The 72,089-nt window shown below is 50.2% G+C and overlaps 1 protein-coding gene across 2 annotated transcripts; it reads left to right on the top strand.

Annotated features, from left to right (window-relative positions):
* Positions 1–24,815: 24,815 nt before the first annotated feature.
* On the top strand, positions 24,816–63,064 carry LOC139266958 (netrin-G1-like). Of its 2 annotated transcripts, XM_070884596.1 has the most exons (7): positions 24,816–25,504; positions 42,771–43,414; positions 46,648–46,824; positions 48,061–48,080; positions 51,595–51,762; positions 60,868–61,002; positions 62,835–63,064. In XM_070884596.1, exons 1-7 carry the CDS (start codon positions 25,262–25,264, stop codon positions 63,062–63,064), a joined length of 1,617 nt encoding a protein of 538 aa, XP_070740697.1. In that variant the 5' UTR covers positions 24,816–25,261. The 2 variants fall into 2 exon arrangements, with proteins under 2 accessions (XP_070740697.1, XP_070740696.1); XM_070884595.1 differs by lacking the exon at positions 48,061–48,080 and having other exon boundaries at positions 51,545–51,762.
* The last annotated feature ends 9,025 nt before the right edge of the window (positions 63,065–72,089 follow it).

Raw genomic sequence — 72,089 nt, 5'->3', positions numbered from 1 at the left:
CAGTGTTATTACTTTATGACACGGTTTATTTTAATGGATAAAAACAGCTTTTGAAACTGCACTCCCTGACTCGCTCAGTAAGGGGACTCAGAGCCACAGTGACTGGGCCAATAGGAGGCTTGTGTCCCTGATCTCAGTTCACCCGTAGCCCAGGCCCAAAGGCTGGGGGAGGCCCATCATTTCCTGCTCCGTTTTCTGTCCAGAATCTTAGGGGTAGAAATTGCCCCCCGCCCAGAACCCCGATTCTGTGGATTTTACCGCAACTGCGATTCAGTTCGTCTGTTGAGCGACATTCGGCAGTTTATTTTTGTTTTGATCCAGAAGTCGGTGTAAATGGCGGCGGTGACTACACCTGAGGGGCAGAAACGTGGCGGTGAAGCAACTGAGGGGCGGAAGTTGGGGGCGGTGCGGAGTCACCACCGCGATGACATTATTATGGCGCTGCACCACCACGATTTCAAAACTTCGACCCACCGGGCCAGCAGGGAGGGTTTCAGCCGGGCCACAGCCTGACAGCCAAGAGACGGAGCCAGGCTGCCTGTTGGTGGCCTGGCCGAACCCGGGGGCATCATTGTCAGGCCGACATGTTAGTCGGCCGAAAACAAACATGTTGGCAGCAGCAGTGGGCCCTCCCCTTTAACGGAAGCCGCACCGCCGCTGCAGAAGGCCACAGCCTCACTGGACCATCGGGAAAAAGCTTGTTTTGGCACCGCCGGTCGGGCCGAACGTTTTCCGAGGGGAATGTCACTATCAGGGGGTTAGATCGGCGATGCACACCGTGATGACCGCTTAAGACTGTTCGGCAGCAGCGGAGTGGTAATGGGGGTGGGGGGGGATCGTGGCACCGCCGGGAAAACTCGGGAGGGCAATTGGGCTATCAGCGGCCATTCCACCAAAAGTCAGCGGACATTCCACTCCGCAGCCTGGCCGCTGATTTGCGGTGGTAACAGGCTTTAAGGAAAGGGGCAATTTCGTCCCCTTTGTGTTAAATCGATGGGCCTCAATCACAGGCTTTGGGCCTGTGCAAAACAACAACTGACCCTCAATAGGAGCTGGTTGGAGCGAGCTGGAGACCAGGCCCACAGATAAAGGCGGCCACACTGAGATTTCATTCACTGAAATGTCAACAACATTGAGAAATATGAAATTACTCGGCCAGTCGCATTTTCTGAGAGCGAGTAAGATCTCGGATTTCCTTCTAATGGTTGGATTCAGTCACCTGCGGAACCGAGAATCTGTCATTTAAGATTCTCCGTATAGTCAACATCGACTCTTATCTCCTTTGTGGCCGTTAGATTCGCTAGTTGGTGAGAAGTCTCGTAATAAAATTGTGATGTAATAGAATTTTAATGTAATATAATTGCAATATAATATAATTGTAATTGAATATAATTGTAATGTCATATAATTGTAATTTAATATAATTGTAATGTAATATAATTATAATGTAATAGAATCATAGAATGATACAGCTCAGGAGGAGGCCATTCACCTTCAATCTATATCCAATGGTTACCAACTCTCCACCGTTTCCGGGAGCTTTCTTGCGTCTTCTTCCGTGAAGACAGAAACAAAGTATTTGTTTAATTTCTCTGCCATTTCCTTATTCCCCATTATAATTTCTCCTGTCTCAGCCTGCAAGGGACCCACATTAACCTTTGCGAATCTTTTACTTTTTACATACCTATAGAAGCTTTTACAGTCTGTTTTTATGTCTCTTGCCAGTTTACTCTCATATTCTATTTTCCCTTTCTTTATCAATTCCTTTGTCATCCTTTGCTGAATCCTAAAATTCGCTCAATCATCAGGCTGACTACTCTTTTTGGCAACATTATAAGCCTCCTCCTTTGAGCTAATACTATATTTAATTTCTCTCGTTAGGCACGGTTGGAACTTTTCCTGTGGGGTTTTTGTGTTTGCTTTGTTTAGATTGAAGAGCCTAGTTTTAGATTTAACAACATCACTTTCAAACTTATATGAAATTCTATCATATTATGGTCACTCTTCCCGAAGAGCCCCATTAATACAAGGTTATTAATAAACAATTTCTCAGTGCACAATAGCCTGTTCCCTAATTGGTTCCTCAAGATACTGATCTAGAAAACTATCTTGTACACATTCCATGTATTCGTCCTCCACATTATGACCACAAATGTGGTTTGCTCAGTTTATATGTAGATTGAAGTCCCCTTAATTACTGTATTACCCTTGTTACATGCCCCTCTAATTTCCTGATTTATACTCTGCCCTACATTACAACTACAGTGTGGGGGCCTATAAACAACTCCCAACAATATTTTCTGCCCCTTGCTGTTTCTTAGCTCCACCCAAACTGATTCTACTTCTTGATTTTCCGAGCTAAGATTCTTTCACTCGACTGTCCTTTATTATCTTCCTTTATTATCCTTTATTATCTTCGAGAATTTTTTAAGGATGCAACTGATAGAGTGGACAAGGGAGAACCAGTGGATGTGGTGTATTTGGACTTTCAAAAGGCTTTTGACAAGCTCCCACACAAAAGATTGGTGTGCAAAAATAAAGCACATGGTATTGGGGGTAATGTTCTGACGTGGATAGAGAACTGGTTCGCAGACAGGAAGCAGAGAGTCAGGATAAACGGGTCCTTTTCAGAATGTCAGGCAGTGACGAATGGGGTGCCGCAGGGCTCAGTGCTGGGACCCCAGCTATTTACAATATACATTAATGATTTAGATGACGGAATTGAGTGTTATATCTCCAAGTTTGCAGATGACACTAAGCTGGGTGGTGGTATGAGCTCTGAGGAGGAAGCTAAGAGGCGGCAGGGTGACTTGGACAGGTTAGGTGAGTGGGCAAACGCATGGCAAATGCAGTATAATGTGCATAAATGTGAGGTTATCCACTTTGGTGGCAAAAACATGAAGACAGAATATTTTCTGAATGGCGGCCGATTAGGAAAAGGGGAGTGCAATGAAACCTGGGTGTCAGAGTAAATCAGTCATTGAAAGTTGGCATGCAGGTACAGCAGGCGGTGAAGAAGGCAAATGGTATGTTGGCCTTCATAGCTAGGGGATTTGAGTATAGGAGCAGGGATGTCTTACTGCAGTTGTACAGGACCTTAGTGAGGCCTCACCTCGAATATTGTGTTCAGTTTTGGTCTCCTAATCTGAGGAAAGACCTTCTTGCTATTGAGGAAGTGCAGCGAAGGTTCACAAGACTGATTCCCGGGATGGCAGGGCTGACATATGAGGAGAGACTGGATCGACTGGACCTTTATTCACTGGGGGTTAGAAGGGTGAGAGGGGATCTCATAGAAACATATAACGTTCTAACGGGACTGGACAGCTTAGATGCAGGAAGAATGTTCCCGATGTTGGTGAAGTCCAGAACCAGGGGACATAGTCTAAGGATAAGGGGTAGGCCATTTAGGACTGAGATGAGGAGAAACCTCTTCACTCAGAGAGTTGTTAACCTGTGGAATTCCCTGCCGCAGAGAGTTGTTGATGCCAGTTCATTGGATATATTCAAGAGGGAGTTAGATATGGCACTTACGGCTGAAGGGATCAAGGGGTATGGAGAGAAAGCAGGAAAGGGGTACTGAGGGAATGATCAGCTGAGTTCTTATTGAGTGGTGGTGCAGGCTCGAAGGGCTGAATGGCCTACTCCTGTACCTATTTTCTCTGTATGTTTCAATGTATGTTTCTATGTATTATAAGTCTAGCCCTCCTTCTTTTCCATTTTTCCTATCCCTTCTAAAAATTAAGTATCCTGGAATATTTAGTTCCCAATTTAAGTATCCTGGAATATCCATCATCACTTCCTTGGTTTTGTACTCTCTGCATCTATTGATGAAGCCCAGGATCCCTTATGCTTTTTCAACGGCTTTCTCAACCTGCCCTGCCACCTTCAATGGTTTGTCGATATATACCCCAGGTCTCTCCCATTTAGAATTGTACCCTATAGTTTATATTGCCTCTCCTCGTTCTTCCTGCCAAAATGTATCACTCCGCACTTTTATGCATTAAATGTCATCTGCCATGTGTCCGCACATTGCAATTTACACGGACTGTATCTGTTATGTATGCAACCCTATGTAACCAGCATTCTACCGCCACCAAAGGGCGTATCTGTTGGAGTCCTAAGGGATTCCATCATCCCTTGGGAGCACTGTATATAAGCAGGCCTCCCATGCTGTACCAACATTCTGGGATTAGAATTAAGAGACTAAGGTCACACTTACTCGTGTCTACAGTATTCAATCACATTACTCTATTCTGAACATAACAACTGGAGACGAGATAACGAACCATCATGCGAAAATGCGGAGAACTTTTGGTATCCTGGAGAAATTCTCAGAAAATGACAATTGGGAGGCCTTCCTGGAGCGATTCGACCAATACTTCATGGCCAATGAGCTGGAAGAGAATGAGAATGCTGCCAAACGAAGGGCGATACTCCTCACTGTCTGCGGGGCAACAATCTATGGCCTCATGAAGAATCATCTTGCTCCGGTGAAACCAACAACCAAATTGTATGAAGAACTGTGTACACTGGTCCGGGAGCAAGTAAATCCGAAGGTGAGCATTCTGATGGCAAGGTATCGATTTTACGCATGTCAACGGTCTGAAGGCCAGGAAGTGGTGAGCTACGTTGCCGAACTAAGGTGCCTTGCGGGACATTGTGAATTTGATGGATTCCTGGAGCAAATGCTAAGAGACTTTTTTGTGCTTGGCATTGGCCATGAGGTTATCCTTCGCAAACTATTGACTGTTGAAACACCGAACCTGAGCAAAGCCATAACAATAGCCCAGGCATTTATGTCCACCAGCGATAACATCAAACAAATTTCGCAGCATAAAGATGTTTCGGCAAGTACGGCACACAAAGTAATGTCGTTTTCGGGCAGGAATGCATATGGCAGAACGTACATGCCTGCAGCTGCACGACCTCAGATGACTCATAGACCACCATCAAGTGTTAATGCGAGGCAGTTAACACCTTGTTGGCATTGCGGAGGTGATCATCGAACCCATCAATGCTGCTTCAAACACTATGCGTGCAAAGGCTGTGGAACAATGGGACACCTCCAGCGAATGTGCAGACGAGCTGCAAACTCTGCAAGCCATCACGTTGCAGAGGAAGACTGATCCATGGTGGATCAAACTGAACTAGAAACTCAAAGCGAGGAGGCAGAAGTGTATGGTGTACATACCTTCACCACGAAATGTCCACCGATCATGTTAAAAGTTGAACAAAATGGAATTCCAGTTTCCATGGAAATGGACATGGGTGCTCGTCAGTCCACCATGAGCAAAAAGGCCTTCGACAGGTGTGGTGCAACAAGGCACACAGGCCCAAGCTGAGTCCCATTCACACCAAGCTGAGAACTTACACTAAAGAGCTGATCCCTGTAATTGGCAGTGCAGCAGTAAAAGTCTCCTATGATGGAGCAGTGCACGAACTACCACTCTGGATAGTACCAGGAGCTGGCCCCACACTATTCGGCAGAAGCTGGCTGGGAAAAATCCGCTGGAACTGGAATGACATCTGAACGCTTCCGTCCATCGACAACACCTCATGTGCCCAGGTTCTGAGCAAGTTTTCGTCGTTGTTTGAGCCAGGAATCGGAAGTTTCTCGGGGCGAAGGTGCAGATCCACTTGATTCCCGGTACACGACCCATCCACCACAAGGCACGGACAGTGCCGTATGTGAAGTGAGAGAAAGTGGAGATCGAGCTAGACAGGCTGCAACGAGAGGGCATCATCGCGCCGGTGGAGTTCAGCGAGTGGGTCAGTCCGATTGTTCCGGTTCTCAAGGGCGATGGCACGGTCAGAATTTGCGGGGACTATAAAGAAACGATTAACTGTTTTTTGCCGCAGGACCAGTACCCGCTACCCAAGGCAGATGACATATTTGCGGCGCTGGCAGGAGGAAAGGTGTTCACCAAGTTGGACCTGACCTCGGCCTACATGATGCAGGAACTGGCGGAATCTTCGAAAGGCCTCATCTGCATCAACACGCATGACGGTCTGTTCATCTACAATAGACGCCCGTTTGGAATTCGATTGGCCGCGGCAATTTTTAAAGGAACATGGAGAATCTGCTAAAGTCGGTTCCGCGCACTGTGGTTTTCCAGGATGACATACTGGTCACAGGTTGGGACACCATCGAGCACTTGCAGAAACTGGAAGAGGTTCTAATTTGGCTAGATCGTTTAAACGCTCGAAGTATGTTTTCCTGGCGACAGAGGTTGAGTTCTTAGGGAGAAGAATCGTGGCATGTGGCATCATACACACTGACGCCAAGATGGAGGCCATCAAGAACACACCGAGACCACAGAATGTGACGGAGTTGCAGTCATTCCTGGGACTCCTCAATTATTTTGGTAATTTCCTAACCAGTTTTAGCATCTTGCTAGAACCTCGACACATGTTGCTACGCAAGGGACATGGCTGTTTATGGGGGAAATCACAAGAGACTGCCTTTGAGTAAGCCCGAAATCTGTTATGTTCAAACAAACTGCTTGTCCTGTATGATCCTTGTAAACGTTAATGCTAGCTTGAGATGCGTCTTCGTATGGGGTGGGGTGTGTGTTACAAGCAAACGAATTGGGAACATTGCAATCGGTCGCTTATGCGAAGACCGAAAGGGCCGACAGCATGATTGAAAAAGAAGCTCTGGCATGTGTTTACGGGGTGAAAAAAATGCATCACTATCTGTTTGGGCTTAAGTTCGAGTTAAAAACTGACCATAAGCCGCTCATATCGCTATGCTCAGAGAGCAAAGGTATCAATACCAATGCCTCTGCTAGCATCCAAAGATGGGCACTCAAGCTGTCTGCATGTAGCTATATAATTCGTCACAGGCCAGGCACAGAGAACAGCGCTGATGCCCTCAGTCGGCTACCATTGCCCATCACCGGTGTGGAAATGGCACAGCCTGCAGACTCGCTCTTGGTGATCGATGCATTTGAAAATGAATAGTCACCCGTTACGGCCCACCAGATCAGGACTGGGCCAGCCAGGATCCTTTACTGTCCCTTGTCCATGGGAGCTGGTCCGGCGTCCCAGTGGAGATGCATGAAGAGATCAAGCCGTTCCAGCGGAGTAAAGACGAAATGTCCATACAGGCGGACTGTCTTTTGTGGGGTAATCACGTGGTTTTGCCCAAGAAAGGCAGGGAAACATTCATATGCAACCTACACAGTACTCGCCCAGGCATAGTAATGATGAAAACAATAGCCAGATCCCATGTGTGGTGGCCCGGCATCAACTCAGATTTGGAGTGTTGCATGCGCCAATGCAACACTTGCTCTCAACTGAACAATGCACCCAGGGAGGCACCGCTAAGTTTGTGGTCACGGCCCTCCAAACCGTGGTCTAGAATCCACGTTGACTTTGCTGGCCTGTTTCTAGGCAAAATGTTCTTGGTTGTTGTGGATGCTTATTCAAAGTGGATTGAGTGTGTAATAATGTCTGTAAGCACATTCACTGCCACCATCGAAAACCTACGAGCCATGTTTGCCACACACAACCTGCCTGATGTCCTTGTCAGCGACAATGGGCCGTGCTTCACCAGCGCTAAATTCAAGGAATTCATGACCTGCAATGGGATCAAGCTTGTCACATCTGCCCCGTTCAAGCCTACATCCAATCACCAGCCAGAACAGGCAGTCCAAATCATCAAGCAAAGCTTGAAACGCGTGTCGGAAGGCTTCCTGCAGACCCGCCTGTCCCGAGTCCTGCTCAGCTACCAGAAGCCACTCTCTCACTGGGGTTCCCCCTGCCGAACTGCTCATGAAAAGGGCACTGAACACAAGGCTCTCTCTAGTCCACCCTGATCTCCATGATCATGTCGAGGGCAGGCGGCATCAACAAAGCATGTACCATGATCGCGCAAGTTTGTCACGCCATATTGAGGTCAATGACCTTGTATTTGTACTCAACTATGGACATGGTCCAAAATGGCTTGCTGGCACTCTCGTAGCCAAAGAAGGGAGTAGGGTGTTTCAGGTCAAACTTGCAAATGGACAAACTTGCAGAAAGCACTTGGACTAAAACAAACTGCGATTCACAGAAACCAATAAGCAACCTGAAGAGGACACCACCAATTTCGATCCTACGACACACACACAAGTGGCAACCGATATCACGGTTGACCATGAAGCTGAACTCATCACCCTCTGCAGCCCAGCAAGACCAGCTGCGCAGCAACCCAGTGAAGAACCAACCAACTCACCTGCACCTGCATTTGTACCGAGGTGATTAACGAGGGAACGAAAAGCCCCAGATCGTCTCACCCTGTAAATAAGTGTACGATTGACTTTGGGAGGGAGTGATGTTATATATGCAACCCTATGTAACCAGCATTCTACCGCCACCAGAGAGCATGTCTGTTGGAGTCCCAAGGAATCCCAGCATCCCTTGGGAGCACTGTATATAAGCAGGCCTCCCATGCTGTTCCAACACTCTGGAGTTAGAATAAAGAGACTAAGGTCACACTTACTCACGTCTACAGTACTCAATCACATTACTCTATTCTGAACATAACAAGATCCAGTCTCAACCCACTGAAATTGGCTTTCTTCCAATTAAGTATTTTTACTCTAGATTGCTCCCTGTCTAAACCTTATAATACTATGCTCACTGTTCCCTAAAGGCTCCCCGACTGCCACTTGCTCTACTTGACCCACCTCATTCCCAGAACCAGATCCAGCAATGCCTCCTTCCTCATTGGGCCAGAAACATACTGTTCAAGAAAGTTCTCATGAACGCACTTCAGAAAATCTTTGCCCTCTCTGCCCTTTACACTATTACTATCCCAGTCTATATTAGGATAGTTGAAGTCCCCCATTATCACTACTCTATAGTTCTTGCCCCTCTCTGTAATTTCCCTGCAAATTTGCTCCTCTATATCCTTCCCACTAGTTGGTGACCTATAGAATACACCAAGTAGTGTAATGGCACCTCTAGTGTTTCTCAACTCGAACCAAATAGATTCTGTCCTTGACCCCTTCAGGACATCCTCTCTCTCCAGCACTGTAATAATCTCCTTAATCAATACTGCCACCCCACCTCCTTTCTTTCCTTCCCTATCTTTCCTGAACACCTTATATCCAGGAATATTTAATACCCAATCCAGCCCTTTATTGATCCAGGTCTCCGTTATCGCCACAACATCATATTCCCATCTGTCCATTTGTGCCTGCAGCTCACCAACCTCATTTACCACACTTCATGCATTCACACACATGCACTGTAAACCGCTCTTACACCTTCTTGTGTTCTCTCTTAGTCTGACCCTACCGAATACCGTAATATTTCTTACTCCAGTGCTATCTGTCTCCCCAATCCTTTGTGCACCTTGTTTCTCCTTTCTAATATAAGAAATAGGAGCAGGCCCCTCTTGCCTACTCTGCCATTTAATAAGATCATGGCTTATCTGATCTTGGGCTTAGCTCCACTTCCCCGCCCACTCCCCATAACCCTTCACTCCCTTATCGTTCAAAATCTGTGTCTCTCCACCTTCAATATATTCAATGACCCGGCCTCCATGACTAATGACACATCCTGGTGGCCATCGCAGCTAAATTAGTTTAAACCCTCCCCAACAGCGCGAGCAAACCCCCCCACTTCGCCCCTCCATCCACCATCCCCCGCCACCCCCCCAGGTCACCCACAAGGAAATTCGTCCCAGCTCTGTTGAGGTGTAACCCGTCCGGCCTGTACAGGTCCCCCCTCCCCCAGAACCGATCCCAATGTCCCAAGGGTCTGAAGCCCTCCCTCCTGCACCAAGCCATGTATTCATCTGCTCTATCCTGCTATTTCTCTACTCATGTGTTACTGACATATTTATAATTAAACACCAGCCTTTTAATTCAATGTAAACTGCACTGTAGGAGCAGTGACTGATGTTACTGGGATGCCGATATCAGGGCAGTCATTTCATTCATTAACATTCTCTGTGAATGTGGAGAAAATCGATGGTTTGTTCCTGACACCCACAGCAGGACAGACAGAGGGCAGGCAGGAGGGAGAATCACTTCATTCATTCTCCGCATGTTGGCGTTGCTGGCAAGGCCGGCATTTATTACCCATCTCTAGCCGGCCTTGAGAAGGTGGTGGTGCACTGCCTTCTTGAACCACTGCGGTGCGTGTGGTGAAGGTTCTCCCACAGTGCTGTGAGGGAGTGAATGTTTGAAGGGAAGAAGCCTTGGCGAGTTGCTTAAGTGCGTTTGTAGATGGTACACTCTGCAGCCACGGTGCGTCGGTGGTGGAAAGAGTGAGTTTGGCACTAATTAGATGTCAGCTATGGCTCAGTGGGCAGCACTCCTGCCTCTGAGTCAGAAGGTCGTGAGTTCAAGAGCCACTCCAGACACTTAATCCCATAATTAATGCTGACACTCCAAGTGCAATACTCCCAGCTGTACTGTATGAGGGGCAATACTGAGAGAGTGCTGCACTGTCAGAGGGGCAGTACTGAGGGAATGTTGGAGTCAGAGAGGCAGTATTAAGAGAGTGCTGCACTGTAGGAGGGGCAGTACTGAGAGAGTGCTGCACTGTCAGAGAGGCAGTACTGAGAGAGTGCTGCACTGTCAGAGGGGCAGTACTGAGGGAGAGCTGTATTGTCGGAGGCTCAGAACTGAGGGAGCGTTGCGCTGTCATAGGCTTAGTATTGAGGGAGTGCTGCACTGTTGGAGGGGCAGTACTGAGGGAGTGCTGAGAGGTGCCATTATTGAGATGAGATGTTAAACCGAGGTCCCATCTGTCTTTTCAGTTAAATGTATAAGATCCCACTGCATTCTTGATGAAGATCTTAATGTGTGCAGATTGGCTGCCACGTTTCCTGCATTACAACAGTGACTACACTTCAAAAATACTTCATTGTCTGTGAGGCGCTTTGGGAAATCCTGAGGAGGTGAAAGGCGCTATAGAAATGCAAGTCCATTCTTTCTTTACTGTCTGCGGCTCAGAGCTGGGGGGTTTCAGACCTGGTTCTCGCTCAGAGTGAAACGACTGCCTTTGTTCCCTGGGGACGGACAATAAATGACGGCAGATTTCAGATTCCGCTCTGCCCCCGGGTCTCGGCCTCAGCTGATGTTTCCCGTCACGTTTCTCAATTCTCCAAGTTCTTATTTTGATAGATCGGGCTGTCCATCGAGGATCGAATTCCATCGAGCTTTGCTCATTTATCTCGCCCTGTTTACAGATTGGTCTTTATTGCAAGGGGGATGGAGTATAAAAGCAGAGAAATTCTGCTACAACTATACAGGGTATTGGTGAGGTCACACCTGGAGTACTGCATACAGTTTTGGTCTCCGTATTTAAGGGAGGATATACTTGCATTGGAGGCTGTTCAGAGAACGTTCACTAGCTTGATTCCGGAGATGAGGGGTTTGAATTATGAGGAAATATTGAGTAGGTTGGACCGATATATATTGGAGTTCAGAAGAATGAGAGGTGATCTTTATGAAACATATATGATAATCAGAGGGCTTGACAAGGCAGATGCAGAGAGGATATTTCCACTCATAGGGGAAACTAAAACTAGGGGACATAGTCTTAGAACTGAGATGAGGAGAAATTTCTTCTCTCAGAGGGTTGTAAATCTTTGGAATTCTCTGCCCCAGATAGCAGTGGAGGCTGAATCATTGAATATATTTAAGGTGGAGATAGACAGAATTTTCAGCGATAAAGGAATAAAGGGTTATGGGGAGCGGGCAGGTAAGTGAGCTGAGTCCATGATCAGATCAGCCATGATCTTATTAAATGGAGGAGCAGGCTCGAGGGGCCAAATGGCCTACTCCTGCTCCGAGTTCTTATGTTCTTATTGTCCTGTGAATCCTGTGAAATGAGCGGAGCTGGGAGTTGGGGGATTGGGACTAATATCACACGGAGTGATTCAGGGAAATCATGGTGTGTGTAGCGGGAAATCAACAGGCAATCATCGTTAATTCATTCTCAGGATGTGGGCGTCGCTGGCAACGCTGGCATTTATTGCCCATCCCTGGCTACATAGCAACAGGAGGAGGCTATTGTGCCCCTCGAGCCTGTTTCACTTTACTCTCCATATAACCCTTGCTATACCTGCCCTGGGAGTCTTTGATGGGACAGTGTAGAGGGAGTTTTACTCTGTATCTAAACCATTCTGTTCCTGCCCTGGGAGTGTCTGATGGGACAGTGGAGAGGAAGATTTACTTTGTATCTAACCCGTGCTGTACCTGCCCTGGGAGTGTTTGATGGGCACAAAAAAGGGAGCTTTACTCTGTCTCTAACGCGTGCTGTACCTGCCCTGTGAGTGTTTAATGGGACAGTATAGCGGGATCTTTACTTTGTCTCTAACCCTGCTGTACCTGCCCTGGGAATGTTTGATGCCGACACTGGGTGATGAAATGGGGATGTGTTTCTGTCTCAGCACCAACATCCTTCACCTTCAGGAGCACAAGAGGAATGAAAAAAACTCCAGATTCTCATGTGATAAAAATGCAATGTGACTTTACTCAGATTCCTAGACCATAAATAATTCATTCCTTAACAGCAAATATTCATTGCTTGAGAGCTCGGCTTGTGACTGGAGCTCTGCAGATTGATGGTAACCTGGTTACTCTCGATCACTGACTGCAGATTGATGGTAACCTGGTTACTCTCGATCACTGACTGCAGATTGATGGTAACCTGGTTACTCTCGATCGCTGACTGCAGATTGATGGTAACCTGGTTACTCTCGATCTCTGACTACAGATTGATGGTAATCTGGTTACTCTCGATCACTGACTGCAGATTGATGGTAACCTGGTTACTCTCGATCACTGACTGCAGATTGATGGTAACCTGGTTACTCTCGATCACTGACTGCAGATTGATGGTAACCTGGTTACTCTCGATCGCTGATTGATGGTAACCTGGTTACTCTCGATCACGGACTACAGATTGATGGTAACCTGGTTACTCTCGATCGCTGACTGCAGATTGATGGTAACCTGGTTACTCTCGATCGCTGACTGCAGATTGATGGTAACCTGGTTACTCTCGATCGCTGACTGCAGATTGATGGTAACCTGGTTACTCTCGATCGCTGACTGCAGATTGATGGTAACCTGGTTACTCTCGATCACTGACTGCAGATTGAATTAATCCCACACTACCCGGGAGAATGGAATTGTCACTGTGAGTGTTTAATCCTCTCTCACTGCACTTCATGGGATTGAAGGCCGATAAATCCCCGGGGCTTGATAGTCTGCATCCCAGAGTACTTAAGGAAGTGGCCCTAGAAATTGTGGATGCATTGGTGATCATTTTCCAACAGTCTATCGACTCTGGATCAGTTCCTATGGACTGGAAGGTAGCTAATGTTACACTACTTTTTAAAAAAGGAGGGAGAGAGAAAACGGGGAATTATAGACCGGTTTGCCTGACATCAGTAGTGGGGAAAATGTTGGAATCAATTATTAAAGATGAAATAGCGGCACATTTGGAAAGCAGGACCAGTGACTTGGTCCAAGTCAGCATGGATTTATGAAAGGGAAATCATGCTTGAGAAATCTTCTAGAATTTTTTGAGGATGTAACTAGCAGAGTGGACAAGGGAGAACCAGTGAATGTGTGTATTTAGACTTTTGACACAATCCGTGTGGTGAAGGTTCTCCCACAGTGCTGTGAGGGAGGGAATGTTTGAAAGGAAGAAGCCTTGGCGAGTTGCTGCAGTGCGTTTGTAAATGGTACACTCTGCAGCCACAGTGCGTCGGTGGTGGAAAGAGTGAGTTTGGCATTAATTAGGTGTCAGCCATGGCTCAGTGGGCAGCACACTCACCTCTGAATCAGAAGGTCGTGGGTTCAAGAGCCACTCCAGACACTTAATCCCATAATTAATGCTGACACTCCCAGTGCAATACACCCAGCTGTACTGTAGGAGGGGCAATACTGAGGGAATGTTGGATTCAGAGGGGCAGTATTAAGAGAGCGCTGCACTGTAGGAGTGGCAGTACTGAGAGAGTGCTGCACTGTCAGAGAGGCAGTACTGAGAGAGTTCTGCACTGTCAGAGGGGCAGTACTGAGGGAGAGCTGTATTGTCGGAGGCTCAGAACTGAGGGAGCGCTGCGCTGTCATAGGCTTAGTACTGAGTGAGTGCTGCACTGTTGGAGGAGCAGTACTGAGGGAGTGCTGAGAGGTGCCATTATTGAGATGAGATGTTAAACCGAGGTCCCACCTGTCTTTTCAGTTAAATGTATAAGATCCCACTGCATTCTTGATGAAGATCTTAAAGTGTGCAGATTGGCTGCCACGTTTCCTACATTACAATAGTGACTACACTTCAAAAATACTTCATTGTCTGTGAGGCGCTTTGGGAAATCCTGAGGAGGTGAAAGGCGCTATAGAAATGCAAGTCCTTTCTTTCTTTACTGTTTGCGGCTCAGAGCTGTGGGGGTTTCAGACCTGGTTCTCGCTCAGAGTGAAACGACTGCCTTTGTTCCCTGGGGACGGACAATAATTGACGGCAGATTTCAGATTCCGCTCTGCCCCCGGGTCTCAGCCTCAGCTGATGTTTCCCGTTGCGTTTCTCAATTCTCCAAGTTCTTATTTTGATAGATCGGGCTGTCCATCGAGGATCGAATTCCATCGAGCTTTGCTCATTTATCTCGTCCTGTTTACAGATTGGTCTTCATTGCAAGGGGGATGGAATATAAAAGCAGAGAAATCCTGCTACAACTGTACAGGGTATTGGTGCGGCTACACCTGGAGTACTGCGTACAGTTTTGGTCTCCGTATTTAAGGGAGGATATACTTGCATTGGAGGCTGTTCAGAGAACGTTCACTAGATTCCGGAGATGAGGAGTTTGAATTATGAGGAAATATTGAGTAGGTTGGACCGATATAAATTGGAGTTCAGAAGAATGAGAGGTGATTTTTATGAAACATATATGATAATCAGAGGGCTTGACAAGGCAGATGCAGAGAGGATATTTCCACTCATAGGGGAAACTAAAACTAGGGGACATAGTCTTAGAACTGAGATGAGGAGAAATTTCTTCTCTCAGAGGGTTGTAAATCTGTGGAATTCTCTGCCCCAGATAGCAGTGGAGGCTGAATCATTGAATATATTTAAGGTGGAGATAGACAGATTTTTGAGCGATAAAGGAATAAAGGGTTATGGGGAGCGGGCAGGTAAGTGAGCTGAGTCCATGATCAGATCAGCCATGATCTTATTAAATGGAGGAGCAGGCTCGAGGGGCCAAATGGCCTACTGTCTTATTGTCGCTGTAAATCCTGTGAATTGAGCAGAGCTGGGAGTTGGGGGATTGGGACTAATATAACACGGAGTGATTCAGGGAAATCACGGTGTGTGTAGCGGGAAATCAACAGGCAATCATCGTTAATTCATTCTTAGGATGTGGGCGTCGCTGGCAAGGCTGGCATTTATTGCCCATCCCTGGCTACATAGCAACAGGAGGAGGCTATTGTGCCCCTTGAGCCTGTTTCACCTTACTCTCCATGTAACCCTTGCTTTACCTGCCCTGGGAGTGTTTGATGGGACAGTGTAGAGGGAGTTTTACTTTGTACCTAACCGCTGCTGTACCCTCCCTGGGTGTGTTTGATGGGAGAGTGGAGAGGGAGATTTACTCTATATCTAACCCCATTATGTACCTGCCCTGGTAGTGTTTGATGAGGCAGTGTAGAGGGTGTTTTACTCTGTATCTAAACCATTCTGTTCCTGCCCTAGGAGTGTCTGATGAGACAGTGGAGAGGAAAATTTACTTTGTATCTAACCCATGCTGTACCTGCCCTGGGAGTGTTTGATGGGACAGTTTGGAGGGAGCTTTACTCTGTCCCTAACCCGTGCTGTACCTGCCCTGGGAATGTTTGATGGAACACGAAAAAGGGAGCTTTACTCTGTCTCTAACCCGTGCTGTACCTGCCTTGCGAGTGTTTAATGGGACAGTATAGCGGGATCTTTACTCTGTCTCTAACCCTGCTGTACCTGCCTTGGGAATGTTTGATGCCGACACTGGGTGTTGAAATGGGGATGTGTTTCTGTCTCAGCACCAACATCCTTCACCTTCAGGAGCACAAGAGGAATGAAAAAAACTCCAGATTCTCATGTGATAAAAATGCAATGTGACTATACTCAGAGTTCCAGACCATAAATAATTCATTCCTTAACAGCAAATATTCATTGCTTGAGAGCTCGGCTTGTGACTGGAGCTCTGCATATTGATGGTAACCTGGTTACTCTCGATCGCTGACTGCAGATTGATGGTAACCTGGTTCCTCTCGATCGCTGACTGCAGATTGATGGTAACCTGGTTACTCTCGATCACTGACTGCAGATTGATGGTAACCTGGTTACTCTCTATCACTGACTGCAGATTGAATTAATCCCAAAATTTACATGAGAATGGAATTGTCACTGTGAGTGTTTAATCCTCTCTCACTGCACTTCGTGGGATTGAAGGCCGATAAATCCCCGGGGCTTGATAGTCTGCATCGCAGAGTACTTAAGGAAGTGGCCCTAGAAATTGTGGATGCATTGGTGATCATTTTCCAACAGTCTATCGACTCTGGATCAATTCCTATCGACTGGAAGGCAGCTAATGTAACACGACTTTTTAAAAAAGGAGAGAGAGAGAAAACGGGAAATTATAGACCAGTTAGCCTGACATCAGTAGTGGGGAAATGTTGGAATCAATTATTAAAGATGAAAGATGGAAAGCAGGACCAGTGACTTGGTCCAAGTCAGCATGGATTTATGAAAGGGAAATCATGCTTGAGAAATCTTCTAGAATTTTTTGAGGATGTAACTTGCAGAGTGGACAAGGGAGAACCAGTGAATGTGTGTATTTAGACTTTCGAAAGGCTTTTGACACGATCCCACACAAGAGATTGGTATGCAAAATTAAAGCACATGGTATTGGGGGTAATGTATTGATGTGGATAGAGAACTGGTTGGCAGACAGGAAGCAGAGAGTCGGGATAAATGGATCCTTTTCAGAATGGCAGGCAGTGACTAGTGGGGTGCCGCAGGGCTCAGTGCTGGGACCCCAGCTATTTACGATATACATTAATGATTTAGATGAAGGAATTGAGAGTAATATCTCCAAGTTTGCAGATGACACTAAGCTTGGTGGCGGTGTGAGCTGTGAGGAGGATGCTAAGAAGCTGCAGGGTGATTTGGATAGGTTAGGTGAGTGGGCAAATGCATGGCAGTCTAATGTGGATAAATGTGAGGTTATCCACTTTGGTGGCAAAAACATGAAGGTAGAATATTATCTGAATGGCGGCAGATTAGGAAAAGGGGAGGTGCAATGAGACTTGGGTGTCATGGTACATCAGTCATTGAAAGTTGGCAGGCAGGTACAGCAGGCGATGTCGAAGGCAAATGGCATATTGGCCTTCATAGCGAGGGGATTTGAGTATAGGTGCAGGGAGGTCTTACTGCAGTTGTACAGGGCCTTGGTGAGTCCACACATTGAATATTGTGTCCAGTTTTGATCTCCGAATCTGAGGAATGGCATTCTTGTTATTGAGGGAGTGCAGCGAATGTTCACCAGACTGATTCCAGGTATGGCTGGACTGACATGTGAAGAAAGATTGGATCGACTAGGTTAAAATTCACTGGAATTTAGAAGAATGAGAGGGGATCTCATAGAAACATATAAAATTCTGACGGGATTGGACAGGTTAGATGCAGGAAGAATGTTCCTGATGTTGGGGAAGTCCAGAACCAGGGGACACAGTCTGAGGTTAAGGGGTAAGCCATTTCGGACCGAGATGAGGAGAATCTTCTTCATTCAGAGAGTTGTTAACCTGTGCAATTCTCTACCGCAGAGAGTTGTTGATGCCAGTTCCTTAGATATATTCAAGAGGGAGTTAGATATGGCCCTAACGGCTAAAGGGATCAAGGGGTATGGAGAGAAAGCAGGAAAGGGGTACTGAGGTGAATGATCAGCGATGATCTTAATGAATGGTGGTGCAGGCTCGAAGGGCCAAATGGCCTACTCCTGCACCTATTTTCTATGTTTCTATTCCCCTGTGGGACACAGTATCCCAGCACAGTCCCCCATTCCCCTGTGGGACACAGCCCAGTATCCCAGCACAGTCCCCCACTCCCCTGGAAGGTGCACGGCTGCACATGCATGGTATCTTGAAAAGGTCGCGCGGCCCGGAATTTTTTTTATGGGCAACAATAGTTTTAGGGTGGAAGGAGGTTACAGAGATAGGGAGGATGTAGGGCTGGAGGGGGTTACAGAGATAGGGAGGGGTGTAGGGCAGAAGGGTGTTACAGAGATAGGGAGTGTGTAGGGCTGGAGGAGGTTACAGAGATAGGGAGGGGTGTAGAGCTGGAGGAGGTTACAGAGATAGGGAGGTTTGTAAGGCTGGAGGAAGTTACAGAGATAGGGAGGGGTGTAGGGCGGAAGGGGGTTACAGAGATAGGGAGGGTGTAGGGCTGGAAGAGGTTACAGAGATAGGGAGGGTATAGGGCTGGAGGAGGTTACAGAGATAGGGAGGGTTGAAGGGCTGAGGAGGTTACAGGCATAGGGAGGGTTGTAGGGCTGGAGGAGGTTACAGAGATAGGGAGGGATGCTGGGCTGGAGGGGGGTTACAGATAGGGAGGAGTTTCGGGCTGGAGCAGGTTACAGATAGGGAGGGGTCTGGGGCTGTAGGAGGTTGCAGAGATCGGGAGGGGTATAGGGCTGGGGGGGAGGCGGTTACAGAGATAGGGAGGGGTATAGGGCTGGAGGTTATAGAGGTAGGGAAGGGTGTAGGGCTGGAGGAGGTTATGAGATATGGAGGGGTGCAGGGCTGGAGGAAGTTACAGAGATAGGAAGTGGTGTATGGCTGGAGGAGGTTACAGACATAGGAAGAAGTGTCGGGCTGGAAGGGGTAACAGAGGTAGAAAAATACAAACATAGAAAATAGGTGCAGGAGTAGGCCATTCGGCCCTTCGAACCTGCACCACCTTTCAATAATATCATGACTGATCATTCCATCAGTACCCCTTTCCTACTTTCTCTCCCTACCCCTGGATCCCCTTAATGTAAGGGCCATATGTAACTCCCTCTTGAATATATCCAATGAACTGGCATCAACAACTCTCTGTGGCAGGGAATTCCACAGGTTAACAACTCTCTGAGTGAAGAAGATTCCCCTCATCTCAGTCCTAAATGGTCGACCCCTTATCCTAATACTATGTTCCCTGTTTCTGGACTTCCCCAACATTGGGAACATTCTTCCCGCATCTAACCTGTCCAGTCCCGTCAGAATCTTATACGTTTCTATGAGATCCCCTCTCATCATTCTAAATTCCAGTGAATAAAGGCGCAGTTGATCCAGTCTCTCCTCATACGACAGTCCAGCCATCCCTGGAATCAGTCTGGTGAACCTTCGCTGCATTCCCTCAATAGCAAGAAGGTCCTTCCTCAGATTAGGAGACCAAAACTGAACACAATATTCCAGCTGAGGCCTCACTAAGGCCCTGTACAACTGCAGTAAGACCTCTCTGCTCCTGTACTCAAATCCCGTAGCTATGAAGGCCAACATACCATTTGACTTCTTCATCGCCTGCTGTACCTGCATGCCCACTTTCAGTGACTGTTTAACCATGACACCCAGGTCTCGTTGCACCTCCCCTTTTCCTATCTGCCACCACTGATAATATTCTGCCTTCGTGTTTTTGCCCCCAAAATATATAACTTCACATTTATCCACATTATACTGCATCTGCCATGCATTTGCCCACTCACCTAACCGTCCAAATCACCCTGCAACCTATAAGCGTCCTCCTCACTGCTCACACCGTCACCCAGTTTAGTGTCATCCGCAAACTTGGAGATATTACACTCAATTCCATCATCCAGATCATTAATATATATTGTAAAGAGCTGGGGTCCCAGCACTGAGCCCTGCGGCACTCCACTAGTCACTGCCTGCCATTCTGAAAAGGACCCGTTTATCGCGAATCTCTGCTTCCTGTCTGCAAACCAGTTCTCTATCCACGTCACCCCCAATACCATGCGCTTTGATTTTGCACACCAATCTCTTTTGCCGGACCTTGTCAAAAGTAGGGAGGGGTGTAGGGCTGGAGGAGGTTGCAGAAATAGGGAGAGATGTAAGGCTGGAGGAGGTTACAGAGATAAGGAGGGGTGTAGGGCTGGAGGAGGTGACAGAAATAGGGAGAGGTGTAAGGCTGGAGGAGGTTACAGAGATCGGGAGGGGTGCAGGGCTTGATGGGTTTCCGAGAGAGGGAGGGGCGTGGCCCTGGAAGGATTTGAAAACAAAGATGAGAATTTGAAAATCGAGGCGTTGCAGAGATCCCAGTTTTATTTCAGTGACAGCAGAGTGTGGAATTTTGAAGGTCTGTTTATATTTGGATCGATTTCTTTGTCCTCAGATATCTTTTAAATCTAATCTCAGGATCAGTTTACAGAAGTCTCTCTAAATATAAATAAATGGCGAGCTATTGCTTGTGTTGTTCTGGGGTTTATCAAACGGACACGTTGATTGTTGTACAGTGTTCCTTGGGGGAACAGTGTGGAGCAGAGTTTGGGAGAGAATTCCTTTCACCGTATCTAACCGCACGGCCGAGAGTTTGATCGAGTCGATGGTCCAGCCAGCGATCCGAAGCAACTCGACCTGGGTGTGTGGCGACGCTCTGATCCGGATTGACGGGCTGAGGAGTTGCTGCTGCAACAATTGAGATGCCTGAAGGACAGAAGTTTATTCGGCGAGTCTCTGCGATCCGGGCACTGGGCGTGTTGGTCACTGAGGCTTCGGAGCGGGAAATCTGCGGATGGTCCCAAATCAGGAGGGGTGGGTAATGGTTCAGAAGGTCCAAGGGCCCGGCACAGGGACATTATGGGATGGGGAATGGACTGGACAGAGGCAGGGGGATATTATGGGATGGGGAATGGGCTGGATTGCCTTCATTTCTCGAGTTAAATGCTGCAGGCCGATGTGTCCATGAACCCCCCACCCCAAGGTTTATGTGTTTAATCCTTCCATTCAATCAGACAGCACAGGAGGGGGTCATTCAGCCCATTGGGCCTGTACCGGCTCTTTGAAAGAGCGATCCAATCAGTCCCACTCCCTGCTCTTTCCCCAGAGACCTGTACAGATGGGATATTATTCAGCTCTCCCGGGAACATTGTAAACAGCAACAGGACAGATCCCTAAAGCAGTGAAGACATCTGACCTCCACCCTGACTGTCAGCTCCCCTCCCTCATATTATTAAATCTGTCAGTACCGCATTTCATGTGGAATTTTTTACATAAGTAACAGCAGAATACTTTTCACAGTTCACAACCGTGCTGAATATCCGATTCGTTTTGATTGGGACAGACGAGTGTTAAAGGATTTGGGTAGATAACTTGGCGGGCTTTAGGACCGCGCGGAATGCTGAGCTGGGGCGACGTTCCCAGTCTGAGCCCCTGGATTGAGATTTCAGTTTTCTCTCTCTGAGTCTCGTGATCGCGATCTCTCTCTCTCGTTTTTTTTTCCCTTTTCTCTTTCTCTATTTCTCTCTCTCTCAATCAAATTTTCTCTTTCTGTTTCTCACTCCCTTTCCTCACTTCTGTCTCTTTCTCTTTTGTTCCCTTCCCTCTCTCTCCCCTCCCTCTCTTCCTCTCTTTCTCTCCCTCAATCTCTCTCCTCTCCCTTTTTCACTCTCTTTCTGTTTCCCTCCCTCTCCCTCCCTCTCTCCCCCTCTCTCTCCCTCTCTCTTCCTCTTTCCCTCTCCCTCACTCTCTCTCCCTCCCTCCCACCCTCTCTCTCCCTCCCTCCCACCCTCTCTCTCCCTCCCTCTTCCTCACTCCCTCTCTCCCTCACTCTCTCTCTCCCTCCCCCTCCCTCTCCCTCCCCCTCCCTCTCCCTCCCCCTCCCCCTCCCCCCCTCTCTCCCTCCCCCCCTCTCTCCCTCCCCTCCCCCCCTCTCTCCCTCCCCCCCTCTCTCCCTCCCCCTCTCTCTCCCTCCCCCTCCATCTACCTCCCCCCCTCTCCCTCCCCCCTCTCCCTCCCCCCCTCTCTCCCTCCCCCCCTCTCTCCCTCCCCCTCCCCCCCTCTCTCTCCCCCCCCTCCCCCCCTCTCTCTCCCCCCCCTCCCCCCCTCTCTCTCCCCCCCCTCCCCCCCTCTCTCTCCCCCCCTCCCTCCCCCCCTCTCTCTCCCCCCCTCTCTCCCTCCCCCCTCTCTCCCTCCCCCTCCCCCCCTCCCCCCTCTCTCCCTCCCCCTCCCCCCCTCCCCCCTCTCTCCCTCCCCCTCCCCCCCTCCCCCCTCTCTCCCTCCCCCTCCCCCCCTCCCCCCTCTCTCCCTCCCCCTCCCCCCCTCTCTCCCTCCCCCTCCCCCCCTCTCTCCCTCCCCCTCCCCCCCTCTCTCCCTCCCCCTCCCCCCCTCTCTCCCTCCCCCTCCCCCTCCCCCCCTCTCTCCCTCCCCCTCCCCCCCTCTCTCCCTCCCCCTCCCTCTCCCTCCCCCTCCCTCTCCCTCCCCCTCCCTCTCCCTCCCCCTCCCTCTCCCTCTCCCTCATTCTCCCTCTCCCCCTCATTCTCCCTCTCCCCCTCTCCCTCTCCCTCCTTCCTTCCCCTTGAGGGCAGATTCTGTGCTAAACTCCTCCGGTCCATTGAGGAGGCTCTTGGACTTGTTGCTGAGCAATGCGGAGCTGTCTCCGGGATCTCGCCGCGCCCGGAGCTCGCTGATCTCCCCCAGAGTGAGTCAGACTCTGTCCCGGGATCTCCCGGGATCGCCTTGCTGTTTGCAGCAGCGATTGGCGGCTTGGCGCGGGGATCAGGCAGGTTCCTGTGTGGATTGTATCGGAGGGCTGGAGAATTGGAGAGGACGATTCTGTGTGCATTCTAGAACAGCAATCTTCCATTGGATAAGAGTGCATTGTATCTGAGGATTGCAGGCATTGTACAGGAGAGCTGTGCATTGTATCGGAGCGCTGCAGCAATCTGTACGATGAAGGAACACATTATACAACAATTTGCATTTATAGAGCGCCTCAACCCAGTAAAATATCCCAAGGCGCTTCACAGGAGCGTAAATCAGGTGTGACTGGAGATGGTGAGTGTGTGTTGTGGGTGTGACTGGAGACGTTGGGGGTGTGACTGGAGACGGTGAGTGTGTGTTGGGGTGTGACTGGAGATGGTTGACGTGTGCTGGGGGTGTGACTGGAGATGGTGAGTGTGTGTTGGGGGTGTGACTGGAGACGGTGAGTGTGTGTTGGGGGTGTGACTGGAGATGGTGAGTGTGTGTTGGGGGTGTGACTGGAGATGGTGAGGGTGTGTTGGGGTGTGACTGGAGATGGTGAGTGTGTGTTGTGGGTGTGACTGGAGATGGTGAGTGTGTGTTGGGGTGTGACTGGAGATGGTTAGCGTGTGCTGGGGGTGTGACTGGAGATGGTGAGTGTGTGTTGTGGGTGTGACTGGAGATGGTGAGTGTGTGTTGGGGTGTGACTGGAGATGGTGAGTGTGTGTTGGGGTTTGAGCAGGAGGAGTGACGTCAGTCCCAGAAGGTGACTGTGGATTGTGATGCTCGAGCTGAAGGGGAACAGCATTACGGGGGAGGAAGTGAGACATTCAGAGACTATTCCTGCTCGCAGTGCAGCAGTTTGTAAAAGCTCATTGAATTCATTATAGAAAATAGATTATAAATATCCCCGTTACTAGTCTGTAGATCAGTCACAGCCCAGAGTAACACCTTGTGTCATAAAACAGGCTGTGGGAGGGTCACCAAACACAGAATCTGTCAGTGTTTAAAGGGGCGACTTTTTAAAGTAGGCAGTAGAATAATTTTGCCTTTCCAGTGTGAGCTCTGAGCTTGAGGTGAGATGATGGAGTAAGGAGAATAGATGTTGCTGAAAGAGCTGACTCACTCCCACTCCGGAGACTCGAGCCCAGCATCCAGGCTGACACTCCCAGTGCAATACTGAGAGAGCGCTGCACTGTCAGAGGGGCAGTACTGAGGGTGTGCTGCACTGTCAGAGGGGCAGTACTGAGGGTGTGCTGCACTATCGGAGGGGCAGTACTGCGGGAGTGCAGTACTGGCGGAGGGGCAGTACTGAGGGGGTGCTGCAATGTCGGAGGGGCAGTACTGAAGGAGTGCAGCACTGTCAGAGGGGCAGTACTGAGGGGGTGCTGCAATGTCGGAGTGCAGCACTGTCGGAGGGGCAGTACTGAGGGAGTGCTGCACTGTTGAAGGGGCAGTACTGAGCGACTGCAGTAATGTCAGAGGAGCAGTACTGAGGGAATGCTGCACTGTCGGAGGGGCAGTTCTGAGGGAATGCTGCACTGTCGGAGGGGCAGTACTGAGGGAGTGCTGCACTGTTAAACACTCCATCTTTTGGACAAGGCGGTAAACCGAGGCCCCGTCTGCCCTCTCTGCTTCACATCAAAGATCTCTCGGCTTTATTTCAAAGAAGAGCAGGGGAGTACTCCCCAGTATCCTGAGCAATATTTATCCCTCAACCAACATCACTAAAATAACATAATTGTTCATTTGTTTCATTTGGTATATTAACGAGAGTGATTTAGCCACCTCCTATTGGTTGCAGTGATTCCCAACTGGTGATTATTTCTGTGTAACGCTACAGCTAATGGGAGGCGGAGTTGCAGGGTGGGGTCGAAGGTCAGGAGCAGCATCTGTTCCGAAATGCATTGATTATATTTCTCTCCTCACAGGGAACTGATGGCAGAAGGAAGAGATGATCGATGGGAAACAGACTCTGGTCAGGAGATAGTCATCACGTTGGCTCCCAGTACTGAATGATCAGCCTATCAGAGCATCTGTCTGACACAGCGGGCAGCTGGGGGGAAAACAGCTGGGATCCCAACACCTGGAACATCTGCACCAACACTGAGAAAACAACTGGAATCCCAACATCTGTAACATCTGCACCAACACTGGGAAAACAGCTGGAATCCCAACACTTGGAACATCTGCACCAACACTGGAAAAGCAGCTGGAATCCCAACACCTGGAACATTTGCGGCAACAGTGGGAAAACAGCTGGAATGTTAACATCGAGAACATCTGCACCAACTGGGGAAACAGCTGGAATCCCAACGTCCAGAACATCTAGCAATGCTGGGAAAACAGCTGGAATCCCAACACCTGGAACGTCTGCAAGCATAGAGATCGCCCCTCTCTGAGCGGGTCCAGTCAGTGCAGTGCCCCCCTGAATCACCCCCAGACGGACTAAGTTTGCCCCTCTCTGAGCGGGTCCAGTCAGTGCAGGGCCCCCCTGAATCACCCCCAGACGGACCGAGATGGCCCCTCTCTGAGCGGGTCCAGTCGGAGCGATGTGTCTGTCCGGTTTGTTGCCCCTTCAGGCCCTTTGGGTGGCCCTGTCTTTCGCCGTGCAGCATTTCCAATCCTGGGGTCACTACGACCTGTGTAAGGCCCAGCTTCACTGGGACCAGGCCATGAGTTGGGATTACATGGCCTGCCATCCCGAGGCCGCCCTGCTCACCAGGTCACTGAAGGTCAGCTTAGATCCCTCCGACAGTACGTGTGGAGAGATCCCCGAGATGTACTGCACACTGGTGAGTAGAAGCCTTTCTGAGACAGCCTCTGTTGTGTGTCGCGCTGTGAATGGACGCTCACTGAACGGCCTTTATCAAAGTGAATTCCATCCAAACTCCTACATTTGCTTCATTAACAGAGGCATTGAGTGCAAAAGCAAGGGAGTCATGGTGAACCTTTATACATCATTGGTTAGGCCCCAGCTGGAGTATTGTGTCCAATTCTGGGCACCACACTTTAGGAAGGATGACAAGGCCTTGGAGAGGATGCAGAGAAGATTTACTGGAATGTTTCCAGTGATGAGGGACTTCAGTTATGTGAAGAGACTGGAGAAGCTGGGATTGTTCTCCTCAGAGCAGAGAAGGTTAAGGGGAGATTTGATGAGGTGTTTAAAACCATGCAGGGTTTTGAAAGAGTAAATAAGGAGACACTGTTTCCAGTGGCAGGAGTGCCGGTAACCAGAGGACACAGATTTCAGATAATTGGCAAAAAAGCCAAGGGGGGGGAGATGAGGAGAATGTTTTAATGCAGCGAGTTTTTATGATCTGGAATGTGCTGCCTGAAAGGGAGGTGGAAGCAGATTCAATAATAACATTCAAAAGGGAATTGGATAAATACTGGGAAAGGAGAAATGTACAGGGCTATGGGGAAGGAGCAGGAGAGTGGGACTAACTGGACAGCTCTGAGCCAGTGGCAGAGACAGATGATATCACGGAGGTGAAAGTGGGCGGGCTTGGTGAAGGAGGAGATATGGGGATGGAATAACAGTCTGATAAGTTGCATTTCGTGGAACTGTGAGGAGATGTAAAACTGCTGGACTGAACAGGAAAGGTCAGGACACGTAAACCACAAAACTCGCTGCTTCCCAGTGTCGCACCGTAAGGGGTGGCAGTGTTTGTAAAATTAGACACAGTAATAGATGTGAGGAGGGAGGTCGAATGTTTATAAACACTCACTGGAGCTCCTGACCCCTGTGTCTGAGCCCTGCCCAATATCTCCAGTGGGGAATATGTCCCATTGTGTCTGAGCCCTGCCCAATATCCCCAGTGGGGAATATGTCCCATTGTGTCTGAGCCCTGCCCAATATCCCCAGTGGGGAATATGTCCCATTGTATCTGAGCCCTGACCAATATCCCCAGTGGGGAATATATCCCATTGTGTCTGAGCCCTGCCCAATATCCCCAGTAGGGAATATGTCCCATTGTGTCTGAACCCTGCCCAATATCTCCAGTAGGGAATATGTCCTTGAGATGTAAATTCAAGCCTGTTTCTAAATATTAATGATGCTCTTGTTGAGTGAATCATCTCCTCAGGATAATTGGTTCCTACATCATTGTTCGAGGGGAAACGCCTGGTTTAATAATCAGCCGTATGTTTCAGCAATAATTGAAAATGTATAATTTATTGCAGAACATGCAGTTTATCAGAGGGAATTATTCTCCAGCTCAATTAGTAATCTGTTATAAAAATAATACGAGTCTTTGAGGTAAATCTTCCAGCTGTTCCATATCCCACTGTGAGAGCTGTGTGTGAAACAGGGCGCGGACCCAGTGAGACCACACTAGATGTTACTGTCTCAGTTTCACATCTCAGGACATCCCAAAGTGCTTCACAGCCAATGAAGGACATTTTGAAATCGCAATAATTTTTCTTTCACCGATTAAAAACGCGGCTGAATTTATCGGCCTTTATCTCACAGTTTGCATTTTTTAATATGTAACAGTTTTTGACAGGTGTACTCGCTCCTTCTTTCCCGATGTGTCCCGACTCCTGAACTTGTGTTCCCTGATTGTGTGTTGACTGTGAGTGGGTGAGTGAGACGGAAAGACCCCTGGGTGAGAATGTATTCAGACTGTGGCTGTAACCTTGGTGCAAAGACACGAATTCCTGGTCACAAGCTGTTGTGATCGAATGTACCGGGGCACGGTGGTGCAGGGCTTCTGTGACTGGACTAGTAATCCACAGAACCGCACTTCCAATCCCTTCATGGGCTGTCAGACTGGGCAGAGGGAGACACTGCCGGTCCTGCTGGAAGACTCAGTCCCAGGCACATCCTTTAGTTTTTCATTTGTTCCTGGGATGTGGGCATCGCTGGCAAGGCCAGCATTTATTGCCCATCCCTAATTGCCCTTGTGAAGATGGTGATGAGCTGCCTTCTTGAACCGCTGCAGTCCGTGTGGTGAAGGTACTCCCACAGTGCTGTTAGGGTGGGAGTTCAGGATTTTGACCCAGTGACAATGAAGGATCATTGAATATATTTCCCAATCAGGATGCAGTGTAACTTGGAGGGGAACGTGGAGATGGTGGTGTTCCCATGGAGACCATGGGTTTGTGAGGTGCTGCTGAAGAAGTCTTGGTGAGTTGCTGCAGTGCTTCTTGTAGATGTTAAACACTGCAGCCATGGTACACCGGTGGTGGAGGGAGAGAATGTTTAAGGTGGTGTTTGGACTGCTTTGTCCGGGATGGTGTGAAGCTTCTTGCGTATTGTTGGAGCTGCACTCATCCAGGCAAGTGGAGAATATTCCATCACCCGCCTGACTTGGGCCTTGTAGGTGGTGGAAAGGCTTCGGGGAGTCAGGAGCTGAGACACTCGCCGCAGAATACTCGTCTCTGACCTGCTCTTGTACCACAGTATTTATGTGGCTGGTCCAGTTAAGTTTCTGGGCGTTGGTGATCCTCAGGATGCTGATAGTAGGGGGTCCAACAATGGTAACGCCGTTGAATGTCATGGAGAGGTAGTTGGACTCTGGCTTGTTGGAGATGACCATTGCCTTCCACTTGTGGACCACAAATGTTACTTGACACTTTGGTGTTGCCAGACTGGGAAACAACATCAGTGAGTGAACACAGAGGTGATGGGGAACAGGACTTGTGTGTGTTAGGACACGGGCAGCACAGGTTTGGATGAGCTGAAATTTACGGAGAGTGGAAGATGGGTGTCCGGCCAGGAGAACATTGGAATGGTCGAGTCTGGAGGGAACAAAGTTTGGATGAGGTTTTCAGCAGCAGATGTGCTGAGGCAGGGGTGGAGATGGGCAATGTTACCGAGGTGGAAATAGGTGGTCTTGGTGATGGAGCGTATATGATTGTTTGTTTTAGTTCTTCTCGACCAAAAGGCACCAGTTAATGCTCATCGATCTCCGTGTTGGAAATAGAATCTCCCGCTGGTCTGTAATCCCCAATTTGATTAATCTCTGGCACCAGCTCAAAGTATTCGCCTCCAATTCCACTTCAGTGCCAATTTGTTCATTGATTTGAGTGTTTCTCGTGCTGCAAAGCAAAAGTCACAGTGTCTGAGCACAAATCGAGGGAGAGGCACATCTGGAATACTGCGGGCAGAGTGAGCTCCTCATTGTAGTGGCGAGATGGGACATGGGGCACAGGGACACAGTGTGACCGGAGGTAAGGGGGTGAGGGGAGAAAGAGATGGGGCACAGTGACACAGTGTGACCAGGGGTGAGGGGAGAGAGAGATGGGGCACAGTGACACAGTGTGACCAGGGGTGAGAGGGTGAGGGGAGAGAGAGATGGGGCACAGTGACACAGTGTGACTGGGGGTGAGGGGAGAGAGAGATGGGACATGGGGCACAGGGACACAGTGTGACCGGGGGTGAGGGGAGAGAGAGATGGGACATGGGGCACAGTGACACAGTGTGACCACGGGTGAGGGGGTGAGGGACTGTGTTATGAGGTTAGCTCGAACAGTCGAATTAAAGGGAGGATCGTGATCACTTCTGTAGAAACACAGTCTGTGCCTTGCTCGGGTAAAAGTCTGACAGCCAATTATTTCTGAATCCGATCACCAATTCTGGAAATCCCAGCGAGTGGTGACAGCTGGTGAATGTTAACGTGGAGTTTCTGGGTAATTTCTGTAAGCTGAGTTTGAACTGATTGTAAACTGGTGCCTGGAGATTGTGTCTGATCCTCTCGGGATTGTTAACATCTGTATCCATTCCCCCGCCAGCTGTTCACACAATCTCACAGCACAGCAGGAGGCCATTCGACCCATCGTGCCTGTGCCGGCTCTTTGAGAGAGCGATCCAATTAGTCCCACTCCCTGCTCTTTCCCCATAGCCTTGCAAATTTATTCTTTTTCCCAAATTTATCAAGTATATTTTTCCCTGTTTTCAGGGAGTTTAGTTGAAGCAGGTTCAAACAGCTCTTCAAAGAGCGTGCACAGGCACGATGGGCCGAATGGCCTTCTGTGCTGTGAGATTCTGTGATATTGCTCCTGTTTTAAGGGAGTTTATTTTCAGCAGATGCGAGCAGCAGATAAGATTTCAGATGAATGAACCAAACATTCTCTTTGTAATATTGCAGTCCGTTCTATTGGGTCTGGAACTAAAACTTTAATACTCAGATGGGAAATCGAGGGTTTGGGAGAGGCCTACAGGAAGTGGATTAAACCTGAGGCCATAGACTTTATCCCCATGAATCCTCCCCCTGCCCAATATCTCACTCACTGCCCACTGTCCCCATTAAACCGGCTGCACATTAAACTTTCCCAGTCTCTTGATTCCTGGATCAGAGCTCCCTCACTGCGCTGCTGTCTGACAATGTTCCACTCACTTTAGCAGCTCAGACAGGAGAATATTTGAAGAATGATTTACTGTTGTTGTGGCACTGACTGACTGATCCCTGACACTGTCATCAGTGGATGGATTTTTCTATCAGGCAGTTTGAATGATGAGGAATCTCGGTTCCATCTCCTGTTATTCTCTGTTCCCCATTTTCTGTATTGGCCATGCGCAAATTTCATTATAAACACAGATAGAGGCAGACAGGCAAGGTCGAGGGTTCATGTCCCACTCCAGAGACTTGAGCACAAAACCCAGGCCGAGACTCTCAGTGCAGTACTGAGGGAGTGCTGCACTGTCGGAGGGACAATACTGAGGGAGCGCTGCACTGTCGGAGGGGCAATACTGAGGGAGCGCTGCACTGTTGGAGGGGCAGTACTGAGGGAGTGCTCCACTGTCGGAGGGGCAGTACTGAGGGAGCGCTGCACTGTTGGAGGATCAGTACTGAGGGAGCGCTGCACTGTCGGAGGATCAGTACTGAGGGAGTGCTGCACTGCTCTCATCCTGAGCTGGTGAATGGCGCTTTAGAATTCAGTCTTTGCTCTCTCTTTTTCTCCTCTCTCTTTCTCCCTCTTGCTCCCTCCTCCCCTCCCACATTACACGGGCTCATTCACCAGAAACACCCTTTTGCCGAATTTGCCCTCCGACCGAAAGGGGGCGCACTCACTGAGCGAGACGATTTTCCCCGCCCCAATCCATGGAGTGGAGAGTTGAGCAAAATCCAGCTCTTTGTAGATTGTTTTTGTTGCGGGCGGTGTAGTCGGTTTGCGGCGGGGTGGAAGTGCGTGGGGAGCGGGGCGGACGGCGGTATATGTCTGCGAGCTCCTGTTTTATTTCCCACCCCCAGGAACCTGCTGACTGACGGAGCTGAAATGAGCCTGGGATTAAAGTGTTTGTTTGAACCTGGTTTGACAGACAGTCGGTGGGTTCCCTGAACACCTGCTCACAGCCCTGAGTCTCCGTGAGGCTGGGGCACTGGGGACATTAGTTTGGGGAGAAGGCCCTTTATTGGGGACCTTTCATTAGAAGGAGGTCACCCATTGGGGATGGATGGTTTAAAATTGGAAGCTGGGTGTTTAATGAACGATGGCTGTGGTCTATAAGGACCGATCGACACAGGCCGGTCAATAATGTGGGATTACACCACAGCTGGTTGAAGATTTGCTGCAGATTCTCAATCTTTCCCCAGTCTGGTTTCTTTCTCTGAAACCTCCCTCTGGTCTTCTCATTGCTGAAATGTTTAGACACAAACACCAGGTGCAGAGTTCTGGGTTTCATTAACTTGAACAAACATTCATTTCTGCCGGCTCATGTTCTTTATAATTAAATTCCAAAGTGTAGAATCCCATCGAGCTCCCTGGCAAGATGTTGACTTAAAACCGCCGTTCCTTTATTAAATTAATTCTGGGGATGTGGGCATCGCTGACATGGCCGGCATTTATTGCCCATCCCCAGTTGCCCTGAGAAGGTGGGGGTGGGCCGCCTTATTGATCCGCTGGGAGCAGGTTTGATACAAACTGAGTGTCTCGCTCGGCCACTTCAGAGGGTCATTAATAGTCAACCACGTTGGTGTGGGCCTGGAGTCACATATAGGCCCGGGCAGGGTACGGAGTCAGGTTTCCTTCCCTAAAGGACATTACTGAACCAGTTGGGCTTCACGGCAATCTCCCTGAGCTGTGGGCCGTGGGGAGATGGACCCTCTCCCTGAGCTGTGGGCCGTGGGGAGATGGACCCTCTCCCTGACCCACTGTGTGCCGTGGGGAGAGGACTCTCTCCCTGACCCACTGTGGGCAGTGGGGAGAGGACCCTCTCCCTGACCCACTGTGGGCCGTGGGGAGAGGACCCTCTCCCTGACCCACTGTGGGCCGTGGGGAGATGGACCCTCTCCCTGACCCACTGTGGGCCGTGGGGAGAGGACCCTCTCCCTGACCCACTGTGGGCCGTGGGGAGAGGACCCTCTCCCTGACCCACTGTGGGCCGTGGGGAAAGGACCCTCTCCCTGACCCACTGTGGGCCGTGGGGAGATGGACCCTCTCCCTGAGCTGTGGGCCGTGGGGAAAGGACCCTCTCCCTGACCCACTGTGGGCCGTGGGGAGAGGACTCTCTCCCTGACCCACTGTGGGCCGTGGGGAGAGGACCCTCTCCCTGACCCACTGTGGGCCGTGGGGAGATGGACCCTCTCCCTGACCCACTGTGGGCCGTGGGGAGAGGACTCTCTCCCTGACCCACTGTGGGCCGTGGGGAGATGGACCCTCTCCCTGACCCACTGTGGGCCGTGGGGAGATGGACCCTCTCCCTAACCCACTGTGGGCCGTGGGGAGAGGACCCTCTCCCTGACCCACTGTGGGCCGTGGGGAGATGGACCCTCTCCCTGACCCACTGTGGGCCGTGGGGAGAGGACCCTCTCCCTGACCCACTGTGGGCCGTGGGGAGATGGACCCTCTCCCTGACCCACTGTGGGCCGTGGGGAGATGGACCCTCTCCCTGACCCACTGTGGGCCGTGGGGAGAGGACCCTCTCCCTGACCCACTGTGGGCCGTGGGGAGATGGACCCTCTCCCTGACCCACTGTGGGCCGTGGGGAGAGGACCCTCTCCCTGAACCACTGTGGGCCGTGGGGAGAGGACTCTCTCCCTGACCCACTGTGGGCCGTGGGGAGATGGATGATACCAGAAATGAGAGGGTATACATATCAGGAAAGGATGAACAGAAAAGAGAATGCTGAGGGGTGATCTAATTGAGGTTTTTGAAATTATGAAAGGTTTTGATTGAGTGGATACAGAGAGAAGCAAGAAATCCAATAGAGAATTCAGAAGAAACGTCTGTACCCAAAGAGTGGTGAGAATGTGGAACGCGCTACCACAGGGAGCGGTTAAAGCAAATAGTGTAGATGCATTTAGGTGAACTTGACAAGCGTATGAGGGAGACAGGAATAGATTTAGATGAGGAAAGACGGGAGGAGGCTCGAGTGGAGCATAAACACCGGCATGGACTGGTTGGGCCGAATGGCCTGTTTCTGTGCCGTGTATCCGATGTAATCCTAAATGTAATCCTATGTAATCTTTCAGCTCAGCACTGGCCCACTAAATGCTGCTAACTGAGCAACTCTGCTCGAACATTAACTCCAACAAAGGGCCTGATTACTGGGTGATGGGAAATGACAGCAATCTGTGGGATTGTACTTTATGGAGCCACTAACTTCTGCACTCAATAATACACTAATTAACATCATTAACCAGGGGACTGAACCGTGCTGACAGCGAGTGGTTTAGTTGGTGATAACGACAGGCTCTTCGTCACACCACACAGTGTAAATGCGAGACAGCAACACTTAAAGCCCGAAATAAATGTCAGGGGATGAGTGGATTTGAGAAGGAACAATGATTTATAAGATGCTCCGTTTATGCTCCAGTGTTGCAGGAGCAGTTTCTGTAATACATGATCCTTATATTGAAATATCTTCCCTTCCCGCGTTGATGCAGCCACACACAGCAGGAGCCTCTTATGTCTCTCTCTCCCTGGGCTGTTTGGTGATGTTTAATTCTTCTCTTCTTCTTAGGCTGTCCCCTAGAGTCGAGGATGAATTGCTTCCACATTCAAATGAGTTGTCAGGTGACTGATGAGACCAATGTGGGATCCACAGTCTCTGTCACAGGTGGGGTAGATGGTGGTTAGAGGGACGGGTGGGTGGGGTGCTTGGGTTGTCGTACGCACCTTCTGCTGTTTGTACTTGGCTTCCACATCCTCCCGGCAAAGAGACTCGATGTGTTCGTCGCCTTCTCGGATGCTTCTCCTCCATTTTGAGCGGTCTTGATCCAAAGATCCAAGATGCGGCCACTCACAACATCATCGAGCAGACAATAGGGGTGCTCAAGCAGCGTTTCCGAAGCCTGGACCGCTCTGGAGGCAGCCTTCAATACTTCCCTCAACAGGTGTCGCTATTCATTGTGGTGTGCTGCATGTTGCACAACTTGGCCATCATGAGGGCCCAGGCCTTACCAGCGGGGAGTGCAGCCCCAACTCAGGAGGAGGAGAAAGAGGAACAGGAGCCTGGCGAGGCCCCGACTGGCCAGCCAGAGGAGGAGGTGCAGCAGCCACGGAGGAGACACCGTGGCACTGCTCCCGATGCAAGGGCCACATGTCAGTGGCTCATCATACATCGGTTCTCCAACAACACAACACAACCTCTGACCAGCAACTAATAAACATTTAACAACAGCCCCTTGAAACACCATAACACACAATTAACATCAACAATATCTGTACACAGGCCCCTGCCATTTGTCATTCCACAACAGTATCCATGTGCCATATTAGGCACATACACTTACAACAATAGCAGGCGTCAACAGGCCAGATCGTGACAAATACAGAGTGATGCCATGGATATTTACAGGGTGAGGCCTTCTGTCCATTGTGGCTAAAGTTTTTATTGAGACTAGCTCTGGCATTTGCTACCCCTTACCTCAACCTCCTCCCACACCTCCTGCTCCTCCTCAATGTTGCCCCAGTGCCTGCAGCAAGGCTGCTTGAGGGCTGCTGTGTGTGTAACAGACACTACAGATGGCCGAGTAGGATACATTGGACCAGCTCTGGGCCTGGAAGGCCCGGCTGCGGACTGCACCACCTCAGCATCGGCGGCAGCAGTCTAGGTTGGCTGGTGTGTAGACCGCGGCAGGTGCAAAGGCAGAATGGCAATGGTGGGAGCCAGAATGCTGTCATCTTGAGCAAAGACAACACGTTCCATTTCCCACGGCCCACTGCCACCTCCCCCAGGGCGGAGCCTCAAATATCCGGAGCAATATGTGGGAGCGCGGATTACTGGCCTGCTTCGGCACCGTTACCTCCCCGTTGGACTGTGGGGAACAGAGAGGATGGCAGCAGTCAGTGTTTGCATGGCATCACTCTGTGACTGACTCAGGACAGCCTGAGTCTCAAACGCAGCGTTCTGAGAGTTGTTGCCACAATCATTGACAGTATCACATCACAAAGACCTTGCGTGGCTTGGGTCTGTGATGCGATAGCTGCTGCCACATCAACCATGGCACGCGCTCTCCCCTCTGCGACTCCACTGTCGCTGGTTGAGTCCATCTCCCTCTGTAAATGGGCAAGGATGGGTTCATTGAACTGCTGAGAGGCAGGGACAATGCTTGAGGCGGTCTCCCCCAACCTCAGTGCAAGTGTATCCATGCTCTGCGGGACCTTCTCCAATGCACCCATTGGCTCGCGGTGCATTTGCGTGGACTCTCTGAACATAGCCTCCAAGTCCAGGTCCACGTCTGACTGTCTCTGAGCAGGACTGATAGGCCGACTCACTCGCCGGGGCGATGGCCCCCGAGCTTCCCCTCACTCTGGGCGCTGCTGCATGCCACTGGATTCAGGAGCCTCAGGCTCTTCAAAGCCCAGGAATGTTGGCTCTTCCACCAAGGTGGTGACCCCACTCGATGCAACTGATGGAGGGTCCCACACAGACACCACACATTCCTCACCTTCCTCATCATCTTCCCCGTCAGTCGAAGTGCACGGCGCTTGCTGTCAAGGGTCAAGGATCTCACAGAAATGCCAAAGGGCATACACATACCGTCACGGTCCACAGGGGGCGCTGCTTCTCCGGCCACTATCGCACCAACTGGTGTGCCCATGGGGATGGACACTCGCTCCTTCACGTCACTGAGGGCTTGTATGTCAGGCTCCCCTCCACCGGTGCACTGCTGCTCTCTCCTGTTGTGAGCTAGTTTCACCTGCAGTAAGAAGCACAAGAAGGTGTGAGTGAGTGTGCAGCTCATCGTGTGCCACATGTGTCTTCCATAGTTGAATAGCTGCTGCTGTGTGGATGTGTGCAAACGTCCATTTGAATCTGCGTGGCTGCTCACAGTGCATGTGTGAACGGTGGGATGAGGTGAGAAGGGCCTCAGATTAGGGTTGAGGCTGAAGTCTTGAGAAAGGGTAGTGTGAGGAGGGGTGAGGCTGAGTAGGGAACCAGAAGGTGAGCGAGGTTTGGATGGGCCGGGCATGGCTGGTGACCTGAGTCTGAACCTTTATGGTGCCTTCACCAACAAAGACCACGGCCTGGGACACACAGTGATGGAGCAGTCGGAGGTCAGTTGTAGCGCTGGGGCATGGTGCTGTTAATTATGTCCCGAGGACACGGCATTTCAGGAGCACGTCACATCTGCACCGTTTCATTATTCATTCATACTTTACACAGCTTTAGGATTCTGGTACTAATGTTACTCCATTCCTTCTACATTGAGTATTAAAAATAACCAATCCAATATGCGGCTTTAGTCACTGCCTTTAGTCGATGCTGTGACGATTGTAGATTCATTAATCTCTATGATCTCTGTATATTGCCGCGCTCTCCATCTTTATCACACACATTAGTTTTATTGATTGCTGCAACAGCCACTTGCTGGGGATGAGGATGTTACAGGTGAGCTGTCTGATCATTTGGAAAAGGATGTCGGGCTGATTCTGTGTTGCCGATGTCAGGCAGAGTCCCAGTGTGTCCGATCCACAGGATGCACTGCAGCAACTCGCCAAGGCTTCTTCAGCAGCACCTCCCAAACCCGCCACCTCCAGCACCTAGAAGGACGAGGGCAGCAGGTGCCTGGGAACACCATCACCTCCAAGTTCCCCTCGAGTCACACAGTGTCCCGACTTAGAATCACAGCATCATAGAATGATACAGCACAGAAGGAGTCCATTCGGCCCATTGTGCCTGTGCTGGCTCTTTGAAAGTGTTACCCAATTAACCCCACTCCCCGCTCTTTCCCGGAGCCCTGCAAATCTTTCCCCTTCAAGTATTTCTCCAATTCCCGATTGAATCTGCTGCCACCGCCCTTTCAGGCAGCGCATTCCAGATCACAACATGTGGAGCTGCCGCTGTGTCCATCGTTGCTTTACCGCGGAAGGTCAATGACCTGAAGTGACCACGAGGGAGCCCTGCCACCTCTGACTGCTCCCTCACAAACCAGCCTGAGGTGAAGCATCATTCGGCCCACAGACCCAGGGATATGGCTTGAGCACAAATAAGGGACTGTTTTCACAACAGACGATAAAAAGACAAGTTCCCGTTAATCATTCCGCCCACAAAACTCTTGCCCTTTCTCTCTCTCTCTCTCTAACCCAAACAGTCAGCTGCAGTGAGACTCATTTTCCTATCTCCAGAGGTCAGAGGTCGAAGATTCTTTCACTGAACATGAACTTTGGAAAATCTCAACAAAGAAAACGTCCAAAATGTCGTCATGTCAGAAATCTGTCCAAATATCAGCTCCCTGGTCTCTTTACAATCCATTTTATTTTGCTCAAAACGATTCCCAAGGATAATTGGGGAACTGAGAGGATCTAACTATGGGGAAAGGCTGAACAGGCTGGGGCTCGTTCCTGATCCCAGGGATGTGGGACATCAGTTACAAAGAGAGACTGGAGAAGCTGGGATTGTTTTCCTTACAGCAGAGAAGGTTAAGGGGAGATTTAATACAGGTGTTCATGGTCATGAGGGGTTTAGACAGAGTAGATAGAGAGAAACTGTTCCCATTGACGGAAGGCTCGAGAACCAGAGGACACATATTTAAGGTGATTGACAAAAGAACCAAAGGCGACATGAGGAAAATTGTTTTTGCGCAGTGAGTGGTTAGGATCTGGAATGCACTGCCTGAAAGGGTGGTGGAGGCAGAGCCCAGCGGGAGAATTGTGTCGAATTCTGGGCACCACACTTTAGGAAGGATGTCAAGGCCTTGGAGAGGGAGCAGACGAGATTTACTGGAATGGTCCCAGGGATGAGGGACTTCAGTTATGTGGAGACTCTGGAGAAGCTGGGATTTTCTCCTCAGAGCAGAGAAGGTTAAGGGGAGATTTAATACAGGTGTTCAAAATCATGAAGGGATTTTGATTGAGTAAATAAGGAGACACTGTTTCCAGTGGCAGGAGGGTCGGTAACCAGAGGGCACAGATTGAAGGTGATTGGTGAAAGTACAGAGGGGAGATGAGGAGACCCCACTTTCTGCCTTCTGACACTCTGAATAGCTGCCCTTTACCCCGACTCTCTGCTTTATGTCCTGAAGCCAGCTAGCTATCCATTCTGCTACTGGCTCCCTGACTCTGCATTCTCTGACCTTATTCATTAGTCTATTATGTGGTCCCTTATCGAAGTTCTTTTGGAAATCTGGATAAATTATATCTAATGTATTACCCTTGTCTGCTCTCTCTGTTACCTCTTCAGAGAATGCAATGAGGTTGGTCAAGCAAGACTTTCCCTTTTGAAATGCATACCAGGTTATTAAAAAGATGGCGGAAGTTATAGCAGATGCATTCGTTATAATCTACCAAAATTCTCTGGACTCTGGTGGCAGACAAAAGGCAGGTAACTATAGGCCAGTTTGTTTAACATCTGTCGTGGGGAAAATGCTTGAAGCTGTCATTAAGGAAGAAATAGCGGGACATCTAGATAGGAATAGTACAATCAAGCAGACGCAACATGGATTCATAAAGGGGAAATCATGTTTAACTAATTTACTGGAATTCTTTGAGGATATAACGAGCATGGTGGATGTGGTGTATTTAGATTTCCAAAAGGCATTCGATCAGGTGCCACACGAAGGTTACTGCAGAAGATAAAGGTACGCGGAGTCAGAGGAAATGTATTAGCATGGATCGAGAATTGGCTGGCTAACAGAAAGCAGAGTCAGGATAAATGGGTCCTTTTTTGGTTGGAAATCGGTGGTTAGTGGGGTCCCACAGGGATCGGTGCTGGGACCACAACTGTTTACAATATACATAGATGACCTGGAAGAGGGAACAGAGTTTATTGTAACAAAATTTGCAGATGACACAAAGATTAGTGGGAAAGCGGGTTGTGTAGAGGACACAGAGAGGCTGCAAAGAGATTTAGATAGGTTAAGCGAATGGGCTAAGGTTTGGCAGATGGAATACAATGTTGGAAAATGTGAGGTCATCCACCTTGGAAAAAAAATCAGTAAAAGGGAATATTATTTGAATGGGGAGAAAGTGCAACATGCTGCAGTGCAGAGGGACCTGGAGGTCCTTGTGCATGAAACTCTTTTTGGAGTTTATCTGCAAAACAAAAAACATTAAACCGTGCCACCTGCCGTGGATGACACAGCAGACATTTACAAGGCCCCTTTTTTTTTTCTTTTTTTTTGGTTTTTTTTTGGGCGCTAAAATCACATTTTTTCCAGTGCCCCCTATAAAAGGGGAGGGGGACACTAAAAGCACCGGCAATTAAAACAAATTAAACTTTAAAACGTAAAATCAAATAAAAATTTGGTTGCCGGACGTGATGATGCACTCCAGTCCCTCCGGTGCCCACCTCTCGCGGAAGGCCGCGAGCGTACCGGTGGACACCGCGTGCTCCATCTCCAAGGACACCCTGGACCGGATGTAAGAGAGGCAGGCAGTCAGGTTGAATGACCCCCTCGACCGCCCGCTGCCTGGACCGGCTGATGGCACCCTTGGCCATGCCCAGGAGCAGTCCTACGAGGAGGCCTTCGGACCTACCCGCTCCCCTCCGCACAGGGTGCCCAAAGATCAGGAGAGTGGGACTGAAGTGCAGCCAGAATTTCAGGAGCAGCCCCTTCAAATAATAAAACAGGGGCTGCAACCTCGTGCATTCCATAAAAACATGGAACACGGACTCTTCCAGACCACAGAAATTGCAGGCAGCCTGGGAGTCCGTGAACCGGCTTAAAAATTTGTTGCACGGCACTGCTCCATGCACCACCCTCCAGGCCAAGTCCCCGATGAATAGTGGGAGGACTCCCGCATAGAGTGCCCTCCATCGGGGACCCCCGCCTCCTCCGGACGGCAAGATGGTACGCCATGGCGTGTCCGGACAGTCGGCGAGGATGGCAAAGTTGAGAGTGTGCAGGAGCAGCCCGTACAGGAAACCCCTCCGCGCGGAACTGAAAGGCACGGAGGGGATTTCCCCGAGGCGGCTCAAGTTGTGAGGCGCCGGCCCCCGAGGGAGGTTTCGGGATTTGGCGCCAATGAGGAATTCCGTCCGGACGGGGGTCAGTTCCGACGGGATCTCCACACATGCTCGAGCCTCCTCGATGCACCTAACAGAGTCAGGGCCCAAAGCTGTTTTTAGCAACTCGATGGCTTCGGCTGCGTGGTGGACGTCGGCTGAATTTAGGCGCCATCCAGCCCGCTCCTCCGCCATTGAGCAGGTCCCTGACCCTGGTCACCTCACCAGCCACAGCCCTCTCTTCCGACCGCCACATAAAACCTCGGTCGTGGAGGTACGGATTCCCGAGCAGCGGCTCCTGCAGGACAGCCGCCACTCCAGCCGGCGGAGAGCTGCGCTTGGTGGAGACTTTGTTCCAGACCCTGATGAGGTCCCTGTAAAAGACAGGCAGCTCCCGGAGGGTGGTCCTGACACCCCCCAAGTTCACAAACAGGAGCTGCATGTCGTAGTTGAGGTCGCGCTGCTGGCGGAAGAAATACCTCGCCAGAGCGCACCACCTAGGAGGGGGCTCGACGTAAAGGTATCTCTGCAGGGTCTGAAGACGGAAAGTCGCGAGCTGGGCGCTGACGCACACCAACGACTGACCGCCTTCCTCAAGCGGGAGACTCAAGACCGCAGCAGAGACCCAGTGCTTCCTGTTGTTCCAGAAGAAGTCCACCAGCTTCTTCTGTATTTTGGCGACAAACGCAGGGGGAGGGGTCAAAGTGACCAGCCGGTACCACAACATTGCGGCCACCAGCTGGTTTATGACTAGCGCTCGACCCCTGAAGGACAGCACTCGGAGCAGTCCTGTCCAGCGCCCTAGGCGAGCGACGACCTTGGCCTCCAGCTCCTGCCAGTTCGCCGGCCAGGCTCCCTCGTCGGGGCTAAGGTAGACTCCCAGATAGAGGAGATGGGTCATGCTCCAGGCAAAAGGTCTGAGCTCCTCCGGCAGGGAGTCCACCCGCCACTGACCCACCAGGAGTCCGGAACATTTCTCCCAGTTGATTCTAGTGGAGGATGCGGCCGAGTAAATCTCTTGGCACTCACGCATCCTCCGCAGGTCAGCGGGATCCTCTACCGCGAGGAGCACGTCATCGGCGTAAGCCGAGAGGACGACCTCCACGCCCGGCCCTTGCAGAGCCAATCCCGTCAACCTCGTCCGCAAGAGGCGCAGGAAAGGCTCCACGCAGATGGCAAGTTAGTTTGCAGGTGCAGAAGGTAATCAGGAAGGCGAATGGAATGTTGGCCTTCATTGCGCGAGGGATGGAGTACAAAAGCAGGGAGGTCATGCTGCAACTGTACAGGGTATTGGTGAGGCCGCACCTGGAGTACTGCATGCAGTTTTGGTCACCTTACTTAAGGAAGGATATACTAGCCTTGGAGGGCGTACAGAGACAATTCACTAGGCTGATTCCGGAGATGAGGGGGTTACCTTATGATGATAGATTGAGTAGACTGGATCTTTACTCATTGGAGTTCAGAAGGATGAGTGGTGATCTTTTCGAAACATTTAAAATAATGAAAGGGAGAGACAAGATAGAGGCAGAGAGGTTGTTTCCACTGGTCGGGGAGACTAGAACTAGGGGGCAGAGCCACAAAATATGGGGGAGCCAATTTAAAACCGAGTTGAGAAGGAATTTCTTTTCCCAGAGGGTTGTGAATCTGTGGAATTCTATGCCCAAGAAAGCAGTTGAGGCGAGCTCATTGAATGTATTCAAATCACAATAGATAGATTTTTAACCAATAAGGGAATTAAGGGTTATGGGGAGCGGGCGGGTAAGTGGAGCTGAGTCCACGGCCAGATCAGCCATGATCTTGTTGAATGGCGGAGCAGGCTCGAGGTGCTAGACGGCCTACTCCTGTTCCTAATTCTTATGTTCTTATGAAGTCCATGCTGACTATTCATTATTATACTTTTGCTTTCTAAATGTTCTTCTATATTCTCCTTTAGTAAGGATGCCATTATTTCTTCAACACCGATATTAAGTTGACCGGTTTTCAGTTCCCTGGACATGCTCTATCTCCCTTCTTAAATATAAATATTACGTTCCCTATCTTCCCATCCTCAGGTACGACACCTTTTTATAACTAATTATTAAATATGTGCCTCTGCTATTTTTTCCCCAGGTTCAATTCTAAAGCACAGAAGTGTTCCGTCCAGACCTGGGGTTATATTTAACCCGTGCTGTACCTGCCCTGGGCGTGTTTGATGGGACAGTGTAGAACGAGCTTTACTCTGTATCTAACCTGTCCTGTACCAGTCCTAGGAGTGTTTGATGGGACAGCTTAGAGGGAGCTTTACTCTGTATCTAACCCATGCTGTACCTGCCCTGGGAGTGCTTCAAGGGACAGTATAGAGGGAGCTTTACTCTGTATCTAACCCGAGCTGTACCTGCCATGGGAGTGTTTGATGGCACAGTGTAGAGGGAGTTTTACTCTGTATCTAACCCGTGCTGTATCTGCCCTGGGAGTGTTTGATGGGACAGTACAGATGGAGCATTACTCTGTATCTAACCCATGCTGTACCTGCCCTGGGAGTGTTTGATGGGACAGTGTACAGGGAGCTTCACTCTATATCTAACCCGTGCTGTATCTGCCCTGGGAGTGCTTCATGGGACAGTGAGAGGGAGCTTTGTTCTGTATCTAACCCGTGCTGTACCTGCCCTGGGAGTGTTTGATGGGACAGTGTAGAGGGAGCTTCACTCTGTATCTAACCCGTGTTGTTCCGTCTCTGTTTCCAGGAGAACCCGTACATGTGCAACAACGAGTGTGATGCTCACATGCCCGAGCTCGCACACCCGCCCGAGCTGATGCTGGATGATGAGGGGCGGATTCCCAACACCTTTTGGCAAAGCATCTCCTGGAGGAGTTTCCCCGAGCCCCTCCTGATCAATATCACTCTGTCCTGGGGCAAGACCATCGAGCTGACCGAGGACATAGTCATCACCTTTGAGTCGGGCCGGCCGGAGCAGATGGTCCTGGAGAAGTCTCTGGACCATGGCCGGACGTGGCAACCCTACCAGTTCTACGCGGCCGACTGCCTCACCTCCTTCGGGATGGAGCCGAGAAGCGCCCGGGATCTGAGCCCGGCCTCGGTGCTGGATATCATCTGCACGGAGCAGTACTCCAGGGGCTACGTGTGGAAGGTGGACAAGATGGTCCGCTTCGAGATCCAGGAGCGTTTTGCCCTGTTCGGGGGGCCCCGTCTCCAGGACATGGCCTCGCTGTACGGCCAGCTGGACACCACCAAGGACCTGAGGGACTTCTTCACCCTGACCGACCTGCGGGTCAGGCTGCTCCGGCCGGCCACTGGGGCCACCAGTGTTGACCAGCACAACCTCTCCAAATACTTCTACGCCATCTCCAACCTGGACATTCGTGGCCGGTGAGAGCTCCTCGCCCCTTCTGGCCAGAGTCGCTGACCCCACACTTCACACGCAGGAGGCGTCGTGTCTCATGCCAACATATGGGGCACTCACACGGCCACGTTCTGGGGCACTCACAGGACCAACATCTGGGGGTAATTCACAGGGACACCTGGGGGGGAACTCACAGGGTCAATATCTGGGGCACTCAGGGTCAACATCTGGGGGCACTCACAGGGCCAACATCTGGGGGTAACTCACAGGGGCAACATCTGGTGGTAACTCACAGGGGCAACATCTGGGGGTAACTCATAGGGACAACATCTGGTGGTAACAGGGACAACATTGTGGTTAACTCACAGGAACAACATCTGGGGGGCACTCACAGGGCTAACATCTGGGACACTCAGGGTCAACATCTGGGGGCTCACAGGCCAACATCTGGGAGGGCATTCACAGGGTCAACATCTGGCGGGGCTTAGGGTCAACATCTGGGGCACCCAATGTCACCATCCGATGGGAACTCACAGGGCAACATCTGGCGGCACGCTATCGGGGCCAACATCGGGAGCACGCTTTCTGGGTGCACATCTGGGGGCACCCACGGGGCCAACATCTGGGGGCACTACCAAGGAGAAATCTGGGACACTGTATCAAGGCAACATCTGGGGAACTCTATCAGGGCCAACATCTGGGGGATACTCTCAGTCTATCAACTTGGTGATACTCCTTCAGGGCAAATAGCTGGTGTTCCCTATCAGAGCTAACATCTGGGATACTCTATCAGGGATAACATCTGGCATGGCACTCTATCAGTTATCATCTGGAGGGCACTATATCGGAATAAACATCTGACACACAATTTCAATGAATATCTGAAGGGCAGTCTATCAGGGCCAACATCTAATTACGAGGAGGGATTACACAAACTAGGGTTGTGTTCCCGAGAATTTAGAAGGTGATTTGATTGAAGTGTTCAAGATATTAAGGGGAACTGAAAGGGTAGATACAGAGAAACTATTTCCCTGGTTGGGGATTCTGGGAGTAGGGGCATAGTCTAAAAATTAGAGCCAGACCTTTCAGGTGTCAAATTCGGAAACACTTCTACACACAAAGGGTGGTAGAAGTTTGGAACTCTCTTCCACAAACGGCAGTTGATGCTGTACCAATTGTTAATCTTAAATCTGCGATTAATAGATTTTATTAGCCAATGGTATGGGGCAAAGGTGGGTGAATGGAGTTAGGTCACAGATCAGCCATGATCTCATTGAATGGTGGAGCAGGCTCGAGGGGCTGAGTGGCCTCCTCCTGTTCCTGTGTGAACGCTGGGTAACTGGGGAGGTTTGACAGCGATAGATGGGGATCTCTCCCCTGGCCCACTGGGCACCGCCAGCTGCCCCTGTGTCGGGTGTTTGAGCTTTCCTGAATGGCCCTGCGACAGTGGGCACAGACCAGCACTGTGCCAGCTCCCCCTGCCCCTGTCGATGGGCCCATTAGCGAGCTTTCACAGTCCTGCTGGCTGACTGGCGATGAGTCAGCGAGTTCCTGCTCAGTGTTCAACCAATCGAGCAGCACGGAGCGAGCAGAGTCTGTCCCTTTACTCTCAACACTGCCGAGCTCCAGTCTGATCAGGATTCAGAGAGTGAGAGGATCACACAACACAGGGGGAGGCCATTCAGACCATCGGGCCTGTGCCGGTCTTTGAAAGAGATACCCAATTAGTCCCACTCCCCGCTCTTTCGCCATAGCCCTGCAAATCTTTCCCTTGAAGTATTTATCCAATTCCCTTCTGAAAGTTACGAATTAATCTGCTCCCACCGCCCTTTCAGGCAGCGCATTCCAGATCACAACAACTCGCTGCGTAAATAAACTCTCCTCATCTCCCCTCTGGGTCTTTTACCAATTACCTTCAACCTGTGACCTCTGGTCCCCGACCCTCCTGCCACTGGAAACAGTTGCTCCCTATTTACTCGCTCCAAGCCCTCCCTGATTTGAGGAATGATTGTGACTGAAGGCTTCCTTCGTGTTGGATCTATATTCAGTCTGGGTCAGCGAGTTCCCATTCTCCCATCACACAATCTCCGGGGCTCGGAGCCATTCCCTCATTATTCCACACTCAGCTTCTGGGAGGCTCGTTCCAGCTTTTAGCCGAGGACAATCTTCAGACACTAATTAGAGAACAGGAGCAGTAAAATGTTTACGCTGCCGTTAATGTGACTCCAAGGAACTGTCTGGGTATCTGCTTAGTTCAGCAAACAGTGCCCAGAACTGACAATTTGCTGAATGTGCAACGTACAATCTGCGGATTGTGAAGCTTCACCCTCGCAGTGAGTTAAACTGCGGCTCGATGCTGTTAGCACAGAGTCACCGAGACCAGCGTTCTCACGCTTCACGGCACAGAGACCGTCACAGCACTTTGGGCCTTTCCAAATCGCAACAACAACAACAATTTCTCATCCTTGTCTAAAAATCCCTCCTTGGCCTCTCCCACTCCCTATCTGTGTAACATCCTCCCACCCTACAGCCCTCCGAGATCTCTGCTCTCCTCCAACACCAGGAACAGCCCTCCGAGATCGCTGCTCTCCTTCAGCACCAGGAACAGCCCTCCGAGATCTCTGCTCTCCTCCAACACAGGCCTCTTGTCCATCCCCCACTCCCTTCGCCCCACCATTGGCGGCCGTGCCTTCAGCTGCCTGGGCCCTAAGCTCTGGAATTCCCTCCCTAAACATCGCCGCCTCTCCACCTCTTTCTCCTTTAAGACGCTCTTTAAAACTGACCTCTTCGACTAAGCTTTTGGTCACCTGACCTAATATCTCCTTATGTGGCTCGGCGTCAGTTTATCTGATTTATGCTCCTGTGAAGCACCTTGGGACGTTTTACTAGCTATAGGCGCTATATAAATGCAAGTTATTGTTGCAGTTGTAGATGTTGTTGTTGTTGTTGTAAAGAAATAACTTGTGAGAGGCGCTCTATAAATGCAAGCTCTTCCTTTGAGGGGCCTGGAAGGCCGGAGCTGATCAGAAACTCTCTCCTAACGTGTTCTTATTGCTGCCCAGAATCTGATCGTCAATCAGCGGAAACACACCCAGAAACTGACCCGCCGCCTGGGTTGAAAGGCAGTAAGTGGGAGAAAAATGTTGCTGTTTCCAGAGCGAAGCTGGGAAAGGGAGAGCGGACTCGCGGAACGGCCAGTCCCCAGTCTAACCCGGCTGCTCAGCTTATTTTAAACCAGCTTGCTGTTGTTTTTTGCCAGGTGTAAGTGCAACCTTCACGCCAACAACTGTATCTGGGAGAAGGGGAAGCTGAGTTGTGAGTGTGAGCACAACACGACGGGGCCGGACTGCGGGAGATGCAAGAAAGGCTTTCAAGGCCGAGCGTGGAGAGCAGGCTCGTACCTCCCAATCCCCAAAGGGACGGCCAATGTCTGTGAGTAACCAGAGCTGCTCCGGCCCGGCCCAGTGCCGGCACCAGATTCCCTTCACATTTCATTCTCAGCCCAACTCCCGCAACGTGCCAACTCCAAAATACAACCCACCCATCTTTGTCATTGTGTTCATGTGGGAACAGAGACTCACAGCGGGAAATTGGACAGAGCCAGGGACAGAGATAGGGTCCGTGCCCACAGCTCCATGCTGAGGGAGGCGGGGCGGAGTGGGGGGGGAATAGGGGGAGGGGGGTGGAGAGAGAGAGGGGGAGTGGGAGGGAGAGAGAGAGGGAGTGTGGGGGGGGCGGGGGAGAGGGAAAGGGGGGTGAGGAAGAGAGGGAATGTGAGGGAGATTGGACAGAGCCAGGGACAGAAATAGGGTCCGTGTCCATAGCTCCACACTGAGAGGGGCGGGCGGGGAGAGAGAGAGAAGGGCAGAGGGAGGGAGCGAAAAAGGGGGGAGAGAAAGAGAGATGGAGGGAGAGAGAGAGGGGTGTGTAGAGAGAGAAAGAGAGAAGTAAAGAATGAAAGAGAACAAACAGAAAGTGGGAAACAGTGAAATAGAGAATGTGAGAAAGAGGGAGAGAGAGAAGCAGAGTAAGTAACTGAGAATGAGAGATGGAAAGTAAGGGAGAAGAAAAGAGAGAGAAAAGGAAATTGAGAAAGAGAATGGAAGAGATCTGGAAAAGGAAATAAAAATGAAAGAAAGATTATCCAATTAGTCCCACTCCCCGCTCTTTCCCCATGGACCTGCAAATGTTGCCTTTTCAAGTATTTATCCTACTCCCTTTTGAAAGTTACGATTGAATCTGCTCCCACCGCCCTTTCAGGCAGCGCATTCCAGATCACAACAACTCGCTGCGTAAAAATAATCCTCATCTCCCTCTGGGTCTTTGGCCAATCACCTTCAATCTGTGTCCTTGGGTTACCCACCCTCCTGCCCCTGCAAACAGTTTCTCCTTATTCACTCCGTCAAAACCCTTCCTCATTTTGAAGCCCTCTGTCAATATAATGTCGGGGTCAGTGAGCGAGGGGGGATCGCTGGCATTATGCAGAGGGTGAGGTTGTCATAGCCGCAGGGGTTGAATTTGCTGAAACCTCACTCCGGACACCCACACATACAGAGCCAGCAGTGAGGTGCAGACTGATGTGAGAATGGAATGTTCACAGCTGGATGAACATCTGGGGAACAGCTGGGGAGGGTGAGAGGAGAATAAGCCTCTGTGTAATCAATATCTGAAGCAGATCAGGAAGTGAAGGTTGTGAGGGACATCTGTGGCCTGCTGTGTGTGGAATGTCCAGAGATCAATATCCAGATAGTGAGCTGACTGGGCAGTGGGGGAGGGGTGTGTGTGACCACTGATGCCCTTACGTATTAACCCTGCGTACTTACACACTAATCGCACGTAGTGGGAGCGTCCCCACGTATTACTCTCACACTCACCTTACGGGAGCACTTTAGCAACTCTACCTGGTCTCACACAGGGCTGGTGTGAGCGCTCAGAGGATGCAGCACGCCAATCCCCCATCAGTTCCTTGTTCGTGAGTTTGAGTGACGTCGATCTGATGAACACTCCGTGTGATGGGTTGTGGTAATGTGTTTATCCATAAAGATTGTTAATCAGATGTCTCTCTAACTCTGTTTCCGTTTCCCTCTCCAGGCCTCCCTCACCCCTCCGTGGCGAGTGGCCGTAAGTATGCTCTCTGACCTGTGACTTGCTGACCCAGAGCTCATTTCTGTATCGGGAATGATCTGCTTCCCTCAAACCTCCCTTGTCGCTCAGTGAGCGAGGAACAGGTGTAGGTGTGAGCAGGGATTGAGTGTGAGCAGGGGCTGATTGTGAACAGATGAAGGTGTGAGGCAGATTAGGTATGAACAGGGCTGGGATCGGGAGTCTGCTTGCCCGTGTATCTATGCAGTAAAGTATAATCTCCTCGAGCAGTGCAGCAGATATAAAGCAGGGAAGATGTAATATATACGACGCACATCTTAGCTGAGACGAAAATGCTTCTTAACTGTGTCTCAGTGAGAACGTTCAGTGGGAAGTGGAGGGAAGATTTGTAGAAATCCATATGGTGGTTGAGGCCGAGATCAATGGGGACCTGTTGTTATCCCAGATGCAGGAATGGGAACTGGGTGAGTGTCTCGGCCTCAATCTGTTCCCCTTTGTTCCTGGATCTTACATCAACTTGTTCCCGTTTATTTAACCCTTCGCATGCTGTCCATGTCATTCCAAACCATCCGCCATATCGCAACCCTGAACCAACACCCAGACTGACCAGGAGCAGAGTGACCATAATTTCTCACACTGACCAGGAGTGACCATAACTCCCCATACCGACCGGGAGTGACCATAACTCCCCACACTGACCAGGAGTGACCATAATTCCCCATACTGACCGGGAGTGACTATAACTTTCCACACTGACCGGGAGTGTCCTCAACTCCCCACACTGACCAGGAGCGACCATAACTCCCCACACTGACCGGGAGTGTCCTCAACTTCCCACACTGACCAGGAGTGACCATAACTCCCCACACTGACCGGGAGTGTCCTCAACTCTCCACACTGACCAGGAGTGACCATAACTTCCCACACTGACCAGGAGTGACCATAACTCCCCACACTGACCGGGAGTGTCCTCAACTCTCCACACTGAGCAGGAGTGACCATAACTCCCCACACTGACCGGGAGTGACCATAACTCCCCACACTGACCGGGAGCGACCATAACTCTCCACACTGACCAGGAGTGACCAAAACTCCCCACACTGACCAGGAGTGACCATAACCCACCACACTGACCGAGACTGGGGGTCAATGAAACGTTACACTTTGACCCCAAACCTGCTCCTTTCTTGCCCAGGTACAGCCAGAACTGATACTCAAAACCTTCATCACCGACACAAACTGAACGAAAGACAAACTAGTTCTAATATCTGGCGAAGAATCTCCATTTTCTGCTGAATTACTGAGTGAGTTGTTGCTGTATTCAGTCACACTGAATAATAACAGGGAGACTCCGTCACATCTGGCATTACACAGTTTGCCTTTCAAACTCTCAACCCACTCGAATGTACCCCCGTAATCCCACAATAACAGCCTGTCACGGCCTCACCCCATTTAATCATCGCTCCGCGGACCAGATTCCCACTAATTATCCATCGATCCGCTTCGAGCGACAGCCCGGGCAGTGAGTAGACCCGGGGAAGTGATTGATTGATCCGACATTGGTTCCCGGTCCAGCAACGCCTCCAATTTATAATTCTCATCCTCGCGTTCAAATCCCTCCGTGGCCCCACCTCTCCCTATCAATAAAGCCTCACACCCTACAGCCCTCCCTATCTCTATAACCCCTCCCACCCTACACCCCTCCCTATCTCTATAATCCCCTCCCACCCTACAACCCTCCCTATCTCTGTAACCTTCTCCATTCCTACCGCCTTCCCAAGCCTCCAGCTGCCTGGGTCCAAAGCTTTGGAATTCCCTCCCTAAACCTCTCCATACCACCTCGCTCTGCTCCTTTAAGAATTTCCTTAAAACCTATCACTTTGACCGAGCTTTTCGTCACCTGTCCTAATATCTCCTCCCGAGTCTCGGTGTGAGTTTCTGTCTGATTGGCGGTGTAGCGGAGATGGAAATGTCCGTTTACTTGTCTCTCGGATACTCCTGCCATCCCGGACAGTGTCCACTCGATGTGTGTGCGTACAGTACTGATGTTCTGTTCAGAACGCGTTGTTCTCCAGCTGGGATTAATAATTGCTGATTTCTCCTGACACATGCAGCTGACCCAATGCTCGGTCGCACACGGCCAAGAATCTCATCACTAGCGGTCACGACCCCAGAGCAAGGTAGGAACTCTCAAACACCGCGACTGGCTCAGAGCACATGAGAAAGCAAGGATTTGCATTTATATATTGTTCCCTCAGGACTGCCCCTCCGGCAGGGCAGCAATCCCTCAGTACTGCCCCTCAAACAGTGCAGTGTTCCCTCAGTACTGTCCCTCCGACAGTGCCGCACTCCCTCAGTACTGTCCCTCTGGCAGTGCAGCAGTCTTTCAGTACGACCACTCCGGCAGTGCAGCAATCCCTCAGTAATGCCCCTCACACAGTGCAGCACTCCCTCAGTACTGCCCCTCCATCAGTGAAGCAATCCCTCAGTACTCCCCATCACACAGTGCAGCACTCCCTCAGTACTCCCCCTCACACAGTGCAGCACTCCCTCAGTACTGCCCCTCCATCAATGCAGCAATCCCTCAGTACTGTCCATCTGACAGTGCAGCGCTCTCTCAGTACTACCCCTCCGACAGTGCAGCACTCCCTCAGTACTGTCCCTCCGACAGCACAGTGCTCCCTCAGAACCGCCCTTCCGACAGTGCACCACTCCCTCAGTACTGCACTGGGAGCGTCAGTCTGGATTATGGGCTCAAATCTCTGGAATGGGACTTGAACCGATGTCCTTCTGACTCCGAGGCGAACGTGCTGCCCACTGAGCCACAGTTGAAAGGCCCCTAACTTGGCAGTGCTGTGTAAAACCCGGCACAGAATCTATAACCTGGGATTGGGACCATCCATTGCCATCTGCCTGATTCAATGCAAACCGTAACTAGCCAGGAGTCTGATGTTTTCCCCTCACTGCTAAAAGCCTCAGTGTTCCCTCCCTCCCTCCCATTCCAGCCATTTCCTCCCCACCTCTCATTCCTGCAGCATGTGACCCTCTCACAGTCTGCAAACTGTCTGTGTCCCATCTACACTCTCTGTCTTTTCCCTGCAAGCCTGCGAATGCTTCGGCCATTCGAACCGGTGCAGTTACCTCGAGCTGCTCACCACCGCCATTTGCGTGAGCTGTAAGCACAACACTAGAGGCCGACACTGCCAGTTATGTCGGCTGGGCTACCACCGAAACCCTTCAGCACAGCTGGACCACCACAACGTTTGCCTAGGTCAGTTCCTGTTACAATCTCTGCTCTCTCCTTCTTTCACCCTTCTGCTTTCAGCCCAAAACAAGATAAAGAAACAAAGAAAATACCTTCAATAGGGCTGAGCAAAGCACGTCGGAAATCAGCCCCTCTTTCCCCAGTGACCAGCCTCAATCCAACCTTTCCCCAGTGACTAGACCCCGACTCAACCTTTCCCCAGTGACTAGACCCCGACCCAACCTTTCCCCAGTGACTAGACCCCGACCCAACCTTTCCCCAGTGACTAGACCCCGACCCAACCTTTCCCCAGTGACTGGACCCCAACCCAACCTTTCCCCAGTGACTAGACCCCGACCCAACCTTTCCCCAGCGACTAGACCATGACCCAACCTTTCCCCAGTGACTAGACCCCGACCCAACCTTTCCCCAGTGACGAGACCCCGACCCAACCTTTCCCCAGTGACTGGACCTCGACTCAACCTTTCCCCAGTGACTAGACCCCGACCCAACATTTCCCCAGTGACTAGACCCCGACCCAACCTTTCCCCAGTGACTAGGCCCCGACCCAACCTTTCCCCAGTGACTAGACCCCGACCCAACCTTTTCCCAGTGACTAGACCCCGACCCAACCTTTCCCCAGTGACTAGACCCCGACCCAACCTTTCCCCAGTGACTAGACCCCGACCCAACCTTTTCCCAGTGACTAGACCCCCAACCCAACCTTTCCCCAGTGACTGGACCCCGACCCAACCTTTCTCCTGTGACTAGACCTCGACCCAACCTTTCCCCAGTGACTAGGCCCCGACTCAACCTTTCCCCAGTGACTAGACCCCGACCCAACCTTTCCCCAGTGACTAGGCCCCGACTCAATCTTTCCCCAGTGACTAGACCCCGACCCAACCTTTCCCCAGTGACTAGACCCCGACCCAACCTTTCCCCAGTGACTGGACCCCGACCCAACCTTTCTCCTGTGACTAGACCTCGACCCAACCTTTCCCCAGTGACTAGACCCCGACCCAACCTTTCCCCAGTGACTAGACCCCGACCCAACCTTTCCCCAGTGACTAGACCCCGACCCAACCTTTCCCCAGTGACTAGGCCCCCGACCCAACCTTTCCCCAGTGACTAGAACCCCGACTCAACCTTTCCCCAGTGACTAGACCCCGACCCAACATTTCCCCAGTGACTAGACCCCGACCCAACCTTTCCCCAGTGACTAGGCCCCGACCCAACCTTTCCCCAGTGACCACCCTCAATCCAACCTTTCCCCAGTGACTAGACCCCGACCCAACCTTTCCCCAGTGACTAGACCCCGACCCAACCTTTCCCCAGTGACTAGACCCCGACCCAACCTTTTCCCAGTGACTAGACCCCCAACCCAACCTTTCCCCAATGACTAGACCCCGACCCAACCTTTCTCCAGTGACTAGACCCCCAACCCAACCTTTCCCCAGTGACTGGACCCCGACCCAACCTTTCTCCTGTGACTAGACCTCGACCCAACATTTCCCCAGTGACTAGGCCCCGACCCAACCTTTCCCCAGTGACTAGACCCCGACCCAACCTTTCCCCAGTGACTAGACCCCGACCCAACCTTTCCCCAGTGACTAGACCCCCGACCCAACCTTTCCCCAGTGACTAGGCCCCGACTCAACCTTTCCCCAGTGACTAGGCCCCGACCCAACCTTTCCCCAGTGACTGGACCCCGACCCAACCTTTCTCCTGTGACTAGACCTCGACCCAACCTTTCCCCAGTGACTAGACCCCGACCCAACTTTCCCCCAGTGACTAGACCCCGACCCAACCTTTCCCCAGTGACTCGACCCCGACCCAACCTTTCCCCAGTGACTGGACCCCGACCCAACCTTTCTCCTGTGACTAGACCTCGACCCAACCTTTCCCCAGTGACTAGACCCCGACCCAACCTTTCTCCAGTGACTAGACCCCGACCCAACCTTTCCCCAGTGACTAGACCCCGACCCAACCTTTCCCCAGTGACTAGACCCCGACCCAACCTTTCTCCTGTGACTAGACCCCGACCCAACCTTTCTCCAGTGACTAGACCCCGACCCAACCTTTCTCCAGTGACTAGGCCCCGACCCAACCTTTCCCCAGTGACTCGACCCCGACCCAACCTTTCTCCTGTGACTAGACCCCGACCCAACCTTTCTCCAGTGACTAGACCCCGACCCAACCTTTCCCCAGTGACTAGACCCCGACCCAACCTTTCTCCTGTGACTAGACCCCGACCCAACCTTTCCCCAGTGACTCGACCCAGACCCAACCTTTCCCCAGTGACTTGACCCCCGACCCAACCTTTCCCCAGTGACCAGGCCCCCGACCCAACCTTTCCCCAGTGACTAGAACCCCGACCCAACATTTCCCCAGTGACTAGACCCCGACCCAACCTTTCCCCAGTGACTAGACCCTGACCCAACCTTTCCCCAGTGACTAGGACCCGACTCAACCTTTCCCCAATGACTAGACTCTGACTCAACCTTTCCCCAGTGACTAGGCCCCGACTCAACCTTTCCCCAGTGACTAGACATCGACCCAACCTTTCCCCAATGACTAGGCCCCGACTCAACCTTTCCCCAGTGACTAGGCCCTGACCCAACCTTTCCCCAGTGACTAGGCCCCGGCTCAACATTTCCCCAGTGACTAGGCCCTGACCCAACCATTCCCCAGTGACTAGGCCCCGGCTCAACCTTTCCCCAGTGACTAGACCCCTACCCAACCTTTCCCCAGTGACTAGGCCCCGACTCAACCTTTCCCCAGTGACTAGACCCCGACTCAACCTTTCCCCAGTGACTCGGCCCTGACCCAACCTTTCCCCAGTGACTAGACCCCGACCCAACCTTTCCCCAGTGACTAGGCCCTGACCCAACCTTTCCCCAGTGACTAGGCCCCGACCCAACCTTTCCCCAGTGACTAGGCCCTGACCCAACCTTTCCCCAGTGACTAGGCCCCGACCCAACCTTTCCCCAGTGACTAGGCCCCGACCCAACCTTTCCCCAGTGACTAGGCCCTGACCCAACCTTTCCCCAGTAACTAGGCCCCGACCCAACCTTTCCCCAGTGACTAGGCCCCGACCCAACCTTTCCCCAGTGACTAGGCCCCGACCCAACCTTTCCCCAGTAACTAGGCCCTGACCCAACCTTTCCCCAGTAACTAGGCCCCGACCCAACTTTCCCCAGTGACTAGGCCCCGACCCAACCTTTCCCCAGTGACCAGGTCCCCGACTCAACCTTTCCCCAGTGACTGGGCCCCGACCCAACCTTTCCCCAGTGACTAGGCCCCGACCCAACCTTTCCCCAGTGACTAGGCCCCGACCCAACCTTTCCCCAGTGACTAGACTCCGACCCAACCTTTCCCCAGTGACTAAACCCCGACCCAACCTTTCCCCAGTGAGTTTGCCCCAACCAGTCTTTCCCTAGTGATGAGGCCTGGCCCAGGCTTTCCCCAGCGATGAGGCCTGGCCCAGGCTTTACCTAGCGATGAGGCCTGGCCCAGGCTTTCCCTAGCGATGAGACCTGGGTCCACCCTTTCTCTGGCGATGAGGCCTGGCCCAGGCTGTGTTGAGATAAATTGAAAGCTCTGTGTTTTGACGATATAATCATTGCCTCCCTGTCTCCATTGTTTTTTAGGAATTTGTATGTTGTTTGTAATATGTCCTTACTATACAGTATAAATGCACACGAGGCCCACATTTGAGAGAAGGTCACTCTGTGACCAGTTACCTTTATTGCCAAGACCTCAAGAGACAGACGGTGGGTGGAGCTTCCCCTTTTGTACCAGGAAGTCCAGGTTAGGAGTGTCTCCCACAAGTTCGCCCCCTGTGGTCAGTGTTCTCAAGGTGTACAACTTAGGTTAGCTTAAACATGGGTCACAATGACAGTTGAATACATCACCACCCCCCCAAAGTCTTATTGGGATCACAGGTTAAGTCTCTCTGGTGGATGATGCTCCCTTGTAAAGTGCCTGAGTTGGGGCTCCGGTTGTTGGGCGCTGGCCTGAGTGTCTGCTGTTTGCAGTGCCTCAGGCGTGTCCGGACTGCCCACAGTGACTGGGCTCTCCTCCACTTGGTTCTGGTGTTCGGTCACCTGTGGTGGAGTAAACTCTACGTAGTGTTCTTCCTCTGCTTCTTCTATGGGGTTGCTGAACCTCCTTTTAGTTTGATCCACGTGTTTGCGGCAGATTTGTTCATTGGTAAGTTTAACTACCAAAACCCTATTTCCCTCTTTGGCAATCACAGTGCCTGCAAGCCATTTGGGCCCTGCAGCGTAATTAAGGACAAAAACAGGGTCATTGACATCAATACACCTTGCCCTCGCATTCCTGTCATGGTAGTCACATTGTGACTGACGCCTGCTCTCAACAATTTCTTTCGTAGTAGGGTGTATAAGGATAACCTGGTTTTGAGCGTCCTTTTCATTAGCAGCTCTGCAGGTGGAACCCCTGTGAGCGAGTGTGGTCGGGATCTATTGGCCAACAGGAGACGTGACAAGCAGCTTTGTAGGGAACCCCCTTGGATTCTGAGCATCCCCTGTTTGATTATCTGCACTGCTCGCTCCGCCATTTGAGGCCGGCTTGAACGATGCCATTCTGACATGGTTGATTCCATTGCCTGCCATGAAGTCCTGGAATTCAGTACTTGTGAAGTACAGGCCATTGTCGCTGACCAAGACGTTCGGTAGACCATGGGCGGCAAATATTGCCCATAGACTTTCTACCGTGGCAGAGGATGTGCTTCAATTTCAAATGGCACACTCAATCCATTTGGATTAAGCGTCTACAACAACCAAAAGCATTTTTCCCATGAAAGGACCTGCGTAGTCCACATGGCTTGGCGGGCCAGGACCAGGGCTATGGGGGGCTTCCCTGGCTGCGTTGCCCAGCTGAGCACATTTGTTGCATCTGCGAACACAAAGTTCCAGGTCTGCATCTATCCCTTGCTACCAAACATGTGACCTGGCAATTGCCTTCATCATGACAATGCCCGGGTGCTCATTGTGAAGTTCTCTGATAAACACCTCTCTGCCCTTCGGTGCATGTCTACTCGGTTTCCCCACAGTAGGCAATCAGCCTGAATCGAGAGTTCATCCTTGCGCCTATGAAACGGTTTAAACTCCTCAGGGCATGCCCCGTACATGGCTGCCCAGTCCCCATTCAGGACACATTTCTTAACTAAAGACAGCAGCGGGTCTTTATTTGTCCAGACCTTAATCTGATGGGCTGTCACAGGTGAGCCTTCGCTTTCGAAAGCTTCAACAGCCATGACCATCTCAGCATCATGCTCAGCTGCCCCCTCAGTGGTGGCTAGTTGGATCCTGCTGAGTGCATCGGCGCAGTTTTCAGTGCCCGGTCTGTGTCAAATTGTGTAGTCATAGGCAGCTAAGGTGAGTGCCCACCTCCGTATGCGGGCCGATGTACTCGCATTTATGGCCTTGTTGTCGGCCAAAAGGGATGTTATTGGTTTGTGATCTGTCTCCAGCTCAAATTTCCTGCCAAACAGATACTGATGCATTTTTTTTACTGCATATACACATGCTAGCGCTTCCTTTTCTACCATCCCGTAGCCCCTTTCTGCCTGGGACAGACTTATGGAGGCATAAGCTACTGGCTGTAACTGACCATTGGCATTCATATGCTGCAACACACACCCGACCCCATAGGATGACGCATCATCTGTTAAAATTAGTTTCTTACACGGGTCATATAACGTTAACAGTTTGTTAGAGCACAACAAATTGCGTGCTCCATCAAAAGCCCTTTCCTGGCTGTCCCCCCAGACCCAATCACGACCTTTGCGTAGGAGCACGTGTAGCGGCTCTAACAGCATGCTCAATTTGGGAAGAAAGTTACCAAAATAGTTCAGGAGCCCCAGGAGCAAACGCAGCTCTGTCGTGTTATGGCTCTCTGGATCGTTTCCGTTTTGGACGCAGTAGGTCTGATTCAGTCTGCTGCTACCCTCCTCCCGAGGAATTCGACCTTTGGAGCTAAGAAGGCGCACTTCGCCTTTTTCAGTCGCAACCCTACCTGGTCCAGTCTGCATAGCACCTCCTCCAAGTAGTGGAGGTGTTCTTCAATATCGTGACCCGTGATGAGCATGTTGTCTTGAAAGACCACTGTCCTTGGAATCGACTTGAGGAGGCTTTCCATATTTCGCTGAAAGATCGCGGCGGTCGAATGAATCCCGAACGGACATCTGTTATACTCAAACAACCCCTTGTGTGTCGTGATGGTGGTCAGCTTCTTTGACTCACTCGCCAGCTCCTGGGTCATGTAAGCTGAGGTCAGGTCCACTTTTGAAAAAAGTTTGCCACCGGATAGCGTCGCAAAGAGGTCCTCCACTCTCGGTAGCGGGTACTGATCTTGGAGTGATACCCGATTGATGTTGGCCTTGTAATCGCCACATATCCTGACCGACCCATCCACCTTGAGCATCGGCACGATTGGGCTCGCCCAGTCACTGAATTCGACTGGCGAGATGATGCCTTCCCTCAGCAGGCGGTCCAATTCGCATTCTATCTTTTCCCGCATCACGTACGGCACCGCTCTGGCCTTGTGGTGTACTGGCCTGGCGTCCGGGTTTATGTGAATCACTACCTTGGTCCCCATGAAAGTGCCGATGCTGGGTTGAAATATTGAGTCAAATTTGTCCAGGACCTGTGAGAATGATACTCGCTCCACAGAAGAAATTGCATTGACATCGCCCATTTCCAGTTCATGACAGCAAGCCAACTCCTCCCCAGTAGTGCGGGACCGTCCCCCGGGAAAATCCAGAGTGGCAACCTGTTCTCCGAATCTTTGTGGGCCATGGCTACCGTGGTGCTACCTAGCACCGGAATGATCTCCTTTGTATATGTCTGTAGCAGTGCGTCAATCGGCAATAATTTTGGCCTCCTGGCCTTGGACACCCACAACCTTTCGAACTGTTTGATACTCATCAGGAACTGGCTGGCCCCCGTGTCTAGCTCCATTAATACTGGGATGCCATTGAGGAGCACTTTCATCATTATCGGTGGCATCCTGGTGTATGAACTGTATATGTGCTCCACCTGAACTCGCTGAACTTCAGCTTCCAGTGATTTCCCCCAGTATTCATTTGGCTTCGTAGGGCTTACATCGGGCCCGTCCTCCTCGTACATCAACCTGGCTGCAGGATTCCTGCACATACGCGCCAAGTGACCGCTGATGTTGCAGTTTCTGCAGGTATATTGCTGATACCTGCAAGCTCTGGCTGGGTGTTTGCTTCCACACCTGCAGCATGAGCTGGAGGCTCCATTGTTGGAAACAAAAGATCCCTTACCAGTCGATCGTCTCTGACTATCGCTGTAACTGTCCTTATGCGCACCATTAACAGATATTGATGAACCCATTATTGGCCGCACATTGTCCATTGCGATGGCCTGAATCGCCGTTCAGCTAGCCATTGTCTCTGTTGAATTCCCCCTTTGGGTTCGACTGCATGCTGGGGCATGTCTGATTGCCCATGTCTGCCTCGAGAACTGTGTGCCGCGTTAACAATGTTGACTCCCTGGTCATTTGACGCATTTGAGCCAAGATTTTTGCCAAAAATCATTCTAGTCTCTTCCTCCCCTGAGATAATTGTCTGGGCTATCAGAGCCGCCACTTCCAAGGTCAAGTCTTTGGTCTCAATCAGTTTCCTGAAAACCCCAGCATGCCCGATGCCCTCAACAAAAAAGTCTCACAGCATCTCCGCTCTGCATGCATCTGGGAACTTACAGAGTGACCTTCTCTCAAGTATGGGCCTCGTGTGCATTTTTACTGTGTTGAGGTAAATTGAAAGCTCTGTGTTTTGACGATATAATCGTTGCCTCCCTGTCTCCATTGTTTTTCAGGAATTTGTATGTTGTTTGTAATATGTCCTTACTACACAGTATAAATGCACACGAGGCCCATATTTGAGAGAAGGTCACTCTGTGACCAGTTACCTTTATTACCAAGACCTCAAGAGACAGACGGTGGGTGGAACTTCCCCTTTTGTACCGGAGAGTCCAGGTTAGGAGTGTCTCCCACAAGTTCGCCCCCTGTGGTCAGTGTTCTCAAGATGTACAACTTAGGTCAGCTAATACATGGGTTACAATGACAGTTGAATACATGACAGTTTGTATTCTCGTTAAACGACCATCCTGCATCGTAGCAGCGTTGCTTTCCTCTGCTCAATGTTACCCCTCCCCCCCAGTGTCCACCAACAATCCTCTCTCTCCATTTCCTCATCTTCTCCCATTCTCCACACACACAATTACACAGAATGTGCAGCACTGAAACAGGCCATTCGGCCCAACCGCTCCATGCCGGTGTTTATGCTCCACACGAGCCTCCTCCCACCCCTCTTCATCTCACCCTATCAGCATATCCTTCTATTCCTTTCGCCCTCATGTGTTTATCTCGCTTCCCCTTAAATACATCGATACTATTCGCCTCAATCACTCCCTGTGGTAGTGAGTTCCATTCTCTGGATAAAGAAGTTTCTCCTCCATACCCTATTGGATTTATTAGTGACGATCTTATATTTTTGACCCTAGTTTTTGACTCCCCACAAGTGGAATCATCTTCTCTACGTCCACCCTATCAAACCTCTTCACAATTTTAAAGACCTCGATCAGGTCACCCCTCAGTCTTCTCTTTCCCAGCAAAGAGCCCCAGCCTGGTCAGCCTTTCCTGATAGGTACAATGTCTCAGTTCTGGTATCATCCTTGTAAATCTACTTTGTACCTTCTCCAGTGCCTCTATGTCCTTTTTATAATACGGAGACCAGAACTGTGCCCAGTGCTCCAAGTGCGGTCTAACCAAGGTTCGATACAAGTTTAACATCACTTCTGTGCTTGTGCATTCTATCCTCTATTGATGAACCTGGTTTGTTTTTTCTGGCCTTGTTAACCTGCGTTAATTCTGTGCAGTCGCCACAGGGAGTGGAACACGGGCCGTGTGCAGTCAGTGTGTGGAGGATTGAAGCTGTTTGTAAAGTGTTGGAGACTTGTTTCACCCCCACAGTCTGAGGCTCCCTTGTCCTGGCTCGCACTCATTCCTGTCGCTGAGATTGTGTCGCTGTATTTATTGGGAACAGCCGTGTGCAGTGTGTGTGTTGTCTTGTTTCTGCAGACTGTGAGTGTCACCCTGATGGCTCGCTCCACCATCGCTGTAATGCCACGGGATATTGTGACTGTAAGGAGGGGGCGACCGGGCCCAAGTGTGATAGGTGCCTGCCCAGATATTACTGGCACAGGGGCTGTCGAGGTAAGTAACCGTTCCAGCACCAGCCCCTCCCCTCACTCCGCCCCGGCTTCTGGGTGTCAGGGTCAGCAGAGTATCCGATAGCAGAGGTACCGTGGGGGGAAACACAGAGGCTTTTAGTGAGTGAATCCCCCTGGACTCTCCCATCACCTGCCACACAATTAGTGGCACAGCTCCTCGCAAAGGGAGGCCTGGAGTTCAGTGAGGGCGGGTCATAGAATCAGACAGCACAGAAGGAGGCCATTCGGCCCATCGGGCCTGTGTTGGCTCTTTGAAAGAGCGATCCAATTACTCCCACTCCCTGCTCTTTCCCAATAGACCTGCACATCTTTCCTTTTCAAATATTTAACCAATTCCCTTTTGAAAGTTACGATTGAATCTGCTCCCACCGCCCTTTCAGGCAGCGCATTCCAGATCACAACAACTCGCTGCGTAAATAAATTCTCCCTATCTCCCCTCTGGTCCTTTGCCAATTACCTTCAACCTGTGACCTCTGGTCCCTGACCCTCCTGCCCCTGGAAACAGCTTCTACTTATTTACTCGATCAAAAACCTTTCATAATTGTGAACACCACTATTAAATCTCCCTTTAACCTTCTCTGCTCGAAGGAGAAGAATCCCAGCTTTTCCAGTCTCCCTCATAACTGAAGTCCCACATTCCCAGTATCATTCCTGTAAATCTTCTCTGCTCCGTCTCCAAGGCCTTGACATCCTTCCTAATGTGCCCAGAATGAGACAGAATAATTGGACACAGAATTTAATCCTCAGTTTCTGCCTCAATATTTAATCCCATCCTAACTTGCACCAAGTCCCGTTCACCCATCCCACCTGTGCTCGCTGATCCTCATTGGCTCCCAGTCTGGCAATGCCTCGAATTTAAAATTCTCATGTTTGTGTTCAAATCCCTCCATGGCCTCATACCTCCCTATCTCTGTAATCCCCTCCACCCGACACCCCTCCCTATCTCTGTAATCTCCTCCACCCGACACTTCTCCCTATCTCTGTAACCTCCTCCCACCCTACACCCCTCCCTATCTCTGCAACCCTCTCCAGCCCTACACCCCTCCCTATCTCTGTACCCACCTCCAGCCCTACACCCCTCGCTATCTCTGTAACCCCCTCCAGCCCTACACTCCTTCCTATCTCTGGAACCCCCTCCAGCATTAAACCCCTCCCTATCTCTGTAACCCCCTCCAGCCCTACGCCCCTCCCTATCTCTGTAATCCCCTCCAGCCCTACATCCATCCCTATTTCTGTAACCTCCTCCAGCCCTACACCCCTCCCTATCTCTGTAATCCCTCCAGCCCTACATCCCTCCCTATAACCTACTGCAGCTCGACACCCCTCCCTATCTCTGTAATCTGCTTCAGCCCTACACCCCTCCCTATCTCTGTAACCTCATCCAGCCTCATAACCCTCCCTATCTCTGTAAACCCCTCCAGCCAAATAACCCTCCACAAACTCTGTGCTCTTCCAGTTCTGTCCTCTTGCATATTCCCGACTCTAATCGCTCAACCATTGGCGGCCGTGTCTTCAGCTGCCTGGGCCCGAAGCTCTGGATTTCACTCCCTGAACCTCTCCACCTCTCGCTCCTCCTATAAGACCATCCTTAAACCCGACTTTTTGGGCCAAGCTTTTGGTCCCCTGTCCTAATATCTCCTTTTGTGTCTCGGTGTTAAATTTTGTCTGATAACCTGTGAAGCACCTTGGGACGTTTTATTACGTTTAAGACGCTATATAAATGCAAGTTGTTGTAAAAGTGAGAGAGAGTTGGAACAATCTGTAACGTGGGAGAGTTTCTATGACCTGACCTTTCTTTTCTCTGACCTCTTGCAGCGGGCGTGTGCGATAACTTTCTGACGCGGTGTGAGAACGGAGGAGTGTGTGAGGACAATGGGAGGTGTGTGTGCCCCGCTCCCTACACCGGGCTCCTGTGTGAGAAAGGCCAGTGTAGGGAGGAAGTGGGAGGGTGTGTCTCCCAATCCCCGCGGGACCCCACCTTACACCGGGTGCTGCTGTCGCTGACTGCGCTGCTAACCACCGCTAATGGCCGCCCGCCGCTCTGACCGGCTTCCAGCGCCATGGCCGCTCACGGGAAGGTGCGAAGAGCGTAGGAGTATCCAGCGTTTACTGCGTCGCCGGTAAAACACGCTCCCCTCCCCCGCCCCCAACCCTGGGAAAGGCAAAGTGGAACCGAGGCCGGAGCCCACCCAGCCCGACTGGACGTGAGAGGCCGGACGGAATGGGCAGTCAGTGGGGACTGGACTCTCGGACTCCCCGCGGGGCCCAGGCAGCTGCTAATATTCATTCTGTAATCGCTAGCCGCTCGGCCCATGTCCAGCTTTGGGACAAAGAAAGAAAGAAAGGACTTGCATTTCTACATCGCCTTTCACCCCCTCAGGACGGCCCAAAGCGCCTCACAGACAATGAAGGACTTTCTCAACAAACAGCAATGTGATAATGACCAGACAATCTGTTTTACTGATGTTGGTCAAGGGATAAATATTGGCCAGGACACTGGGGATAACTCCCCCACTCTTCTTCCAAATAGTGAAATGGGATATTTTACACCCACCTGAGCGGGCAGACGGAGCCTCGGTTTAATGTCTCATCCGAAAGATGGTACCTCCGATAGTGCAGCACTCACTCACTCACACTTGTTACTGTTATGTCTGTAATGCACTTATGAATGACTCCATGAGGCAATGTGTTGTACTCAAACTGTAGTGACCTTGTTCCTTTATTCATAACTCCAGAGTCAGGCACAAGCTTGGTGGGCAGTCTTTTATACTGGGCCCTGCAGATCTATGCAGGTGATCCTCAGGTCTCCCACCGCAGTGCCCTCTGGTGGACATCCTCTGCCACAGGGGCAGGAAACCCCGGTCTCCACCAGTTGCACCCTCTAGTGGTGCCAGCATAATATATACACAGTGTAAACCTTATTGACAGTACATCAGGTAACAAGTCTCCATCTTATGCAACTATACAGTGACTACACAGAGAGTATATCTATAGTCTGCACATATAACAGTTACACGCTATCACTCTCAGTCCATCCACTCCCTCCCTTCCTCACTCTATTTGACAGTGCAACACTCCCTCAGTACTGCCCCTCCGACAGTGCGGCGCTCCCTCAGGACTGCCCCTCCAAAAGTGCGGCGCTCCCTCAGTACTGCACCTCCGACAGTGCGGCACTACCTCAGTACTGCGCCTCCAACAGTGCAGCACTCCCTCAGTACTGCCCCTCTGACAGTGCAGCACTTCCTCAGTACAGCCCCTCTGACAGTGCAGCAGTTCCGCAGTGCAGCCCCTCTGACAGTGCAACACTTCCTCAGTACAGCCCTCCCTCAGTACTGCCCCTCTGACAGTGCAGCACTCCCTCAGTACTGCCCCTCTGAAAGTGCAGCCCTCCCTCAGTACTGCTCCTCTGACAGAGCAGCACTCCCTCAGTACTGCCCCTCTAACAGTGCATAGATGAGATGACATCACTCCTTCGGTACTGCACTGAGAGTATCTGCCTGGATTATGGGCTCAAGACTTTAGGGGCCAACTTGAACCCATGACCTTCTGACTCAGAGGCAAAATGCTGCCCACTGAACCACAGCTCATACCTAAAGTTCAACTTTCCTTTAAAAATCTCTGAAATTTCTCCGAACCTGTTTCTCATCGACTGTCACATCGAAACCTGAGCAAACAATGATACCAACAGACTTCCTCAATGAAATATTTACTGCCTCTTTTGACAGGATGTCGAATGAGAGTTAAAAGAAGTTGAAATAAACAGGTCGAAAAGATCAATAATTCAAAGATGTGTTTCTTATTTCTGACTGAAGTCAGCTGAAATATAAATCTCAGGCCCGGGCACACGGGACAGGGAGAGCCTGTGGAAAATATTTGGGTTTCTTTGTATTCACTTTCCAGTGACCTTTTTATCAGTATTGATGTTTATTTGTAAACTTCTCCCTTCTTCCTCCTTCATTGTTACAACCATTCCATCTTCCTTTTCCCTCCCTCTCACTGCCCAACATTGACTGGATGTGAGGGTGGGCTTGTAACTCCCTCCCAGGCCTCTGACACAGCTGCTGCAACATCTGGGGAAGGGCCTTAGACTCAAACATCAACATCCTTTAAAGAAAGATCTTGCCTTGATATAAATGGTGCTCAGGAGATAGAAAGTCCTTGAATATAGAAATATTTCTCAAACCTCCATTATTTTTCGAATTGGGCGTTAAACTAATGAAGGGTGGGTGGGAGGTTTCAGGAAAGAGTAAATTTAAAAGCAGCAAGAGAAATGTCAAGGCACTGGAGCAGAGTCGAGTTTTGGGTAAAAATAAGCAGAGTGGGTCAAGAAGAGTCAGAGAAAGTAACAACGGTAATACGGCATCAGTGACTAAGGTGACATCAGGGAAGAATATAAATAAGTCAAAGCTAAAGGCACTACATCTGAATGCACGAAGCATTCACCATAAAATAGATAAATTAATGGCGCAGATAGAAATTAATAGGTTTGATCGAAGAGCCATTACAGAGACGTGGTTGCAAAGTGGCGAAGGTTGGGATTACAGGGATATTTTAGAAGAGATGGGCAACATGGAAAAGGAGGAGGGGTAGCATTGATAATAAAGGATGGGATAAAGACAGTAGAGAGAAAGGACCTTCGCTCCAAAAATCCAGAAATAGAATCAGTTTGATTGGAGTTAAGAAATAGCAAGGGGATGAAAACTTTGGTGGGAGTTGTTTATAGGCCCCCGAACAGGAGTTGTAATGTAGGGCAGAGTATAAATCATGGGAATTTGGAAACGCATGTAATAAGGGTAATGCAGTAATCATGGGGAACTTTAATCTACATATAGACTGGGCAAACCAAATGTTCAGTAGTAGTGTAGAGGACGAATTCATGGAATGTATACAAGATAGTTTTCTGGATCAACATGTTGAGGAACCTACTGGTGAACAGATTATTTTAGAATTAGTATTGTGCAATGAGGAATGGTTCATTATTAAGCTGTAGTAAATGGGCCTTTAGGGAAGAGTGACCATAATATGATAGAATTTTACATAACTTTGAAAGTGATTTAGTTAAATCCGAAACTAGGGTCTTAAATCTAAACAAAGCAAACTACGTAGGTATGTGGGGTGAGTTGACTAAGGTAGATTGGAAACTACATTAAAAGTTATGATGGTGGACAGACAATGGATAGCATTTAAAGAATTAATACATAATTTATAACAAAAATACATTCCTTTAAGGTACCAAAATCCCACAGGAAATGTGGTTCAATCGTAGCTAACGATAAGTTAAAAATAGTATTAGATCAAAGGAAGAGGCTTATAATGTTGGCATAAAAAGTAGCAAGCCAGAGGATTGGAAGGATTTTAGAATTCAGCAAAGGAGGACCAAGAAATGCTTAAAGAAAGAGAAAATAGAATATGAGAGTACAAACAGACTAAAAGCTTCTATAGATATGTAAAGAGGTATAGGTATATAAACAGGAAAAGATTAGTGAAAGTAAATGTGGGTCTCTTACAGGCTGAATTAGGAGAAATTATAACGGGGAATACAGAAATAGCAGAGAAATTAAACAGATATTTTGTGTCTGTCTGTCTTCACCGAAGAAGATGCAAACAACTTAGTGGAAATAGTGGAGAACCAAGTGTCTGGCGAGAATGAGGAACTGAAAGAAATTAATATTAGTAAAAAAATGGTGCTGGAGAAATTAATGGCATTGAAAGCCTATAAATCCCCTGGACCTGATGGCCTACATCCGAGGGTTTTGAAAGAGGTGGCTATAGAAATAGTGGATGCATTGGTTATCATCTTCCAAAATTCTATAGATTATAGGATGGTTCCCGCGGATTGGAAGATAGCAAATGTAACCCCACTATTTAAGAAAGGAGGGAGAGAGAAAACGCGGAAATACAGTCCAATTAGCCTGGCATCAGTTGTAGGGAGAATGCTCGAATCTATTATTAAGGGCACATAGAAAATAATAATGAGATTGGGCAGAGTCAACATGGATTTATGAAAGGGAAATCTGTCTGTCTGTGGATCATCAATACAAGGGACATAGGGCCAGAATATTAATCCTCAAAATAATTAAATCCTGTTCACTCTTAATAAATATGCATCATTTTCTGCAAATTAATGCAATTCCTTACGAAAATTGATCTAATCCCCCTCCAATATCTAATCCTTTCTGATATCACCATTCTAAAAACCTGATCCTCTTTCCACAAATATGAAATCTCAGTCATAGGTTCAGTCTCAAAGGCCCCAATCTTTGCTCCTGCTGTCTCCTGTCTGGGCTCAGATGCTGCAATGTAGTTTCTGTTTCATTTCTCCTGGTATTTGTCAAAGAAAGATTTCTCCCTCACTAACCTCATGATGTGCCTGAGATCAGACAGCTCCAGCATTCAAACCCAGCGACCTTACCCTCATATCCACCTCACATCACAGCAGCTCCCACACTTTCTCATTTTACTCCTTGGGTTTTGCAGCTTGTGACCTCCTTCCACCAATCTCCCGTCATTGGAAAATGGTCACATTGCTTTCTGTAACTGTCGGGACCAGAGCTCAGGATTCCGCCCCTCTCTGAATGTAAAAAGAAATCAGATTCTAATCATGGGTTCAGTATCCAGGGTCAGTGTGAGCAAAGTATAAATCAGGACATTGCTGGTACAGGATAATAAGCAGCAATCATCCCAATCCCAACCCCAACCAGACCCCAAACCCCAAAATAATATAATATAATCCCTGCAAGGTCAACACCCAATAGTTCAAGGGTCAATCTGATGGACACCATTCGGTCCAAGGGTCAGTCTGAGGTCACTACTCGGTTCAAGGGTCAGTCTGACGGACACCACTCAGTCCAAGGGTCAATCTGAGGTCACCACTCGGTTCAAGGGTCAGTCTGATGGACATCACTTGGTCCAGGGGTCAAGGGTCAGTCTGATGGACAGCAGACTCGGTCAATTTGATTGACGGGGAATTGTTGAAAGGAAAGTTGTTGTTATATCACAGTTTAATAACGGGAGTGAAATAAAATTGAAATCCAGAGACGAGAAGCAGGATGAGAATCTCAATAACCCGTCAGATTGCAAACACTGAAATCTCTGATCCTTTGTGTGCAGGAAGCTCTTTATGGAATAATCCCAGGGATTAGAGGAATGAGACTGACATTGTCCCAGTCCGGCCACATTTCTTTCTTCAATCTCCAAACTGACCTCGTTTCCTCATTCGATGCATCAGTGAAAAAACAATTTTAACCAACAGCTCAGTGTCAGCCGTGGCTCAGTGGGCAGCACTCTCGCCTCTGGGTCAGAAGGTCGTGGGTTCAAATCTCACTCCTGAGATTCAAGCACAGAATCCAAACTGACATTCCCCGTGCAGTACTGAAAGAGCGCTGCACTGTCGGGAGCACTGCATTGTCGGAGGCACAGTACTGAGGGAGTTTTGCATGGTTTTTTTCGCTCATTATACAACAGAGTGTGTGGAATATACTGTGGTTGGGAATAATTGTAAGGTATTTGGGATAATGTAAATGAAAGATTTGTCAAGGATTTCTGGGAAACAGTGAGGATTATCCGATGGTTAATGATTGTAATAAATCGAGGCCAACACACTCTATAATTGAACGTTACCGCTGGAAATTCTTGATCTGCACCAGGCCATTACGGTGAGAGATGGGACTCGACCACTCAGTGAGAGCGTTGAGCGAGACTTAATCTTGTCTTATTCCAGTAATTCTGTGTAATTTTACCGCCTGTGTAATGCTACTGATGTTCTCGGTATTGATATTGTGTTAACACAATCTGTCAGGGTTATGGGTCAGGTTATTGATACTATTAGCGCTCCCAGTAATACCAGGAGATCTGAGTATCAATGGCCTGAATATCAACCAGGAGGCACTCGCTGATTCCTGGAAAGTTTGGGCTCAATTCAGGCCATCGTTAGTTAACACTGCGCTCTCTCACAATAATTCTTCATTCATCACTATGGTAACAGTATCATGGGATGTATCAGCGGGGCACGGTTAGAGTTGTGGCCATCCTATAACAACATCCATTTGCATTTATATAGCACCTTTAATACAGTAAAATATCCCAAGGCACTTCACAGGAGTGTAAATCTGACAAAATATGACACCGAGCCACATAAGGATAGGTTAGGGCAGGTGACCAAAAGCTTGGTCAAAGAGGTAGGTTTTAAGGAGCATCTTAAAGGAGGAGAGAGGTGGAGAGATGGATTGGTTTCTGGAAGGAATTCCAGAGCTTCGGGCCCAGGCAGCTGAAGGCACGGCCACCAATGGCAGGGTGATATAATTTAGAGATTCACAAGAGGCCAGAATTGGAGGACCACAGAGAGCTCAGAGGGTTGAAGGGTGGGAGCAGGTTACAGAGATAGGGAGGGGCAATGCCATGGAGGGGTGTGAAAACAAGGATGAGAAGTTAACATCGAGGTGTTGCCAATGTAAGACAGCGAGCACAGGGGTGATGGGTGAGCGGGACTTGGTGCGAGTTAGGACTCGGGCAGCAGAGATTTTGATGAGCTGTAGTTTACGGAGGGTGAAAGATGGGAGGCCGGCCAGGGGAGCTTTGGAATAGTGGAGTCTAGAGATAACAAAGTCATGGATGAGGATTTCAGCAGCAGATGAGCTGAGGCAGGTGCGGAGTCGGGTGATGTTACGGGGATGGAAATAGACGGTCTTGGTGATGGGGAGGATTTGGGGTGGGAAGCTCAGCTCAGGGTTAAATAGGATTCCAAGGGTGTGGACGGTCTGGTTCAGCCTCAGACAGTGGTCAGCGATGGGGTCGGGGGTCAGGGAACAGAGTTTGTGACGGGGACTGAAGATAATGGCTCTGGGCTTCCCAAAATGTCAATATGTAAAGGTCTTGTTTCAGTGTAAATTCTGTTCTCCAACAAGAGACCTGGTGTTGGGATATTCATCATTCACACAGAATAACAATCGGAAGAATCCCAATGGATATTCAACAGAAATTACCCTTCACAAACCATGAGAATATTTGCCAGCACTCTGCCAGTTTCTGAGCCAGACCTTTAACTCTTTCCCTGTTCACAGTGGGGATCCCGAGACAGATGGTCCCTGGGCTGTGAGTCTGTTCCAGCAAATTATCACATTGTTCGCAATAATAAGCCGTATAAATCCCAGCCTTGTTTCTGAAATGAACAAATGTGTAAAGCACAAAAAAACAAAAGGATCATCAGGCGATAAAGCAATCTTATTTCAAATAAAGCTGGTCATTGATAATGAGAATGGTTGGAATGTCTCCCGGCTGGTTGTCCCCTCTCAGAATCTGGGTCCTGTTCAGGGTTACGGTTACACAGGGAGGGGCAGTGGGCCCAGACACTTCCTTTGGGATTCTGGGGAAGAGATTTTCTGGAAGGAGGATGTGGTAGAATCAATTAGAAATGGGACTGGATCAGCCCAGGCATGTTTGGGAGAATCTAGCACCAACACTCTGAACTGTGACTCTCCCTCTGGGAATGAGCAGTGAAGTTTAAAGCTTGGGGAGGAGGGCTGATGGGAGCCAATCGAGGACTGAATCTCCGTCTTTAAAGAGTCTCGGGAGAGACAGTCTGAAGATGAAGTTATAAATCACAGAATAGGGAGAGATTCCTCGGAGGAGCAGTTTCAGTTCAGTGAGATTCTGACTGAGATCCTGGAGGCAAATATGGGAATAAAGGGCCGATGTAAAACAGGACAAAGAGACAGGCTCCCAGTGCAGGCACAGTGTGGGAATATTGGAGTAATATGGGAATAAGGGCCGATGTAAAACAGGACACAGGGACAGGCTCCCAGTGCAGGCACAGTGTGAGAATACTGGAGTAATATGGGAGTAAAGGCCGATGTAAAACAGGACACAGGGACAGGCTCCCAGTGCAGGCACAGTGTGAGAATACTGGAGTAATATGGGAGTAAAGGCCGATGTAAAACAGGACACAGGGACAGGCTCCCAGTGCAGGCGCAGTGTGGGAATACTGGAGTAATATGGGAGTAAAGGCCGATGTAAAACAGGACACGGGGACAGGCTCCCTGTGCAGGCACAGTGTGGGAATACTGGAGCCTTGTCTCCGTTCAACGGGTTGGGATTTACGGTCGACCAGAATCGATCTGCTCTGGGATTCCAATCCCAAGGACATGGGGAAGAGGTGAGAAGAATGGCATTTTTAAATGCACTTAAAACTCGTGAGAGAGATTCACAAAATTCACAGGAGGATATGTCACAGTCATCAGGGACCGCTGCACTGTCAGAGGGGCAGTACTGAGGGAGTGCTGCACTGTCAGAGGGGCAGTACTGAGGGAGTGCTACACTTTCAGAGGGGCAGTATTGAGGAAGCGCTGCACTGTCACAGGGGCAGTACTGAGGGGGCACCATACAATCAGAGGGGCAGTACTGAGGGAGCTGTTCGGGACGGTGTTGCAGGAATTTGACCCAGCGATGATGAAGGAATGGCCGATATATTTCCAAGCCTGGATGGTGTATGTGACTCAAAGGAGAACTTGCAGGTGATGATGTTCCCATGCGCCTGCTGCCCTTGTCCTTCGAGATGGTGGAGTTGGTGGGTTGGGAGGCGCTGTTGAAGAAGCCTTGGCGAGTTACTGCAGTGCATCCTGTGGACTGTACACACTGCAGCTTCGTGCGGTGTGGGTGGAGGGAGTGGGTTTGGGAGGTGCTGTTGAAGAAGCCTTGACGAGTTGCTGCAGACACTAAGGTAGAGAAGAGCAGCAGTGAGGAGCCGGCTGCAGGGAGATCGGGGTTAAATCCGTTCACCCCCATTTCTGGTCACGATGGGATCTACTGCTCCCGCTGTATCCGCTCCTCCAGTGAAATGAAACGCCCGTGTTCACCAGCTGATATATCACAGCTCCCACACACTTCAATGTTATTAGATTGTTTCATCCGAGACCCGCTGAGCCTCAATAATCTGTTTAAAGATTCTGGTTAAACGCAACAACACTGAACATCTGAACATTGTCTTTAAGTGCGATCTTTCACAAAGATTTCTGCCACTGGCAGCGAATGAAAGCTGACCTCCCAAACAGCCCATAATCCGGGGGCTCCGCTCTC

The sequence above is a fragment of the Pristiophorus japonicus genome, chromosome 7 (genome assembly GCF_044704955.1).
Source record: "Pristiophorus japonicus isolate sPriJap1 chromosome 7, sPriJap1.hap1, whole genome shotgun sequence".
In the NCBI taxonomy this organism is placed as follows: domain Eukaryota; kingdom Metazoa; phylum Chordata; class Chondrichthyes; family Pristiophoridae; genus Pristiophorus; species Pristiophorus japonicus.
This window is presented reverse-complemented; position numbering and strand designations above follow the sequence as displayed.

Coding starts and splice junctions, on each gene's coding strand:
- LOC139266958 (XM_070884595.1), top strand. CDS start 25,262: ATGTGTCTGTCCGGTTTGTTGCCCCTTCAGGCCCTTTGGGTGGCCCTG. Junction 46,825..51,544: donor GGGACGGCCAATGTCTGTGA/GTAACCAGAGCT, acceptor ACCCTCTCACAG/TCTGCAAACTGTCTGTGTCC. Junction 61,003..62,834: donor CTGGCACAGGGGCTGTCGAG/GTAAGTAACCGT, acceptor GACCTCTTGCAG/CGGGCGTGTGCGATAACTTT.